The following is a 72,089-nucleotide window of genomic DNA, read 5'->3' as shown; positions in this document are numbered from 1 at the left end:
ATAAATATAAACCATGCCTAGGGTTGCATGTAACAACAATTGACATACAGTGAATTGTCACACAAGCAACCAGTTTTCCTAAAAACCCTAACTCTCTCTCTCTCTGCTCGGCCCTCTCTCTCTCTCCTCCCTATCCGTACGGCCCTCCTCCCCTGGTAGTGCGTGTGGTGGCACGTGGGTGGTGTTGTGGTGTGTTCGTGGCTCAAATCTCCGTTGAAGGTTGATTGAAGTGTTCAGTCACAACTAACTAGCATTAGTGGAGGTTTAATCCATGCTTGTGGACTAAGTAGAGGAATCACGCTTGGGGTTCTTTATCTCCCATTGTTCTTGCTCGATCGCACGTGGAATCACGCTTCAAAGGTACGATTATATGTTCTTTATGTGTTATGTATTAGATCTTGGGATTAGGTACTGTATGAATATGATTCATATTTTTCCGCTGCGTAGTACCTATAATTCCCTACAAGTGGGTGGGTTTCACGAGGGTGAGAGGAGGGAAAGGGGTGGGAGAGGGTTGGTCGTCGGATTCCGGCGACGGGGAGGGGGTTATCGGGGGTGGGGGGCGATAATTTGGCGGGTGGGGTGCGGGTAGGGTGTTTTCCTGGATGTGGGGGGGGGGCTGCTGTTTTAATTTTTTTTTTGGTTTTTTTAGTTTTTTTTAATTATTTTTTTACCAATCACGTGTTGACACGTAGATTGTAACCTAAAATAAGAGGTTTGGTGACCTGTTGGGATCTTTAAAAGCAAATGGGTATCAAAGTTAGGATTTTTGAGAGATAATGCATAGTTGGGATTTTTCATAGTAAATCGCCCAAAGTTGGGATTTATAAACTCAATTTTTCCTTTTTTTATCACGCTTATCAACGCATTGTTTTTAACGATAAATATCTCTAATTATCAACATTATAAAATTATAAAAAGTGGATATTAATAAAATATACAATGAAACGATTCAAACAAAATCCCACATGAATATGTTTTATCGTATCTATAAACCACAAAAGCGAGTCAAAGCGTGTTATGTGAATAGTGTAAAAGTCAAACGGTGTCAACTAAAAAAACGGAGGAAGTATATCTACTAATCAACTACTTAGCACTTAGGCAGGCGCATGGTTAATTACTGAATATCATTTTAAAAAATTTTACTCAAATCCTATTGAATGTATGCAGATTAAAGATGAGCATTGGAGACTATGAAATTCAAAGCATAAAAAATATTTTTTTTAAAAAAATAAACTCTATCTATCCACTCAAAACTACTCTATTTAACCACTTAATACAACTCGTATTAAAGTAAGCATTGCCCCGGATTGCTACCTTTTATTAGTAATGCAACTACTAATTTTGTGAGAGACATTTAATAGTTTGAAGTGTTTTCAATACTTTTGTGGTATAACATAAATTTATGTGCAAGTTTATAACATAAGTAACAATTGATTAGACGGTTAATCAATGACTTTTCTTCTTAGAGGTTGAGTGTTCAAACCTCTTCAACCACATATGATCAAACAGACTTTGTGAAAAAAATAAATCTATCTATCCACTCAATAAATGTAACAAAGCGATTACTCAGTAAGTACGTACTCCGTATAACATTATACAAGTACTTTGTATGTTTGTAGGGACATGTTCAAGAGGAAGAAACGTGAGATGATACAAGTAGATAAAATGCATTTCCAAATTTCATAAAACGAGTAGACAAGGAAGCAACTATTATTTGCTTCTCAAGTTCTTACAAAAGTGAATGGCTAATATGGGTCACCATTACCCATATACTCAATTCTTGTTACATAAGTAGTTTATTTACTGGTGATTCATATATAGGCAATTATATACAAAATCCCCCCAAAAAAAACAAAGGCGAAAATTTCATATGCTAAAACATTTTTTAAAAAAATATCAGTAATCAATCCTATTCCAAGCATTGTTATGATGTAAATCTTCCTTGATGAAGTTTGTTAGTGCGGCCGAACTGAAATAATCGACGATCATCGATCAAGTGGGAACAATGGACCTTGTTTGAGCTTCTCTTCGAGACAGCTGCTCTTCACTTCTTGTGGGAGGATAAAGCAGTCCATAGATAGTCCTTGCACGTTAAAAGCAAAGTCATCGATCATCCAAGCCTCTTCCATTCGTAGTATAGTAGGACCTGACTTGAGATTATCCCCGAACCTAGTGATGATTGCATGAGTTTGACCGGAGTGTGCGATCATCACACCTTCCACTGTCCGATAGTCCTCAATCTTTGAACCCATTGTAGTCTCCCAATAGCGAGGACATGCACCTGGGGACTGTATTCTTGTTAAGTAGGAGTCTTCTAAGTACACTAGCAATCCACTCTTTTGGCTAAAGTAGCCAAATGTTACATGCTTGATGGTCTCGGCTGTGTTGTCACTCCGATCAGCAAGATCATTTTGCTCAGCAGACAATTTCAGGACAAAACAATCAACGCCCATAATCTCCTTCTCTCCCATGTACTGAGCCACAGAAAATGCTTCAGATATTGCCATTGGATCTAAACCCTGTAATGAACGGACACTACATTAAAATACATCACATTAAGTGGCATCGAAGAAATTGATTGAACTTATTATATGAATTGTGTTTTGAGTCTTTATAATTAACTAATTTACCCATATTCAGCATATTACCTCCAGCACTATAGTCAAATTATCGATTCTCTAACATGTACGGAAACTACAGACACTAGACACATACCACACCAGCATATAATACCAACTGTCCAACACCCAAGTTCGAGTAACATTAGAATACACAAATTCAAAGCATATTTTCCTAAGATAAAGTTTTTCAGAATCCTTTGAAATAATTGAATCTGGATCTCGATGCATATTAGTAAGAGTCCAACTACAGTTCTTCCCAGGCAAGATCCAAGTTCCATCAGAGAAAATCAAGAACAAGAATTCCAATAACTAACTCTATATGCTTATGTGTGGGGACCATAGCTAATCACCCTTTTAAACTCTCAAGAGGGTCCCCAAAAACAGTCAAGCATTAAGAGATCAAAAATGTCAAACAAGAGTACTAATTGTAATTTTTTAACGATTAGTATCGAAAGCAACGACTTAAAAGACTGTATTAGGATAAAATAACACGATCACAAAGATACTCAAAGACAAATCATACTACTCTTTAATCCCATGTTACAACTTGATTTCTGACATCAATTTCTGTAATGGGAATGTTTTGGTGATGAGAAACAGCTAAGATCTTGGATAAAAACTGAGAAGAGTTTTCCATTTGGATTCGAACACTAGTGAAACTGACATATATCTTCTGTAAGATACCATCACTCACTAAATAATTAATTAAAAAAATGTGTAATTTTCTCAAATTACAACCAATTAAGAGGCCTGAAAAAAGATACCTTTGCAAAAAGAAATGTCTAGCTTTTTTAGACTTAGGCCCATCATGATGCCTTGTGTGTTTTGTCCTTGGGGTACTTGATGGGACCCACTAGAATGAGTGCTTTTTTTAATTTTTCATATTAATTTTTTTTTTTCTCATTTTATATAATAATTGGGGTGAGCTCAAACAAGTTGAGAAAAAACATGTTATCAGAAAAATCTCACATACAACTAAGCATGAAAAAGAAAGCATATACCACTTCCTTAATAATTCTGAAGTCATCTAGCTAAAATTCAAAAAAGAGAGAATAAATGACAAGGAAATGTGAAATCTTGGTACCATGTTTGACATTTATTATATGACTCCTTTTCTAATTAATAATTCATTTGAGTATAAAAGATTTCTAGAACGAAGTTTTTCAGAATTGCCCTCGGTCCTAAAATAAGCTTCACACTTTGAAACGACAATTAAGCAAAATTAATAATGAACAGAAAAAAATTGAGGGAAACATGGACACTATTAGAGAAACCCCAAAATAATGCCGAGATTTATTTTGGGACGTAGGGTGTACTATTTTTCCTATAAAACTTACAAAAAATTAGTTACATATTCATGATGGTAGACAAAAAAAAAAAAAAAAGAATGTAACTATGGTAGTTGAAATAATAAAAAGAATGGCATAATAGGGGGGAATCTATTGGGTGTTAAAAATGCCCATCAAGGTCTGTTTCTAGTTTTGGTACCTAATGTTTGAAGGACCAGGTAATATAGAAAGCATTAACACCAATTAAAAAAGATTGAACTACCAACATTGACTTTCCCATCACTGGCATTTCAAATGTTGTTTCATCAATCAAAGGGATTTATTGAACTACAGTACATTGCCTACTTGGTCACAATTAGGGATGGCAATTTAAACCGAGTTCAATTCGAATCTGATCCGATCCGAAGGAAAAAATCCGATTCGAATCCGTTTAAAATTAGTCCGAATCCGAATCCGATAAAATAGATCCGAATCCGAATAGGAGGTGGATCGGACTTGGACCCTACGCAAAGTCCGATGGAGTCCGATCCGAGTCCGAATCCAAGAGTATAAGCATATGCTCTATAACTTGGGACAATTATTTGCTTGTTTTGTAGCAAACTTTTGTTATGTAACTTAATTTATAATTTAAATATGTTATGTTTATACTTTAATTAGTATGACAATGCAAGCAATTATAGGTATATGACATTACAAAAAATAAAAAATAAAAAATATTCGGATCATTTCGGAGGTCCGAATAAACGGACTGGATTCGGATCCGAAAATTACGAGTCGGATCGGATTCGGACTCGGATTTTTCGGATTCGGACTCGGATTCAGGGTCCGTTTACTAAACGGATCGGATTCGGATTTAGCCACATCCGACCCGAATCCGATCCGTTGCCATTCCTAGTCACAATTAATAGTGTGAATGAGAAGAAAATTAAAAGAGTAGACTTATATCAATGACCAAAAATAGTGTGGTAGCTACTGCTTAACAAGATCAATTTAGCTAGCATGTAGTATAGTTTGTTAGGTAGGGAAGATATGTTACGAAAAAGGAATTAATAATTAGGCAAACATAATAACGTCTAAGTAAGGCCAGATCTACTAATTGGTACTCCTATTGCATTAAGATTGCCCGATATTATAAAAATGGATATTCCAATAATCCAATGAGTTAACTTCATTCGTAAAGTGGAATATATTCTCCCTTTACAACTTATACGCAACCATAAAGAAACAATAAATCCAACATGATTTCAAATGAACCAACTTAAGATGAACTAAATTCTATAGGGCAATCTCAAAAGGATGGATTGAGTACATACAAACGCTTTATGCGCATATGGCTCCACTTAACTGATACTAGTTGTATTTTAAGGACAATTCTGTTAATAGATGTGTAAGTATTAGCAACATTCAAATATTCTTGATCACTACATTTACTTAATTTCAGGAGGTCCTTTTCTTGGTCATTATTTAATCAACAAGAAGCACTAAAAAACACTCATTTTCAGTATTTGGAAGTACAACATTTCTTCTTCTACAACTATCACAAAGAATACCATCAAAGATTAGGAATTAGGTAATTTTAGCTTGTTATAACAGCAATTTCTAAGAAACTCTTCAAATTTGGATTGATACCATCTTTTGACATATGACTCTAGTGGGACCCTTTTTGGAGTATAAGCAATGCAGAAGTGCAGTTTGGTAACAGAATTGGTGTAATGTTCAAATCCTTTGTAGATTCCTCCTTACCCCTCACCAAAAAACATAAAACTAATTAAATAGAAAATAAAAAAAAAAGAAACATAAATTAATATAAATTGATTTTAATTCCAAAAGGCAAAAAACCTAAAGTGTCAAGCACATGCCATTACTACCTAGGCGTGATAAATGATATTGAGAACCCATATGGTGAAAGTGTGTTACCCCATGATAAAGGCCACACCCTAGTTTCCTTAATGCAATCATATGCATAAACATCTATTGGATCTAATTACTTTGCCAATCCATATTAGCAAAGATTACAACTCATAATGATTCGTTAACAAAATGCTGAATTCTTAATCTAGTACAACCTTTTACCTAAGGGGATGATGGCCACATGTGAATTCACGACGTCATGATAATCTAAAACGAGTATCGTATTACGAAAATCCTCCTTCCCAAAGAAAGTAGTCACATGAAATATTTTGTATATTAAAATAAATGAAGAAAGAATGACATTCTAATGTAGAGCTAATATGAAAATAAATTGATCAATATAATATTCCTCCCAATCCAAAAATAATTTGTAATTGAATTTTGGTTATAGAAAATGCCACAAAGTCAACAAGTGATACAAATAGTATTTCCTTGGAAACATGGAAAACTCTCATTAACTACAGGATAAGTTGATATGACCAATACTTTCTTGGAAAAGAAGATCTTTTTAATAAACATAGACCGCATAGACCATAGTAATATAATAAAAAATATAAACATTGAAATTCACCATAAGCATAACAATTATGAGTAAAATTGAAAGTCATAGATGACAAAGGTGAGATTGTTAGAAGATAAGTCTAATAAGTGAATGCCAATTATTGATTTGATTACACAATGCTCATATAGGTCCAAACACTTGTGAACTCATATGGCTCTATGTGAGTAATTATTGTATTATTAGTGTAACTCATGGCTATAAATACAATGCCATAGAAGTAAGAATACAATGATAACACTACAACAATTTCACCCATCTTCTTTCACTCTTTTACTCCTTTTATTAATCAAAACTTTTCTATCGGTAAATTCTTTAACACGTTATCAGCACCAGTTTTCAGTCAGGTATATTTATACCTACTTCTAAAAATTTATAACAAATAATACTATCTACTTCTAAATGTTTCGAGGAGTATGCTCTATAGTTGCCCATATTTGGGATCCTCTATAACAGAAACTCAAACATTTACTATATATACCTCAAAAACAACGGTGAAAGTTCTCTTACTTGTGAATTTACTACTATCATCTTTTGTTTATTCATGTTGATGTTTCTTTGTTTGATCCATGTTGATATTACATACTCATTTTACGTAAATTTTTATCTTAGTTATTATAATTGCTAAGTAGTAGCTTTGCATGCATATTATTATTAACTAGATTAACAAAAAGATGCAGCCTTTTACACTTATTATTTTTCTTACTTTTACATACTTTTTGTGTTTCTTTCCGTTTTCGAACCCATGATCTTTTATAGATATTAGGGCTCTCGGACCACTATGGCTTGCATTCCCAGTGTGATAACCTTTTACAATTATAAATATATATATATGGACCATAATTTTATGCCAGTACGTTAGACTATTATATGATATTTTTACAGTTGTACAGAACAGTAACGGATAAACCTACCTCTATAAAAGACGGATTTTTCCCCCAATTTCACCACAAATCCCTTATCCTTTCCCACTTTTTATCCAAAAATCACCTAAAAAAAAAAAAAAAAAAAATTCACCCCCTTCTTCTCCGATATGTTCCCCGACGACGGCAACCAAAACACCCAAAACACCCACAACTTCACTTTTGAGGAAGATTTAATGAAGATAAAACAATATTTCCTTCTAATTACGGCGCTTGTAATTTTATTAGTAGCAATATTAATTTTTGTCATTATGTATAAGTAAAACTCACTTATTTTGTCGTTTTAGTATATTAAAAGCTTGTTTTTGTTTTATTATGTATGTTTGTTGTTATTAATCATCATTGTATAATATTACCGTTATCATTATAATTATTGTTACTACTGTCATTGTTGTCGTTTTGCTGTTTTTTTTGCAACTAACATGATTAATTTTTGTCTAATCATATAATTACTCACAATAATAAACCAAGGGGGAGAAAAGACTATATTATTTATGGTTTATTATTATCAAATTTAATTATCACGTGTCTTATTAACTTAATTATAAATATGGAAGAACTAAACATGTGAGTTGTACATATAATTTGTTATTATAAACTAATTATCACGAAATTTGTTGTAGCTAAAATGGGAGACCTTATGAAAAGACAGTTCAGCATCTTAGATTTATCTGGAAAGAAATTTCTGGAATGGAAAGTGGACGCAATGATGAATTTGAAAGCTCAAGGCTTGGAGCACACTGTTAAAGAAAATAAAAGTCCCTCTGGTCAAACAACTGATACTACCACTTCTGCAATGACTGTTGCAAAACCTGTTACTGAACAAGATAAGGCAAAAGCCTTAGTGTTGTTAAGGCATCATTTACATGAAGGCCTTAAAACTGAGTACATGATGGTTGAAGATCCCAAAGAATTATGGGATTGCCTTAATGAAAGATTTGGACACCACAAAAGGGTGCTCCTTCCTAAGGCATTATTTGACTGGACAAATTTACGGTTCCAGGATTTCAAATCTGTAATTGATTATAATTCAACCATACATGAGATAGTGTCTATATTGAGATATTGTGATCATCCAGTTTCGGATGAACAGATGATTGAAAAAACACTCACTACCTTTCATGCAAGTAACATACTGTTGCAAGAACAATATCGTGAAAGAGGTTTTAAAAAGTTCAATGAATTAATGAGTGTATTGCTTGTTGCGGAACAAAATAGTGAACTTTTGTTGAAAAATCATAACCTGAGACCAACTGGGTCTTTGGCCACTCATCATGAGGCAAATGCAACAAATTCCTATCCACCCGAGTCAAATGCTACAAGAAGAGGTGGACGTGGAAATTACAATGGCCGTGGAAAAGGCCGTGGAAATTATCGCGGACGAGGCCGAGGACGTGGTAGAAACAATTTTCAAAGAAACAGTAATTTCAAAAATTTTGAAAAACAGAAAGGACAGTCATCTGGAAGCCACAAACAAACTCTTTCAAAAGGAAAAGACACATGTTACAGATGTGGCATGACAGGACATTGGGGACGTACCTGTCGTACGGCCAAACATTTGGTAGACCTTTACCAGGCTTCTGTAAAAGGCAAAGAGAAAAATGCAGAAGCAAATTATGTTAATGAAGAAAATGCTCCATGTCCTACCCTTGATGTGTCCGATTTCTTCATGGACAATGCTGAAACTGGGAATGATTTCATTCTTGGAGAAAACAACAATGCTTAGGTTCCCCATCTACTAATGTAACATATGCTATGTTTTAATGTATTTTCTTAGTTCCCTGTATTTTTAAATTTCTAGTCATGTACTTTAAATCTTTATCATCAATAAACGTTTGTATGATATTATTCTAAACTAATCTTAAATTTATTTTATGAAGATATGGATCTACCTGAAGTTAGTTCCGAATATCAATGCCTTTTGGACAGTGGAACAACACATACTATCTTAAAAGATAGAAAATATTTTTCACAACTAAAGTTGTTTCAAGCAAATGTAAACACCATTTCCGGGTCAGCTAAATTAATTGAAGGATCTGGAAAGGCTTGTATAATGCTTCCAAATGGAACAAAATTAATAATCAATAATGCTTTATATTCGAGTAAATCTCGAAGAAATCTCATAAGCTTTAAAGATGTACGCCAAAATGGCTATCATCTAGAAACAATGACGACAGATCAAAAAGAGTATATATGCCTCACGGCAGAAAAACATGGCAAGAAACATATATATGAGAAATTGCCAGCATACTCTTCGGGGTTATACCGTATAAACATACGACCCGTGGAAATCAATATGATATCTAACCAGAAGTTAGATGACAAACATTTGATTATTTTATGGCATGATCGTTTGGGACATCCAGCAACTGGGATGATGCAAAGAATAATAGCACATTCAGTTGGACATTCAATAAGAAATGTCAAAATTCCCCGATCAGATGAATTAACATGCTCTGCATGTTCACTTGGCAAATTAATAATAAGGCCATCTATGAACAAAATTGCTACTGAATCTCCAAAATTCTTGGAAAGAATTCAGGGAGATATATGTGGGCCAATTAATCCAGCATGTGGACCATTTCGATATTTCATGGTTTTAATTGATGCCTCTACACGATGGTCACATGTTAGTCTACTTTCAAGTAGAAATGTTGCCTTAGCAAAATTACTTGCCCAAATCATCAAATTAAGAGCACAATTCCCAGATCATACAATAAAGAAAATAAGACTTGACAATGCTGGGGAATTTACATCCCAAACATTTAATGATTATTGTATGTCGATTGGAATTGATGTTGAACACCCAGTAGCTCATGTTCATACACAAAATGGCCTAGCTGAATCACTAATTAAGAGATTACAATTGATTGCAAGACCATTATTAATGAGGTCAAGATTGCCATCATCTGCTTGGGGACATGCTATAATACATGCAGCAGCGCTAATTAGATTGAGACCTACAGCTTATCATAAATTCTCACCACTACAACTTGTTTGTGGTCGAGAACCAAGTATCTCACATCTAAAAATCTTTGGTTGTGCTGTATATGTTCCCATTGCTCCACCCCAACGAACAAAAATGGGTCCACAAAGAAGGCTGGGAATTTATGTCGGGTTTGAATCCCCCTCTATAATTAAATACCTTGAACCATTGACTGGTGACTTATTTACGGCTAGATTTGTGGACTGTCACTTTAATGAAACAGTATTCCCAGCCTTAGGGGGAGAGAAAGTGGACCCACATAAGAAAGAAATTGAACTCATTTGGAATGCAACACAACTGTTGATGTTAGACCCACGAACAAATATGTGTGAACAAGAAGTTAAGAAAATTGTTCATTTACAAAGTGTTGCAAATCAATTGCCCGATGCATTTGTAGACACAAAGAAGGTGACAAAATCACATATACCAGCAGAAAATGCCCCTGCACGTATTGAAATCCCAACTGGTAATAAGGCCATAGAAAATGAATCTCAGGCACGCAGAAAGCGTGGAAGACCACTTGGTTCAAAAGATTCTAAGCCAAGGAAACTAAAAAGATTGGATGGAATAGAAAATGAGACTAATAATGTTCCCCCGTCAGAAGGTCAAGAAAGACCAAATGTGGATGAAAGTAAAGAAAATGATGATAATCCAAAAGGGGACGAACAAGAAGACAACCCTACGGGGAATGAACAAGATGTTCAAAACATCGATAACAATGAAATTTCAATGAATTACGTCTCTACAAAGACTCAGTGGAATAGGAAAGATGTTATCGTTAATGAAACATTTGCAAATTCCATCGCAATCGACATCGTGTCTGATGAAAATGATGTTGAACCAAGAACTGTAGAAGAATGTCGACGTAGGAGTGATTGGCCAAAGTGGAAGGAGGCAATGCTGGCTGAGTTAAAGTCACTTGAAAAACGAGAAGTTTTTGGGAAAATAACCCTTACACCGGCAGGTGTAAAACCCGTTGGATACAAATGGGTATTTGTAAGAAAACGTAATGAGAAAAATGAAATAGTTAGATACAAGGCAAGACTTGTAGCCCAAGGATTTTCTCAAATTCCAGGGATTGATTATGAAGAAACATATTCTCCAGTGGTTGATGCAACTACATTAAGATTTCTGGTAAGTTTGACAGTCACAAAAGGACTGCAAATGCGATTAATGGATGTAGTGACTGCGTATTTGTATGGGTCACTCGATACGGACATTTACATGAAAGTCCCCGAAGGACTAAAACTACCAGAAAACCACAAGCCTAGACAACTGCTTTCCATAAAACTAAAAAGGTCACTTTATGGATTGAAACAATCTGGAAGGATGTGGTACAACCGTCTGAGTGAATACCTTATGAGAGAAGGATTCAAAAACAACCAAGTTAGTCCCTGTGTTTTCATAAAGCGATCACAATCAGGATTCGCTATCATTGCAGTTTATGTTGATGATTTAAATATCATCGGAACCCCAAATGAACTCGAGAAAACTGCAAAATACTTGATGAAAGAATTTGAGATGAAAGACCTTGGGAAAACTAAATTTTGCCTTGGACTACAAATTGAGCACTTGAGTCATGGCATTTTTGTCCATCAATCAAATTATACAGAAAGAGTTTTGAAACGTTTCTTCATGGACAAAGCAACCCCAACCAACTTCCCAATGGTTGTTCGTTCTTTGAATATGAAAAATGATCCATTCAGACCCCGAGAAGAAAATGAAGAGATTCTGGGTCCAGAAGTACCATACTTAAGTGCAATTGGAGCCTTAATGTACTTAGCTAACAATACTAGACCCGACATAGCTTTCTCTGTGAATTTGTTAGCCAGGCACAGCAATGCACCAACATATAGGCATTGGAAGGGAGTTCGACACTTACTCCGGTACCTACGAGGGACACAAGACCTTGGTTTATATTACCAACCAAAACAAGATGCTGCTCTCATTGGGTATGCAGACGCTGGATACTTATCAGATCCTCAAAATGCCAAGTCACAAAATGGATATGTATTCACTTATGGCGGCACTGCAATATCATGGAAATCAACAAAGCAGACATTGACCGCGACATCATCAAATCATGCAGAGTTGATAGCCCTCTATGAAGCAGGACGGGAATGTGTGTGGCTGAGGTCGATGATCAGTAATATCCAAAAGGAGTGTGGAATGAACGCAATAACAGAAGACCCAACCATCATCTTTGAAGACAATACAGCATGTATCGCTCAAGTAACTGAAGGATATATTAAAGGAGATAAAACGAAACATATTGCCCCAAAACTGTTCTTCACACATGATCTGCAAAAGGACGAGGAAATAAATATCCAGCAAATTCAGTCTTGTGAAAATCTTGCCGACCTTTTCACCAAATCACTTCCTTCGAAGAAATTTGAACAGTTAGTTCACAAAATCGGAATGCGACATCTTCGTGAACTATGCTGAGATCAGGGGGAGTATTATATGTACTGCACTCTTTTTCCCTTCGATCAGGTTTTTATCCCACCGGGTTTTTCCTGACAAGGTTTTTAACGAGGCAGTATACCAAAGCATATAATACAATAATATTGGTGTACTCTTTTGGCTATGGGTCTTGTCCCATAAAGTTTTGCCTAACAAGATCTTTAGTGGCATTCAAGGGGGAGTGTTAGAAGATAAGTCTAATAAGTGAATGCCAATTATTGATTTGATTACACAATGCTCATATAGGTCCAAACACTTGTGAACTCATATGGCTCTATGTGAGTAATTATTGTATTATTAGTGTAACTCATGGCTATAAATACAATGCCATAGAAGTAAGAATACAATGATAACACTACAACAATTTCACCCATCTTCTTTCACTCTTTTACTCCTTTTATTAATCAAAACTTTTCTCTTTGACATAGGGATGTGCACTTTGTTCACATTACAAAAATATGAAGATAAATTTGTGTACAATATTTTTGACAACCGGGTGTACATATAGGAAGGTCCGCCTTTGGGCGCCCAACAGCATCTAGTGACAAGTATATGACATGACTCCGAACATCCCAAACTAGTATATTGAGAGTGTGAAATATATAATCAGGAGTTTTAGGACTTGAGTGTATGACTAGTCATTCATCATTATGGATAAAATTAGATGCAACATGCAAGTATGTAACATTAAAATGTACAAGGATGCACTACAATTGAACTAAGAACATAGCAATGAAGAGGATTTAAACCTGAAGGGCCCGGCGGAGGGGCCGGACCCCGCCTTTAGCCGGGTGAGAGCCGAGCCAGGGGGTGTAACGCCAAGCCACATTGCCATCACTACCAGCAAGCACTTTATGAGCACCAACCACAAGCTCAATTGACCACTTGTTAGGCAACATCTCCCACATCACAAAGCAGCCTTTGTGAGTGGCTCCAGCCGCCACCACCACAGCCGATGAGCCGCTTAAGCTCGGCTCTTCTAGCATTGTCATGCTCACTTTCCCTGTTGCAAATATATTTTTCACCACCATTTTTTCCAGCTTTTTACAACCTGTTGCTGCTTTAAAGTGCTCTATTATGTACTGGGATGATGATGATACCTGCCATTCAAATATCAAATTTATTCAAACCCCATTTTTATAATCATCTAAATTTTACAATTCTATTAAAAAAACTGCTCTGAAATTGTCTCAAATGTATCCCAAAAAATGTCCTTAAAGTCATTAAAGTAAAATTATGCAAAACCCATTTCTATATTTATCAGATTTTCCAAATTTAACTCAAATTACTCTGTTATCTATAGATAAACCCATATTATACTTGCCATTTCATAATATCCAAACCCCATTTCTAAAACTATCATAAAAATGCAATTAAAATGTTATAATAAGCAAAATCTTGAAATGAGGAAAGTGTAATTATTTAAAAATAAGTTTTAAAGAATAGAATTTATGAAATTCATTAAAGTATCAACAAAAAATGGACCCAGCAGAAATGCCATAATCATAGAATAAAAAAACCACATTGCCAAGACAATTTGATCAAATTATGTCATAAAACAAAAATACATGTTCTCAACTTCTCAATTAACAAACCCCACAAAAATTAATGCTTTAAAAAAACAAATCAAAATAATATAAACACGTGATTAGTAAAAACCAAAAAATTCCAAAATAATAGAAATACCTGAAGAATGGATTGATTTGGTTGAAGAGAAACAGGAAAAAGAGGGCAAGCAAGAACACTAAGAAGAATTTTAAGATCAGATTTTTTGTTGAAAAAAAGGTTTTTAACCCAATTTTTCCATGCATGGGTTTTTTTGGAGAGTTTTTTGGTATCTTCTTCATTGAATGGTTCTTCAGATAATGGGGCCAGACGATTCATTTTCTAAATTGATTAATTTTGCTACTATATGATAAAAATAGTGTATACTACTACTATATGGTAGTGTTGGTTATATAACTCTTGATTGTATATAGTGTTTGTGTTGGTGCTAAAGGAGAGAAGGACAGTACAATTAGAGGAAGAATGGGAGAGGTCAGAGGAAAAGAAGGTGTGATTAAAGCATAAATTCTAGTGTCTTTTGCCTTTTTATTTCTCACCCTCGCTGTCTTTCCACGCGTGTGCTTTGCTTCTGAGTTTTCATTTATGGTTTTTTTTTTTTTTTTTTACTCCCTTCGGGTTTTTTAATAAAATAAAATTGACTTTAGTAACACGGACTTTTAACAATATGCACGTAGCAACATGAACTTTGATGAATAGCTATAATAGCATCGATTTGTGTGTTATAAAATGTGTCAATTAAGGTCTTGGGTCAATTTGGAGCTTAAGGACTAAACATAATATCATAATTTGCAAAAAGTTTATGGGAAATGATTTTGGCACACCCCCAATTGATTTTGGCACACCTCTACGTGAGAGCACAGTTTTCTATGCTCTTCTCGCATAGGGGTGTGTCAAAATCAATTTCCAAAGTTTATAAACTGTTAAAGATTATGCGTCTTCGACACGATCTCTCGTGCTAAGTTTTATTTATGATATTTTGCGCACCTGATGAAGAAGTTGGTGATGTTATCGCTACTAATCAACGTTCACGATGCTACTAATCAAAGATCACGATGCTACATGGACCTTGTTAAAAGTCCGTGTTGAAATCGATTTTGCCTTTGTTTTCATTGATGTTTTTTTTACTCCCTTCGCATTTTTCAATAAAATAAAATTGACTTTAGTAACACGAACTTATTTTACGGAGTAACAAGATGCACGAAGAAGCATGAACTTTAATGAGTAGTTATAACAACATTGATTTGTGTGTTATAAAATGTCTCAGTTAAGGTCTTAGGTCAATTTGGACCTTAGGGACTAAACATGATGTCATAATTTGCAAAAAGGTAATAAACTATTAAAGATTATGTGCCTTCGACATAATTTCTGGTGTTAGGTTTTATTAATGTTATTTTGTGCACCTGATGAATAAGTTGGTGATGTGATGTTACCACCACTAGTCAAAGTTCACGATGCTACTTGCATCTTGTTAAAAGTTCTTGTTGTTGAAACCAATCTTGCCTTTTCTTAATGCATAAATTGTGGAGAGTCGGTCTGATTACATATTCGTATTGTATGAGAATCATATGTTTTGTATACCATTAGAAATATGTATAGTACCGTTGAAGTCTTAATGGTACTATCGAACACCACATTAGTATTATTGAAATTTGAAATATATTTCCTATCTACATATAACTCTATTGGTACTATTAGAAAAAAATATCATGACATACTTATACCACCAAAAAGTAATATACCATCAATTATCTTAGTACACTATTTATTCACTTAATGTTATCTTGACTATCTCATAACAAAATTGTCATGGTATGTATTGATTCATACTTTACGTGTATGTGTCCAAGCAGTTTTAGGAGCTAGGGTTTATTTGCTTGGAGGGATTCTAGGGTATTATACCCGTGAGCATCATACAACACAAGGTATTTGGTCATTTTCTGTGAAATTTTAAATTTCAAGAGTATATTTTGTGTACCATTGAAAACATGTATAGTACCACTGGAGTCTTAATGATACTATCAAATATCACACTATTATCAATGAACGAAAATTACAATGCTCATAAAACTCTATTTATACTATTAAACAAGGGAAATTCTCAATGGTGACCCTCAAGTGGAAATGGTGGTCAAGGTTGAGTTCGGCGGTCTAGAGGTGGTCGGGTAGTTGGGGTTGCCAACAATGAAAGAGGAGGGGGATAGGATGGCTAGATGGTGGAGATGGTGGTGTGGGTGTAAGGTTGGTGGCTAACTATAATGAATTAAAATTAAGTATTTAATGAAATAAGGTTATTAGTGAGATAAATTTCTTAATTAGGATAATAATTATTTCCGTGTAACAAAACCTAGGGGTCACTATTGAGAATTTCTGTTTTTAAAAAAAACAAAAATTTCAATAGTATAGTACTAATATGATCTGATATTGGATACTCCGTAGTATCATTAAGACTTCAATTGGTACCGCTAGCTAGTATGTATGTTTCTAAAAGTAGACAAACTTACCAGCAATTCAGCAAAACTAGTGATGAACACAACTCTAAAATCAGTAGCAGGGTAATGAAAATGGAGTGGAATGGTAACAAATAAGGGGTAACCATTACCCTTAGGTAATGGTAATTGTTACCATATCTTCAAACTAAACACACGATAAGTCGATAATTGTATCGATTTAACTAAATCCGTTTCCAATCTAAAAAAATACACTAATCAAACGCCCCCTTAGTGTTTTCTTTTTGGATAATTTGCGAGGAAGGTCCTTATGAGGTCGACTTTGTGTGGAAGGTCCTTTTATGAAAAAGGTGGCACGAAAGGTCCTTATATGAACATTGGGTTGCGAGTAGGGTCCTTTGACTGAATTCCGACGTTGACCAATTTTTTCCGGCCATTTAAAATCATATGCAAATCACGTGACCCCTTAAGTTACCCTTTTTTTCCCTTTCCCATCTTTTTCTCACGATTTTCCCTCTTTCCCCATTTCTCCCTTATGAAACCCTAATTTCAAAACAAAATTAATCCCAAATCTTCAATTCTTATCCCTAAAATTACAATTGAAGGCCAATCAAAGCCATTCAACCATAGCCGGTGCTGCGTGCTCTTCTTTCCTCCTCACCTTAGTGATGTTAGTTGCTTGAACTTTTCCCCATCATCTTCTTCGTTCTTTTAATTTCCTCGGTTAGTGGTGGGTGGGTGTTCGTGGGGTCGTGGGGTTGGGTTCTAGTGGGGTGGATGTTCGAGGTGTGGGTTTTAATGGGTGGTTTTCGTAGGTGGTCGGTTCTGGTTCTAGTGAAATCAAACACCATACCAAATAATAACCATAATTCTAATTCTAATTGTTGTTTCCAAGCTTAATTTAAAGGGAAAAAAGGGAAATCAAGGGAAAAGAGGGAAAAAGGAAAAAAAAAACCTCATTTAAGTGGTCACGTGCACATCATGTGATTATTTTTGGCTGGAAAAAAATTGGTCAACGCCGGAATTTGGTCAAAGGACCCTCCTCGCAACCCAATGTTCATATAAGGACCTTTCGTGCCACCTTTTTCATAAAAGGATCTTCCACACAAGGTCGACCTCATAAAAGGACCTTCCTCGTAAATTTTCCTTTCTTTTTTATGAACAACATGAGAATCACATGTATTAATTGTCCTTAGTGTTCAATTGAGTTGTGATCAACACGATGCCATAGTACGAGAATGCATTACCAAAGAAAACTACCCACAGGAGCAAAGTTGTGGGAGCTAGTTTCTGTGAAAGCAACACTTTGAAAGATTGGAAGATGGACATATATGCATGAAATCATGAATGCATCCTCATACTTAGTAACCTCTATTTTTCTAAGTGAATTGCTAAACCACATCCGGTATTTATCGGGCAAGGCTCGTATTTTTACATGACTTTACAAACATGCCCCCATATTAAATGTACCCTATTTCAATTTCACTTTCTTTAACCACTATCTAACTTGTTAACTTGTTACCCCACCAACCACAAAACAACCATCACCTACGAACAATCACCACATCATATATATATATATATATATATATATATATATATATATATATATATATATATATATATATATATATATATATATATATATATATTATATTTTTTTTTTTAAAAAAACTCTTCACCAATTAGCGCAAACAATGAATGGACGAGTTTAAGGAAGCAATGACGCCACTGGAAAGGTCGTCAAAGCATACAGAGCCGGTGAATGCTTTGAATTTTTGTCGGTTTTTTTTAAAAAAATTTATTTCGTAATCATAGAAGGAAAGCCTTAAATTTCAGAATCACCCTTGGAACGTTCTAAAATACATTCTAAAATTTCAGGATTCAAGGGGGGAAACGCCTGAAATTTTAGAATGTTATGGGGGGAAATGCCTGAAATTTTAGAATGTTCTGGGAGAGATTCTAAAATATCATGTGTTCCTTCCATGGAACATTCTAAAATTTCAGGCGTTCATCTGCAAACAACAAGTACCTGATCGCCAACTCCCTTACCTTTTCGATTTCTTGACATCGTCCCTTGTAGCCGGTCACAACCCTTGGTGGCAACGGAATTGTGGTGGCTTTGCTTGGTGGTGACGGAATTGTGGTGGTTTACTTGGTGGTGGTTGTGGATGAAATTCTTAAGGTGAAGAGAGAGAAAAGTAAAAGTGAAAGTACGAGAGAGAAGATTGAAGAGTTATTTAAGAATGGGTTACTTAAGGGAGTTCATATAAAAATACAGGCGTTACCCGGTAAATACCGAATGTGGTTTAGTACCCCCCCTTCTCTATTTGTTCCATATATTTATTATTGAGAATGTAAGCAAATAAAGATGGCCAGACATGTATGAGCATCAAAGTTTTTAAAGTTTGATCATGAAAAAGTCAAAATGAGAACAATATTTTGAGACAAAAAGAGTAATAAATAACGACGTATGATGAATTGATAAGTGACATGTCAGTAGTAATGTAGTACTCCTTCCGTTCCTGAATATTTGACTCAATTTACATTTGCATAGTCTCTAATGTGTATCTTTGACCATGAAAATCTTCGAACATATACTTCGTATGTAAATACAAATTATAAAAAGAGTTAATATTTAGAGAATATACATTAAGGAGAATCCTATAAAATCTCATTTGCTAATTTATATCTATTATATAAATGAAAAAAAGGTAGGCATAATTATTTATATTTAGCGGTCTCATGAGAACAAAAAAAAAAAAAAAAAAAAAAAAAAAAAAAAAAAAAAAAAAAAAAAAAAAGGTAGGTTCAAGGTTCAAAACACACTCAGTCAAAAAAAAAATTCAAAACATAGGGCGCGGGTTATTAGGTTACAGATCCAACAAAGGTTCTAGCAAAAGCCCATTTTCTTCCCTTACAAACTAAAGCCCACAAATGAGCTTTAGGAGGATTGACATAAAAAGTGAGCGCATATGTATCCGAGACTAGAAGACTTGTATCCTAGCCAAACTATTTTGTGTGTGTTTAGTTTGATGTAGTTAAAGTGTAATAATGGAAAATGGTTTCAGTTTTCTTCATTTTCCTTTATTTGGCTTATGAAAGGGCAGGAAATAATTTCCCATTGGTGAAAAATTACACTTTTTAAGATTAAAAACTTTATATTTTTCCCTTTAAAAAAGAAGGGAAGTTACGTTTTCCTCCGTCTTTACATCTATACCTCCCTAACATGAAAATGGAAAATTTATCGTAGTCGATTGAAATATGACTAATATAATGTTTTAATGATTATGCAGTTTATGATTGATTTATTTTTTTTCAAGTTATAATCCTTGTCATATGCGGAAGACCAAGAAGACAAATGAAGCCCCCCAAACTCATTTGGTCCCCTCATTAATCTTTTCATTATATCCCCCCTTTAGTCTAGTATTGAGTCAAATTTCAATTGGATAAAAGTAAAGAAAAAAAAAACCTCAGATGATTTGATTAAGAATATAATTTGAGGGATCTTGTTAGCTTTATATATCAAAGTCTTATAGCTGTTATTTTTATTTAATAAATTAGTTGTTAAAATTTTACATTGACAAGTGTGAATAAAATGCGTAGTAAGTTAAAAAGATCGAAAAAAAAGAGAAAATAACTACAATTTGGAATATCTCTTAAATAAAAAATATTTATGATAAATATCATTTGTATCTGAATTTGACATTGACTCAGAAAATACTTACACATACAAACACCCAAGCTCATGTATGAAGAGAAATCCTACCACACCAGAAACATTACACAACTTTCTATATGGGTTTTGGTCTTAATTATGAGCTACTCTAATTTGCTCATTACCAATTGACACTAATTATTCCTCTGTTCAAAAAGGCCTAAACACAATAGTTAATAACACATACAAAGTCTATCTTTTACTACCATACACATATATATATAAACAACAAAGTAAGATATTCTTAAAATTGTTCATGTTGGCAATTCGTATTCTTCGTAGGATCTCAATGATCAATGTTAGAAGACGCTTATACATTAACACTACTTGGTGGTTTTTGTTGAGCTCCCTCTTGTGTAAGTGCTACGGCCTTGGGTATGTCATTCTTATTACTGTCAATGCTATCAGTTAACTCGCGCCCTTTTGTTTCATATGGAATTAGCGCGACAGATACTGCAGCAGCTATTATTACTCCTGCGAAAAACAAGATTGATGCCATTCTATGACATCCTTGTATCAAAGCTACAGCCACATAAGGGCTCACCATTGCACCTACTCTTGCCATAGAACTCGCCATTCCAAAACCCGTATTCCTCACTGATGTTGGATATATCTGTATCATACAAGGAAAAAAAAACGTTATTACCATGAAAAAATGATAATGCAGCAACAAAATCAAACTCAAACAAAAGCAAAATTAATTTACCTCTGGAGCAAAAATAAAGGCAATGGTGAAACTCCCCATTATAGAGGCTCGAGCCCCAAACATCAGAACTGTTGTGATAGCGTTTGATCGATGGTCTACCAGAGGAATCAGGAATATTGCACCAGCAACAAACATGATTGCCATAGAATACTTACGACCAATTCGATCAATTAGGATGCCAGCAATAATAAGTCCAGGGAGTTCTACAAAGAGTTAAAGATAAAAATGTTAGTACCAAAAAAAATGTACAAGTACATGTTAATTAGTCAATAAAACTGTCATTATCAACCAAAAGTAGACAAACTTACCAGCAAAACTAGTGATGAACACAGCTCTATAATCAATATCAGGCTTAGTGTTTTCTTTTATATGAACAGCATGAGAATCACATGTATTGTCCTTAGTGTTCAACTCAGTTGTTAGCAACACGATCCCATAGTACGCGAATGCATTACCAAAGAAAACTATCCACAGGAGCAGAGTTGTGGGAGCTAGTTTCTTTGACAGAAGTACTTTAAATGATCGAACGACAGACATATCGGAATCCTCATATTTAGCAGGTGCTGCGCCTTCTTCCCCTGAAACAACTTTAGTAGGACAGTTTATTTCTTCTTGCTCCATATCAGTAACAAGTACACCAGGAGGCAATTCTTTGCCATTTATTCTCGCTATTTTCTCCAACACTTGGGTAGCCTCTTTCTTTCGGCCTTTCAAACACAAGTACCTTGGAGACTCAGGGGTAATGAAATAGAATACCAGCAGGATGAATGAAGGCAGAACAGATAGACCCAACAGCCATCTCCATCCCAATTTCGGCATTATAACCTGTTAAAGATTAGCACCATGTTAGAATCAACAAGTAATTAATATTTGTACTACTTACTAGCTAGCATGTTATATTTGATTAAAATTTTGATCATGACATAACTGTTGATTGTATAAACTTTAGATTAATTTGAGATATAAAATTTTGTTGAGTATAAATGTTATAAATGATATAACTTGTGATTGTAATGTAAAATAATTAATAGTTCATGTACATTTCCCATTGTTTATCTTTATTTAGATTTTTTAAGAATGTGATTTTTCAATTTTCATACTATAATTCATAAAGTCAAATGCGATCTATTATCTGAACCCGAAAACTGATCATAGAGAGCAACTAGCATACCCATGCCAAGGCAGCCTCGGTGATGGAACCGACGGTCCAAAAGGCTTGGAAAAGGACCATCCAAGTACCCCTGCTAGGTGCAGGTACAAACTCGAGAAACCAAGTCAGTAAAACAGGACTAGCTCCTAATCCGACGCCTACCAAACAACGAGCAACGAGCAACACCACGAAGTTCGGTGATGCTGCACTCAGTAGACCAGCTGCACATGTTACTATTGCCGAAAACACAAAACCTTTCCTGAAATATAAAGAGTTGCAAATAATTGAGTAACATATTATTGTGTAATCATGTAGCAGAAATAGTTAATTATGTCCAAAACGTAACATAAACTGATAAACACACCTGAAATGATCCAAAAATTATGCCGTATGCTATGTTAGTATTATTCAATCAGAGTATGAAAAAGAATCTTATGAAATCTGAGTTACAGATTATGAATATCAGGGGTATGTTAACGTTTTAGGTATTTGATGTATACATGTTACGTTCCATATGACAATGTCACGTCGATTGAAATTCTATTAGATTAGTTCGTTATTGTCTTGGAGTGATTTTTAGACATAAGATCGAATTCTTTTTACATCATCACCTATCATGTAACTATTTCTACACGTAAAATAACAAATTTAAAGTTGGAGTAACTCGCTTACAAAATAAGTTATGTATATGTCAAAGGCTAAATGTAAAATTATTAGTGCAGTTGAAACACATGATACAGCAAATACAGGAGTTAATTAAACAGCAGAGACAGAAGAAATTCAAAAACAAACAGCAAGTTGTTAGACTTAATTGGCCTGGTAAACAGTACAATAGAAATTCATAAAATGGTCAACTTATCCACCCAATTAAACTGGACTTCTTAAAAATAATAATAATTTATGTAGTAATTTTTTGTCGTATTTGAAATTATAATTTGAGAAGACATTATTTTAATAATAATTATTTTGTTAATTATAATTATAAAAAAATATCATACATGGCCCTAAGGCTATATGCCTATATATAAGGAGCTAAAATAGATAAAATAAATAAAAATATAACATAATTACATTGATTTACACGTGATTTGCATATGTATTCCTAAATTAATACCAAATTAAGAAATAAATTAAATTTTTTAACCCTAAAGGCTGCATATAGTTAACCTTAATATAAAAATTAAAATATACACTAGAAACCTATTAACAAAAATTGCAATACTATTGTTCAAAAATATGCATTAAATATGAGTATATTACAATGAAGATAAAGGGGATGCCCCTATTTCTCATAGTGACATGACATTTTAGTAAATAAATCAACAACATTATTCAGCTTTATTCAATTGTAGAGTCCACAATAATTAAAAAATTTGTTGATTCATTTACAAAAATACCCCCATGAGAAACAAATTTCGTTTCTCAATATGAGAAAAAGGGAATTTCCCCAAGACAAACCAAAAAAAGTATTTGTATCCTTTTTCCCACAATAATATAACACCAAATTAATGAGAACAGAGTATTTTTACAAAAAAGAGATAATTTGTCTGAATGATATTTACCTTCTTCCATATTTATCGGAAATAAGACCAAAAGAGTAAGCACCAACGAACATGCCTGCAAAAACTATGGTTGTTATAAGACTTTCTTGAGCCGCGCTAAGCTCCCATTCGTATTTAACGGCCGGTCCGACGAACGATAGGATCATCATCTCCATAGCTTCGGAAACCCACGCCATTCCGGCATAGGCTAACACCAAAAACTGCAACTTTCCGAACCCCATCGTAACAAGTGCTTCATCGACTGTGTACGTTACACTTACTTTATCCGCCATTTTTTCTGAAGTCATTAATAAAATGTTAATTATAATAATAATAATAATATATGTTTGATATACTATTTTTTTTCATGATAATTTTCAAACTTTGTTAGATGTTTTTATAAATATTAGATTTCTAATGAAAATTTTTAAGAAACTTTGCTTGATCAAGTCTAATTATGCAAGATGCAACTATACGAAATTTATAATAAGATTATTGCACGGTAAAGTGTTCGTTACGTTGAGTCAACGAAGTCTAGTGATGAATAATGTTGATTGCAATTTTGCAGCAATAATTTCCAGCCTTTTTTTGACTAATTGTTGATCTAAACAATACAACTTGACTTTACAATTAGGACCAAATGTGTAGATGAAATTTGAAGACGTACGAAATTAATTAATGATGTCGAAATAAAAGAAATAAGACTACTTACCAATAATGTTGAATTGTTGATCCCACGAGTGTCGATGAGTGATAAGGTCGTACGATGAAGACGTTGAAATATGTAAATAGGATGTCAAAAATATAATGTAATGATTTTAGATTATCAAAGATCTATTTTATGACAACATTACTTGGAAGAAAGAAAAAGAGATATAACAAGTACGAGATTTCTAAATTTGTTTGAGTGTTGATAGTATGTATAGATATTGTATATATATATATAGCCAATATAGGCAATTTATATCATAAAATAAAATAAAATAATAAACTAATTAACTAACTCATAATTTTATTAAATAAAGGAAATTTTGAATATAGAACTATAGAAGAGATGAATTAAATTGGCCGGTTTGTTCCTCCCAAGGAAATTATAAAAACAAATAAACCAATCTCAAGTAGGTTTAGTTGCCGTGTGTATTATTTAATAAAGGAAATAATGTTTAGATAATTAAGTAAATTACTTGCATGATGCAATCCTAGGGAGATGTGTAAACCATGCTGTCCATGCACATTATTTTTCTTCTCCCCAAAATACCCTCATATATATTTTAGTCATATTTCCCATCAAACTAAAGTTGTACGTGAATTCCTTTCAAGTTGTCCCAATGGTGTATAATGTATTATTTTTACATTAAAAAAAAAAACAAAACTAGTTAATACATTTTTTTTATTTTTATTTTATTTTTTCGTTCAAAAAAAAATATATTACCTAGTTTTTAACCCGAGCAATGCCCCAGATTTTTATATGTATATTGAGACTAAATTTTAATATGATAAATTTACGTGAAATATAGTTATAGATTAGTTAATATTTTTAAGTAATTAATATATATATATATATATATATATATATATATATGGGGAGGCTCTCGTGAGAATTTTTCTTATGTGAGAACACTCTTTATGTTCTAAATTTTAAATCTGATGTTCTAAACTTTTCCTTAGGTATTCTAAATTAAATCAAATAATGTTCTAATTTAGTACTCACATGTTCTAAACCATAAATTAGTTAAGTTTAATATTATAAATTTTAAATAACTTGTTCCAAAATTTTAACTTAGGGCCTGTTCACATTTACTTAATTTATGTTCAGTTCAGTTCAGTTCAGCTCCAATCAGTTCAGTTTAGTTCAGTTAAGCTCCAATCAGTTCAGTTCAATTCAGTTAAGCTCTTAATTTTCCTCTCTCATAAAATATTCATTTCAGCTTAGTTCAGTTCAGTTCAGTTCAGCTCCAATCAGTTCAGTTCAGTTCAGTTCAGCTTAGTTCAGTAAATGTGAACAGGCCCTTATATGTTATAAATTTTAAAATGTGTATTCTAAGATTTTTAATTATATGTTCTAGATTTTAAAGCATATGTTCTATTTTTTACTCGTATGTTCAAAATTTTTTATTCACACTTTCTATATTCTATATCAGTTTGTTCTAAATTTTTATTCACATGTTCATAATCTTAAATCAAATTTTCTAAATTTTACTCATATGTTTAAAATTTCATAAAGCAGATTTTATAAATTTTTAATCATTTGTTCTAATTCTTAAAATCAAATGTTCTAAACATATTACTCACATAGATGTTTTAAATTATTACTCAAATGTTCTAAATTTTAATTTCAGATACAAGTTCTAAATTTAAAATCAGTTCTCATATAAGTATGAATTCTCACATATAAACCTATTCTCACCGGATCCCTCATATATATATATATATATATATATATATATATATATGATCATATATATATATGATCATATATATATATATGATCATATGGTATTATAATATGATGCCACATCTTATGCCAAGTAATGGCGTCACGTGGATCAATTATATGCCTTTGACAACACGTGGCAAAATTGCATGTATTTGTCAATGAGTTTTAATTGCATGTGTATATATATATATATATATATATATATATATATATATATATATATATATATATATATATATATATATATATATATATATATATATATATTGACGTGTATTTAAAGATGGGATAAGGGTGTGCTTTATTCACAATTAACCTGATTTTCAGAACTTATTTGAATTTATTAAATTTTATTGAAATTTATTTTAGTTGTAATTTGTACTGGTAACTCTTATCAGAACTTATTAAGGGTCTGTTCTCATACGTTGAAATTCAGTTCAGTTCAGCTCAGCTCAGCTCAGTTCAATTCAGTTCAATTCAGCTCCTAATTTCCTTCTCTTATAAAATATTCAGTTCACTTCAGTTCAGTTCACTTCAGTTCAGTCAATGATGAGAACAGGCCCTAAACCTAAATTGAAATTATTTGAACTTATTGCAACTTAAATAAATACATATAAAGTGAACAGAATAAACCTAAGCCATCAAGTTTAAATTACATCATATTTTCTTTACCTAATTTTTTCTATATTGATATTATTTTTACTAAACCAAAATTATTTTTTTCACTATTTTTCTATTATATTTATTATTTAGAGTTAAAATAAAAAGGGTAATGCTAAGGGTGTGTTCTATTCACCTTATTTTTACTTATCTGATCTTATTTTTCATGAACAGTGTTTGTTCTATTCACCTTATTTATACTTATTTCAGGGTTAATAAGTTCAGATAAGATAAGTTCAGGAAAAATAAGTTCAGATAAGTTGTGATAAGGGTTAATCAGGGCTACCTAAGTTTAATTTATAACTAAAATAAGTTCTAATAAGGATTAATATATAAGTTTAGATAAGTTTAGATAAGTTAAGATAAGTTCTAATAAGATCAGATAAGTTCAGATAAGTAAAAAATGGGTGAATAGAATACACCCCAGCCCTAAGGGATGCATATAATAAAAATTTAATATACTTCTTTTTTTCAGTATTATTTTAGAAATTTATCGACAATTCACAAGTAAATCGGTGTAATAAATGTGTAGTTATTGCTAATTCTTTTCATTTTTAGCTTCTTATATGTAGCCCTAAGGGCTGCATATATCTTTTTCCAAATAAAAATTATTTTAATAATTTTCCTTTACAATATAATATTTGAATAAGTGAAGAGAACAACAAGACCTTAATTGACTTTAACTTCACTTATTTCATGAACAAATATATTTATATAACAGATAATAATTTTTGATAAGTTATTATAATAAGGAATATGCAAAAAAGAAATTGGGGCAAAACTAAAAATGGCCGGGGATATGAACTTTCCCTTACCATACGCCATGAGTATTTGTTCTCATTATGATGATTGTTTTTCATTTTATCATCAAATGAAGAATAAAAATTAATCTTGGGTTAGTTGGGTGTAAGGTACACCCAGGTGTATATAATAAATTCTATCCTAATGGGGTGTCAATTTATGGTGGTATTTTAGAATAATTTAATTGTTTTTTTTTTTGGTGCACTAGAATAATTTAATTGTAGATGCATAGTAGTTGTAATTTAAATCGTAGGGAGTACCTAGTTAGAAATTGTTATAATTTTTTTTTTCTTGGGCTATTGATCTGATCTTGTTTCATGTAAGGATACATATTCATTTCTACTAAACTCTAATCTGATGTCTTATATTGATATTTTCGTAGTTTGAACACTTTCAATAATACAACGACATGCATCAATCTCTATAGAACTATTCGTAAATAATATATTCCCTAATTGTAATTTTTAGGAGAACATAATATCACACATAGATGGTGATGCAGATCGAGTATAAAAAAATTTCAGAGTCTAGATTAATATTTCTGTTCTCTTCACCTTAAAAAAATAATATTAAGTAAAAATAATTTCAGTTTAGTAAAATTAATTTCAGTTCAGTAAAAATAATTTCAGTTCAGTAAAATTCAGATTTCTCAAAGAAGAATTATAATAGAAAATCAGAAAAAATAATTTCAGTTAAGTAAAAATAATTTAAGTTCAGTAAAAATAATATCAGTTTAGTAAAAATAATTTCAGCTTAGTAAAAATAATTTCAATTCAGCAAAATTAAGGTAAAGAGAACGGGGCCTTAGTTCGAGTGAATCGAATTGGTTTAAAAGGTAAAAATTTATTGAATTAGGTTTACCCTAATTGAAGAGAACATAATATCACACATAACAATTAACAAATACATACTCCTTATATTCTCTAATCTCTATTACTAATCTCTAATATACATTGTAGATACAAATAATCTTATATTCTCTAATCTCTCTTACTAATCTCTATAATACGTTGTAGATACAAAAAAAAAAAGAATAAAATAATAATAATAATAATAATAATAATAATAATAAGACTGATAAATATTAGGTAAAATGATTATGATTAACCCTTAAGGAGTCTGATAATTGGAGTGTATTATTGTTAGACGAAATCGATTATTGCCTCAATTAATAGAAGTCCTAGTTGGTTGAACTTAGGCGTAACGATAATGTATTTTTATGGGTTAGATATTTTAGTTTTTATTAATTTTCTCAGTAAAAACAAAATATCATACTGTTTAAAACTCATTATAAAAATGAAATCATACAGTATTTCGTATAAAAATAATTGTTGAATCTCGTGAACACCGTAGTTGACTTGTCTTCTGAAATTTTGTCTCCTCCCAAAGTTTGCAGTCTCCATCCTTCCCGCCATTAACACTTTGCCACTATGATGAATTCATACAATTACAGAGTTAAGTTTTATTTTTTAATCAGATCAAATTATTTTAATTTTCTAAGATTGAATTTTTATAGGTTTAATAATCTAACAAAAAACAAGGTGTTGACTAATTTCATGTGGTAAAAATAATATCTCTAAGTAAAATAAAAATATTATATTTAAAAAATATAAAGGGAAAATTGAAAAGAATAATTCCACCTTTCGCCCATCTGCTCAAAATAATCCTACCTTTTCGAATTTCAGAAATAATCCCACCTTATAACCCCATCTTCTCAAAATGATCCTTTTTACCCACAACCGTTTCAACAGGTAATTTTTATTTTTTTTTTCAAATAAATAAAACAAAGGCAAAATAAAATTAAAAAAAAAAAGAAAAAGAAAAAATCCCCTAACACCCTAACGCAGCCCCACACCCACCATTGGCACCACCTGTCCTCCCATCGGCGACAGCTTAACCCTAGCCGTCGACACCCCTGCCCCACCAATACCGGCGAAACCTTCCTTCCCCCTTCTCTTTCCCCGAAAACCATCTTAACCCAGCCTAACCACCTCAATCATTCGAACCCCAGCCTCTTCGAACCACCGCAAACACCACCCGAATTCCACCTCAAACACCACCTCAAAATAATCCCACCGCAAACACCTCAAAATTGGCCGATGTCTGGGATTGCCAGCGGCAAATGTGTTGTTTTGGGGTTGAATTGGAGGTTGTGGCTGCGACTTGTGGGGCTGCGAGCCTGCGACATCACGATGGTTGGAGATGGTGGTAGCGATGTTGATGGCTGCAATTTTGAAGGCTGCCACGCTGGGGGAAGTTGGGGTAATTGTGGAGTTAGTGCAGTTGTGGTCGTTGTGGGGTATGTTGGGCGAATTCGGAGGTGGTGCGGTGGGGTTGTTGGTGTGGCTGGGCGAAGCCCGGGAGTTAAGAGGGGTTGTGATCGGTGGCGATTTGGTGTGTGTGGGTTCGATGGTGGTGGGGTGTAGTGGCAGCAACTGCTGAGAGGAAGGTGAAATTTGTGATGGTGGTGATGGTGGTAAGGCGCGGCGGCAGGGGGTTGTGACGGTGGTGATAAGGGGGTGGTCATGTAGCTGGGAGAATATTTTTTTTTAATTGTTTTGTTTTTATTTTAAATTATTTAAAATTTAAGACCAATTAAAAGGTGACATGTGTCAAGTCACCTTCTAAAACAAGTTACTAATTTCATAAACCGGTAAAAGGATCATTTTGGAAAGATGGGGTTACAAGGTGAGATTATTTCTGGAATTCGAAAAGGTGGGATTATTTTGAGCAGATGGGCGAAAGGTGGGATTATTCTTTTCAATTTTTCCAAATATAAATCAAGACAAACTTAGTAGAATTAAACATGACTATGACATGTTTTCTTCAGATTATTTTCAGTTCAGTTCAGCTCCAATAAGTTCAATTCAGTTTAGTTCACTTCAGTCAATCAGAACAGACCTTATGTCTTCCATTACAAAACATTTATAGGTAGTAAAGATTATATCATGCGTGAATGGTATATATATATATATATATATATATATATATATATATATATATATATATATATATATATATATATATATAAGCAAAGCATGTCCTTAAGGTCTGTTATGCTCACCTTATTTTTTTCACTTATTTTTTTTAATTAAGTGTCTTAAGATAAGATAATATAAGATGGTGGCTAATTTAATAGCTCAAATAAGATAAAAAAAAAAGAACTACTAAAAGTCAATTATTGGCATCTAATTTCTCAATACAATGCAAATATTTAACACCCCTAAATTAATGACATCGCTTTTGAGTTGTTCTCGAATAATTTTAGATGTTTTTAGATCGTCCTTGATAGAGTTCTGTTGATATATGGTAGTGAAATAAAGTGATATAATGGTAACATGTAGGCAATTCTATATCTTGGATTATAGGTTTTATTACTACATATTAACCTTCCATTACAATTTAAAGCTTCTTTTTGTCCCTTACTATAAAGGTTACGGAAAAAAATATTAGAAAATTAAACCTTATTAAAGTAAATTTTGTAATAATAGCTCTTATATACTTTGGAAGTATAATGTTTGCATTGTATGTAATAAATAATATACTCATCACCCATGGCAAATCAAATAACATTTGCCTTGTAGTGAGGTTGACTTTATGTGAGTTTGCAGCACTAACTCTTTTGTAAGTTTGTAACTTATATATTTCCATTTTGTTATTTTAGGATGTTTAGTTTTTTAACTCTTTATTTAGATATACTTTGAATAGTATCCGGCCTTATGGAATAAAATATGTGCACCCAATAAAGAGCATCAAATTTGTTTTATCATTTCAATTAAGGGCATGTTCGGCAAAATGTAGCCGTGAAGGTAGTTGTATCTGTGGAAATAGCTGTTAGCTGTCAACAAGTTGTTAGCTGTGAAAAAAGATAATTTAGGTATGATTGTTCGGTAAAGTAGTGGTTGACTAACTGTTACATTTAAGAATCAATATTTTATTTATAAAACTATACATTAAATTTTCAAAAGCTACTTCAAAAGCTACCTATAACTTCAAAAGCTAATAATCCTAGTTTTTAATAAAAGCTACCTCCACCACTAAAAGCTACTTGAACCATTACTTTGCCAAACACTCACATTTTTTGTTGAGTAGTGGTTTGACCAAGTCAAACCACTAAAAGCTACCTAAAAGCTACTCAAAAGCTAGCGCCAAACACGCCCTAAGTCTTGTTAGGAATTGACAATTTTAATTTCATTTACCTATTTTTAATCTTTAATAATATTCTTTTCGTTCTTATTAGTATCTCTTTTATAAAAGTTACTACATACGAGTATTAGAGTTACAAAATTTACATGATATATATTAGCGGTTGTACTATGAACATTCTCTTTAAAACATGCTAAATAATTATAATCATAATTGGCATAGATCAGTAAGTCTTAATTCTTTTGGATGAGCATATAAAACTCAATTCTTAGATTATTTTCTCTAATCAATATTTATATGGTTATGATAAGAATCATATCATGTTGACAAAATCAATAAATCAATAAGTAAGATATGTATTCATATTTTTCTTCATAAAATATATATTTTGGTGCTTATATGCCATATGGTATTGAACTTAGTTAATTATGTTTGTATGTCAGCATAAAACTCTTAAAGTACATTGGATGACAATTTGTTGGTAGAAATTAGAGTATTTTGATTTGTGGAATCAGAAAAATTATGCCTATGTTTGGGATATGATTGACCTCTATTACTGTTCCACTTTAAATGTTTGTGATCATTATAGTATATTATATTTTTAATTTCTTACTACAACAATACTTTATGACTAAATAAATTTTTAAAATGTATTATTAGTACATTGTTGGAACGACTGTACCCTAACCTATTACTTAAACTTTTAGAAAATATTATTAGTACATACATTGCTCCAACCGATCAATGACTATGACCCCAAGCAAAAACAATTTTCAATTGTCAATAAAATGATTCTAAAAACAAGTACGTTCTCATCGTATAATATATTGTTAAGTCATGTGAACAACAACATAGTTGACTTGTACCTCCTTAATTATAATCTTCGTGTTGTCCTAACTAACCATATGATGATAAAAACGAGCTAATATCCGTTTATTCATGGACAATTTGAAAAATCTATTACATAAATTCGACTCAATAAGATTTAAATTTTCAGAAGGAAATTTAATATGGTTTTAGATCAAGGAAATTTAGTTGCAGATTATCTGGTTTTAATAGGACATTAGACAAATTTGTAAATTTGTAAGTTTTCTTCAATTCTGTTTAATAAGTTAGATTTTGATTTTGAGACAAGACGAATAAAACCTTTTCAACCTTAATATTTTGTGTCCAATTTTGTCCATTATTATTTTTTTCAGGTAATAAAACCAAAACATCACAACTATTATAGGCCACCCAATATAATAGGAGTACTATATAGTATATATCCTTTCAAAAGACATTTCAGATCAACTGTACTAATTTACTAATTAAGCATGTTACAATATGTCCACGTGGAAAATTTTACTTGCATGATTGCATCCTACATTTCTTTATTTTAAAATCTATTCCTCTTGACCCTAATAACACCTGTAACCCTAATTATAGTCAAAGCTTAATATCTGTTACCAGATTAATCGAAAGCAAAACTTAAGCAAAAACAGGAAGAAGAACACAGAGATTTACTTGCTATCATTGCTCTATCCGCAGAGTCTTTGAGCTCAAGCACTAGAACTAAAACTTCATTGAATTGAATCAAAAGATTACGGAGAGTAACTGAGTTGTGTTTATTACAAATTGAATGAATAGAAAAAATAAAGAGAGTAAGCTTTTATACTAAGCTACTACTGTTCTAACTAACCAGAACAAGAAATAAAGGTGTGACTTAATACTCCAACTACCAAATGCTGACGTGGCAAGTTGGTTGTTACAACTTTATATTTCACATCCCCCCTCAAGCTTGGGGTGGAGTAAAACATTCCAAGCTTGGGGACTTCAACAGGTTGAACTGAGGTGAAGGAAGCACCTTTGTCATAATGTCAGCAATCTGAGAACCTGTAGGTAAATATGTCAGTTGAATCAATCCTTCAAGCACTTTATCTCTTGTAAAATGGCAGTTAATATCTATGTGTTTGGTACGCTCATGGAATACTGGATTTCTGGCAATATGTATAGCAGACATATTATCACAGTGAAGGGTTACTGGTTGCAAATCAGAAATGCCAAGTTCTTCAAGTATTCTGACCAACCATGTAACTTCAGAGGAAGCAGAGGCCATAGCCCTGTATTCTGCTTCAGATGATGACTTTGAAGTAGTAGGCTGCTTCTTTGACTTCCAGCTAATAGGAGAACAACCCAACAGTATTACATATCCAGTAATTGACCTTCTGGAATCCACACAAGCTGCCCAATCCGAATCACAAAATGCTTGCAGCTTCAAATCAAGACCACCCTTGAAAATGATCCCTTGACCAATTGTAGAAGCAACATAATTCAGAGTATGAGTCAAAGCCTGCAGATGAGAATCCCGAGGTGACTGCATGAACTGACTTAGACTATGCACTGTAAATGCTAAATCAGGTCTGGTATTAGTCAAAAATTTCAATTTCCCAACCATCTTCCTGTAGTAAACTGGATCATCCAAAAGAGAACCGAAATCAGCCTGTAACTTAGTATTCAAAGGAAGAGGGGTGGATACAGATTTAAAAATCTCCAGTCCACTGTCATCCAGAAGTTCCCTGGTGAATTTGGCTTGAGACATAGTAATACCAGCTGCAGAATAACCAACTTCCATTCCCAAAAAATAACTGAGGTGTCCTAAATCCTTAATGCTGAAAGTAGTGTGAAGATGAGACTTCAAGGCTTGAATCTGAACCAGATCATTTCCAGTTATAATCACATCATCAACATATACAACTGTGATTGTAACATGAGAACTAGATAGCTTCAGAAATAAGGAGTAGTCATTCTTAGATTGAACAAACCCCAAAAACTTCAATTCAGCAACCAATTTCTCAAACCATTGTCTACTAGCCTGCTTTAAACCATACAGAGATTTCCTCAACCTACAGACTTTATTACCAGGATTAGGAACACCTTAAGGCAGTTTCATGTAAACCTCTTCATGTAAATCTCCATGAAGAAAAGCATTATTGACATCAAGTTGAAAAATATTCCAACCATGATGAGTAGCAATGGCAATAATGCTTCTGACAGTTGCCATTTTAACAACAGGAGAAAAAGTCTCCTCAAAATCAATCCCATACTTTTGATTATAGCCTTTAGCCACCAATCTAGCCTTGAATCTTTCTATAGTTCCATCTTTCTTGAGTTTTATTTTAAAAACCCACTTGCATCCTATAGCTTTCTTCCCTTTTGGTAAATCAACCAATTCCCAAGTTCTGTTTTCTTCAAGTGCCTTCAGCTCCTTTTCCATTGCAAGTACCCAATTAGAGTTAGTCACAGCTTCTTTATAGGACACTGGTTCTTTCATACAAGATGTTTCTGCAATCAATGCTTTGGATTACTACCTTTGTCAATTATTATGTGCAAGGTGCAACAAAGGGGTATTATTTGTGAGACATAAAATATTCTTTTGTTATACATAATAATTAACGGAGGTAGCATATAAAGTGAAATATAATTTAACAATCTTTTACGTGATTATACTCATATTTGTTTTTCTATATATTAATAAATATATTTTTAAATTCATCAATAATTTAATAGTTAAAACATTACATTTAAGGTGAAAGCTACTGAATAAATCCCTCGTGAACATGGGCATTATTTATTAAACTAGTTAAAATAAAGTATTAACACATTTTCATATTTTTATTAGTATTAGTTTTAAATTGCTGAAAGTGCATAATTTGGTTTTTTTTTAATAATAATAATTTTATGTAATGATGACTAGGTGTATTGTTTTAATTAATTAATCGTTGAAGAGGCTTTTCATCAAATTGGATACTCATGAAACGAGCTAGGATGTGTCTGTTCACATTTACTAAACTGAGCTGAACTGAACTGAACTGATTGGAGCTGAACTAACTGAACTGAGCTGAGTTGAATTGAATATTTTATGAGAGAGGGAAATTAGGAGCTGAACTGAACTGAACTGGTTGGTGCTAAACTGAACTGATTAGAGCTGAATTGAACTAAAATTAAGTAAATGTGAACAAACCCGTAAGCATAAATTAGAGACCATCTAAAAGAGAGTACTCCGCAATTAATTTTAGGCCAAACTTGTTATTTTAATTTTAAATTTTTTATATTGTTTTAGGTCAATTACCCTTAACAAAAGTAGTCTTTATATACAAATCGTGTAGTTAAATGATAGGTGAGATTGATTTTTTTTTTTTTTTTTTGGGGGGGGGGGGGGATTGGTAGATGATGCAAATAGTTAATTTCAAATGAAAATATTACAAAAGGAGTCTAAGGAATCTGTTACAAAAGAGATCGATATAGACCACCGACCAATTGCATGAACAAATGGACAACCAGTCTAATAAAAGAAATTTGTTACAAATGTTAAATTTTCAGTTCTTATCACTTTTGTGAAACATATACAAATAATACAATAGAAGTAATAGAACAATGGTCAACAGTTCTTATCTATATACTTCGTATTGTGTAAGGCGGTTCGAGTTATAATTTTTTTTTTTACTAATCTTAGGATTATATTAGTCAGTCTGTTTTCTTAAGGGTTACACTTATTTCGATCCGTCATTATTTGAAATATTAAACTTTTGTTTTCGACGAAATATTAGAGTATACTTTAATATCATATCTCCCTTTGTGATTTTTTTTAAACATGTCTCTCTTTATCGTTATTACTATTTTCATCTAATATTTTTTTAATAGTATGTTAACTTCATTATCTTTTCTTACAATTATACTTTTAATACCTCAACTATACCATTTAGATTTTACTATAATAAAGTCAATTCAATAATATCTTAAATCTAGGTGACGGTTAAAAGGTTGAGATAACATAATGAGGATTTGCAAACCCAAGTAAAGAAATTGGTGTGTCATGACATCAATTTGAAAGCACTAACTTAAACAATAATTCGGCAAACAAGAGTATTTATTGTATTTATAGAATCGTTTTCAAATATTGATACATCACTATAAATACAATTAAGAATTTGAAAGTCGATGAAAGAGTTAAGGAATTAAGAAAAATATATATACTATTTATTCAAGAAAATATATTTATCTATTTATACTATATATTAAAAGCGTTTCAAAAAGACTTGTGTATGTGCCAAATTATATGAATGATTATAATCTAAATTATATGAGGTTCAAATTTTGGACTATAAATAAAACTTTTACTCCATATGTATTTATAAAATACAATAAACTTTAAGTATTTATACAAGATTTTCTTGGACTACCCACATGATTTAATTATATATTTGAAATAACATATAACATACATGTTGTTTTATTATATACGAAGTATATTATTCATACCATTTTTAAGTTTTGACAACATTTTGTTATATATATCAACAGGGTCGGTGATGAGGCTGTGCAACCAGCCCCACCGCACAGGGCCCCCAAATTAAAAGGGCCCCAAAATCCAATTTACAATATATCATATAGGCTGCATTAAAATTTCACAAAATATGTTGTAGCGTAGTGGTAGAGCGGCAAATCACAACCGTGATTCTTACCCACCTAGAGTAGTAGGGTTTGAATCTCATGTGAACCATTTTTTTAGTCCAAGGTCCTTTTTTGTGTTTAGTTCTAACTTCTAAGTCCTTAGTAACTCTTTATGTTCTACGTGCTTAGCACCTCAATAAAGCTTAATGTATTAGTCCCAATTAATTATCTAAAGTCTGAATGTCTATTTATTTATTTATTTATTTATTTTGAACTTATTCAAGTCTTGATAAGTAGTATTTTTTATCTTTCATGAATTAACTATATCTCCCATCAAATTAAAATTCATCCTCCTTTCACTTGTTGCTACGTGTATAAAAATTCACCATTATCCTTAATGCTAAAACATTTCACGATTTATATCACATATTGTATAATCATTTATATTAGCTTCCTCCTTCAAAATTAAAACTTGATATATTATTTTATACTTATCCGTATTTTGTTATTAGCTTCTTATTTAGTTTTCCACAAGTGAAAATTGTACTTTACCTTACAAGAAAAAAAAAACAAAAAAATATAAAATTAGAATTTCACTCTATCTTATTGTTAAATTTTTTATTAAAAAAAATAATATCAATATTGGGGCCTAATTTTTAAAATTAGCACAGGGCCCCCAAAATATACGGGACGGCCCTGTATATCAAATTATTTCAATCTTTGCATCTAAGATTACCCTTGAGCTCTGACACATGTCCTTTCTTGTTTAGTATATATAGCAATAAAGTTTGGACCCTTGGGATCTAGCATAGTAAATCTTTTGGTCTCAAATCATCAATCATTTGGTTGGAGGTGCTTTGAAATTTTTAGGGTTATGATTTTAATCAGCTTTAAATTAATTATATTTTTTCCTCACCAAAAGTGCAATTTATGTGGAGAAAAATAGAAAAGATGAAGCTAGAAGGATTCTCCAGCAAGTGAGTGAAAAGGATAATATAGAACAAACCATGGTCATTGAAGGATTTGGTATACATGGGTAGATAGGAGCAAGTTGACTTCTCCAATAACAACATTTGTAAATATAAGCCGTCTACCATTCAATAATATCGCACTATTTGTAGCCACCTTAGTACCTTACCCATCTTTGTTGCTCTTGACACAATAATTTTATGGTCATGTATTATTCCAATCAGCCAACAGCTCACAATAAGCTCCATAACTCACAACAACTCACTATATGAATATTGTTTCCAATATTCATAGTAGCAATACAAATATTCATTAATTAATATCTTAAGTCCTGTTATATTTGGTAAAAAAAATACTACTGCTGATCGCCATCTTGTTAAGAATGATTTTAGAGGTAATTAATAATAATAATAATAATAATATTAATATTAATAATAATAATAATAATAATAATAATAATAATAATAATAATAATAATAATACGGTACACAAACTTATATGGGTTAATAAATGTATACATATAACATTACAAGCAATACATGTATAATATTTCTGCAATATATATACAAAAATAGTAGCAATTCAAATATTCATTAATTAATATCTTAAGTCTTGTTATATTTAGTAAAAAAATACTATTGTTGATCGCCATCTTGTTAAGAATGATTTTAGAGGTAATTAATAATAATAATAATAATAATAATAATAATAATAATAATAATAATAATAATAATAATAATAATAATAATACTACTACTACGTTACACAAATTTATATGGGTTAATAAATGTATACATGTAACATTACGAGCAATACATGTACTATATTTATGCAACATATATACATACATACATACATATATATATATATATACATACATACATACATACATACATACATATATACATACATACATACATACATACATGTACTATATATATATGTATGTATATATATATGTATGTATGTATATATGTGTATGTATGTATGTATATGTGTATATATATATATATATATATATATATATATATATATATATATATATATATATATATATATATACACTTGATTTATTTTGGAATGAATTTTGGGAGTTGTGAGTTAGGCCCTGTTCACTTCACCTTAAAAAAAATTAATATTTGGTATAAAAATTTCTGTTTAGTAAAATTAATTTTAATTCAGTACAAACAATTTCAGTTCAGAAAAAATAATTTCTTTTTAGTAAAAATATTTTTAGTGCAGTAAAAATAATTTCACTTCAGTAAAAATCGGTATACTTAAAGAAGAAATATAATAAAAAATCAGTAAAAATAATTTCTTTTCAGTAAAAATAATTTAAGTTCAACAAATATAACTTCAATTCAGTAAAAATAATTCTAGTTCAGTAAAAATAATTTCAGGTCAACAAAAATAAGGTAAAGTAAACAGGGCCTTCTGAAACAAATTTGTAATGTTACTACTCCCTCCGTTTTTAAATACTTGCTCCATTTCTATTTTTCCACTATTCAATTGTCCTAGTTTGACTAATGTTTGTGATTTATACATAAGAAAAAATATAGTCCTGTGGGTACTTGTCGGAATCATCTCAATTAATAGATTATTAATTTTTTGATAAATTTATTTAAGAAGTTAATTAACTCCTAATTATAGATTTAAACATAGTTAATTAACAATTAAATAATTGAAAAAAATAATTAAATAAAAAACTCTTACCACAAGCCACCCCACCTCCTCAATCACCAGCTCCACCAACAACTTCCCTCCCCCAGCCCCGACGACTTAGCGCCAGCGAGCCCAGCAATCCCACATGGTCGCGGCCTATTCTTACCCTGCTATCGCCCTCCCCCCCCCCCCCCCTCAAACCACCAACACCGTAACCCCATTCCCCTCAACTCCCCCCGAGTCATCATCACCGAAATCCTTCTCCTTCCCCACGAAAAACCCCCAAATCTGCTCCTCCACCACCGAAATACCCAAACGCTCCTTCCTCGGCCGTCAAAAACCCAAGCTGATAGGGTTTTGGTGGGGTTTCAATTGGTGGTCTTACATGGTGGTTGGGAGTTGAGGAGGGGAGAGGGAGGGGTAAGGATGTTGGAATTGGTGTCGTTGGTGTAAGGGAGGGAGCTGGGGCGCGGCAAGGGTCGCCGAAGTACGGACGACTGGGAAATGGGTTTAGCAGGGATGGGATACGGTGGCCGGTAGATAGGGGGCTGATTTTTTTTTAATAATTAATCATAATAATAATAAATATAAAAAGCAAAAAAAAAATAAAAATTAAAGTGTCAAACCAATAGAATTACAACATGTGTCCCATACCTACTAATCAAGTCATCAACAAGTTATAACCTGTTTATAGTGGATACTCCCCAAAGTTTGTATTATTTAGAAATAATTGAAAGTTTGATTTGTTTTTAGCGGACCACTTAAAGTTTATATTATTTTTGACAATTTTTCCTTTATTTTATTCTACTGTAAAATTTATTGAAAGTTGAATATCTACTCAACTAGAAAATTTATGATCATACATTATTGAAATCACACTAGAATACTAGATTATTGCAGGTGAAGAGAACAAATCTTTTTTTTTTTTGAAGAGAAGCTCCAAAAGGAGCAACTAACTTTCATTCATAGGGAGATCTTTGTTCAAAAGAGACACAATACAAGCTGGAAAATCTGATAACCAAACACTACTACCAATCTCCCAGGGCAAGCAATGAGCTAAGCCATGAGCGACCTTATTGCCTTCCCTATGAATAAAGCTCCACGACACACTACGAAGAAAAGAGAAAACATGATAATTATCATCTAAAATAAGGTGGAGACTGCTTCTCCCCCTCTCTCGCGCCACAATTGCGTCAATGATAGCTAGACAATCACTTTCCAACCTAACCCGAGAATAACCAGCTTCAATTGCAACCTTTATCCCCAAATAAATCGCCTTTGCTTCAGCTATGCAAGGCTGCCATCTTTCCTCTGTCCTCCACGCTGCAGCCAGTAAGGCCCCTCCACCAGAATCACGAATCATGGCCCCTGCACTAGCACCAAGACCCTCACTAACACCCCTATCCACATTAACTTTAACCCAGCCAGAGTTCGGTAGCTTCCAACGCTGCTTAGAACCGCCCCCCATCAACACTTTGGGCTGCTCATCCCCCTGCAACTCAATAAGTAACTTAGACACATACTCCATCGAGCGCTTTGGTTCACAACGAGTCCCTTCAAAAATCCATTTGTTACGAGCAGACCAAATTTCCCAACAAACTGTCCTAAAGAGAGCAGGTTCATTCGAGGGTGATCGCTCAAAGCATTTTCTCGCAAAATCCCCAAACGAGTCAAAGCAGCTATTCCCCACCTCCCCAATCTTACACTCATCCCATAAAAGCTTGGCAACAATCAATCTCTAAGGGCGTGCAACTCGGTTTCTTCAGCAGCACCACACAAAGAGCAAGTGGTGACTCTCCCAGGTAGTCTCTTCCCAAAGCCCACCAAGGTCGGTAAAGCTCCTTTCACAGCCTTCCAAAAGAAAATTTTCACCCTAGGAAGGGTGTTAGAACTCCATACTCTTGTCCAAAATTGAGCAGCAGCAGATGAAGGTGAAGCCTCATCCCACCTCGAGTCCCCAAAACTTTCCCTGTACGCAGACCGCACAAAATAATCCCCCCTTCTCAAGGTCCCAGCAGATTGAGTCATCAGGAAGCCTCACACTAAGAGGGATGCTGAGGATACGATCCCCCTCAAAAGTAAGAAACAACATCTTAATCTTCTCGATGTTCCACGTTGCTGTCGGGAGGTGGATTAAATCACAAACTTTCAGCTCTTCATCCGAATTTCCTTTAGGGGAAATAACCATCCTAGACTGAGTACCAGGAATCCACATGTCTTTCCAAACTGAAATATTCATGCCATCTCCTACTCTCCACTTCAAGCCTCTTTGCACAACCCATTTCACCCCCCAAAGACCACGCCAAGAGTAACTAGGAGAGCTACCAATTTCTGAACTTAGAAAGTCACCATTCGGAAAATATCGAGCCTTAAGAACCTTAGCTACCAAAGAATCTAGAAATTGCAAGAGCCTCCATGCTTTCTTACCAATAAGAGCCAAATTAAAATGCTTGAAATCACGAAATCCCAAACCCCCAACCGCTTTAGGCTCACATAATTTCTTCCAAGCAATCCAGTGAATTTTACGTTCACCTTTTCTTTGTCTCCACCAAAAATTATCCACCATAGAACGCAAATCGTCACAAAAAGAGGAAGGAAATTTGAACACACTCATTGCGTAGGTCGGGATCGATTGAGCTATAGCTTTAATCAAAACTTCCCGGCCCGCCTTAGATAAAAATCCCCCCTTCCACCCTTGAAGCCTATTCCACAGCTTCTCACTAATACCCTTCGTAAGAACTCGCTTCGACCTCCCAATTACCATTGGGAGACCTAAATACTTGTCATGCACCTCCACAATATTCACTCCAAACAAATTTGCCAAATCCTCCCTCCTATCCACTGGAACCCCTTTACTAAAAGTCACCGTAGTCTTTCCAAAATTCACCATTTGTCCCGAAGCTACCTCATACGTATGCAAAATATCCCGGATAGTGTAGAGAATATTTCAAGCATTACCCTTAGCTTAAACCCCACTGTGATCATACACTAAAGTACGGTGGCGTCCAAAGGGAAAGAAGATAGAGCAAAAGAGTCGCCAACAAGTTTTAGAAACTTGTAAACCGTTCACGAGGTGAAGGTTACACCCCTTAACGATCCAAGAGATCGTCAACTCCAATAGGTCTGGAACCATGACTGGTAGTTCGGGGATGAAGGTACAAATCCAACCTAAAAGAGATTGAACCTGCCCTAATAATAGGCCTCTACTTTATTCTGATCGTATTCATGTGCGCTTTCTGACTAACATGCAATCAATAGGTTTACCCTAAACCTGTTTATCTATGTTGGTTGAATATTAATGCACAAATAAATCTATTATTGGCGATCACTTGAATTATAATCAAATTAACCCTGAACAAGATTATTAATTATCTTATTAAGCGTGATTACAAGTACCAATTCCCTTTAAACATGCATAAAAGGTGTGATCAAGCAATAACAATAAATATATATCAAGCAACATGATATAAATAAATAAATCATAACAATTATAACAATAATAATCATATTAAAGCATAATATTAATAGCAAGATCCTAGTCATGATACTAACAAGATTAATAACAAACCCTAGCATGTCACTAAGCAATAAAGATCAAATATATAGCCCTAACATGATACTAACATGAATATTAGGAAAGAAAGTAGGAAGCATCGCAGGAATCATAATTGTCATATTTGATATTATAACCTTTTCCCTAAACATAATACTAGGAAGATCAAAACGCCCTAACATGACGCTAGGAATCATAATAACAACCTAGACATGATTTCTATATCATAATAACAATAAAATCAATTAAAGCACTTACTTGGATGCCTCGTATCTCTTTCTAATAACAAAATACACACGTTAGTAATTTCAAGGAAAATATAAAATCAAACAATTAAATTAAATAATTGAAAGAGAGATTTGGGACCATACCCTCATAAATTAAAACCTTTCACGTCTAGGGCGAAGGCAACTTCGAACTTGGCTAGGTATGTCTAGTGCTAATGTATGAGGAATTGTGTTTGTAAAAAGCTAGGCTAGAAAGAGAGAGAGAGAATCAAGAATTTCTTGATGAGAGTTGGTGATTTAAAAAAGGGAAGATATGACCTCTATTTATAGAGAAAAAAGAGAGTCGAAAAATAAAGAAAAGAATCCGAATTCGAATCGAAATAGAACTCGGTGGACAGCAGTTTTTGCGGATTTTGTTTTTATCATATCTTTTGATCTATAATTTCAAATAAGACATATAGTATGTCGTTGGAAAGATCTTGAAGTCTACTATCCAACCCAATTAGAATCAGATTAAAATATTTTGTATATAAAAAGATATGGCCGAAATAGTAGGACGGTGTCAATTTTTGGCTAGAATTTCATATCTCATTCATATCTTTTTCTTTATATCTCGGATTTAATATTATAATATATCATTGGAAAGATAATTTCAAGATCTATCCAACCATATAAAAATTGGATAAAATTTATGAGGCAAGAAAATAAAATCTGTCTTTGAACATCTTTAAATTCGAATAAAACTAGGATTTAAAAAAAAAGGAAAGTTTTTAAAAAGGAAAGTTTATTTAACTCAAATTCTTTAATCTTATCTTTTCAAAAAGTATAATTAAGATCTTTTAAAAACTTATAGAAGCTTCTAATCAATCCTAATTAGTTTAGGAATATGATTAGACCTTTGGACCCTCCACATGATCATTGGGTCGTAGGTAAAAGCCGGTTTTGGCCCAGTTTAGTATTTTGGCCATAACTTCCTCATTATTCATTGGAATTGGGCTTATAATATATCGTTGAAAAGGTCTTTTCAAACCCCATCCAACTAAACCATTATTGGACCCTTATAATGGACCAAACTAAACTGGAATGCACGTTTTTTAAAAATAAGGTAAGAAAAGAAATATTTTTAAAAACAGAAAGAAGAGATATTTTAATAAAAACATGCTCATCACTAGAATTTTCACACTTTTGCTTTGTTCGATAATCAAACGACATGAAAGGTATTCATCACTGGGTTTGATTTTGGGGAGACACATTTGGGTGTCTACAGATAGTATTAACTTCCTCCACCTTGGCCTTGGAAAAAATAACACTATCATCTGCAAAGAACAAATGAGATATGGTAGGAGCTGACGGAGCCACTCGAATGCCATGAAGATGTCCTAACTCAACTGCCCTCGAAAGGAGGCCTGACAACGCTTCCGCACATAAAATAAACAAGTATGGGGATAGAGGATCACCTTGCCATAAACCCCTAGATGGAGTAAACTCCCCCGAAGGTGCCCCATTTATAAGAACCGAGAATGAGACCGTCGAGACACAATGCATCACTCTATCGATCCAACTCCCCATTTTCTCGATTACAGCTTTAACAAAAACCCTATTCCACCCTATCATACGCCTTTTCCATATCAAGCTTAAGAGCCAACAAACCACTTCCACTCTCTTAATTTTTCATATAATGGAACAACTCAAAAGCAACCAGAATGTTATCCGTAATCAACCTACCTGGGATAAACGCACTCTGATTAATGGAATTAATCTCAGAGAGGAAAGTTTTTAAACGATTTGCTGTAAACCTTAGTAATTAATTTATACACCACATTGCAAAGACTTAAGGGTCTATACTCAGTCATTTTATCCGGTTCCTTCTTTTTTCGGGATAAGCACAATAAAGGTCTTATTAATCGTATCCGGCATCATATCACCATTAAGGACACTAATAACCAAAGAATTAATAGCAGGACCAACTATATGCCAATAAGTCTGAAAAAATAAAGGGCACATACCATCCGGACCCGGCGCCTTCAACGGGTGCATTTTCTTAAGAGCTTGAAGAACCTCTTCAGCCGAATAGGGAGCTGTTAGTCTTGCATTCATGTTCGCTGTAACTCTTTTATAAATTCACACTAAAGCCGCAGCAAAATCAATCAGTTGTGAGGAAGTGAATAAGGTTCGAAAATAATCCTTTGCCACTGATTTTATATCCTCCTCCTCCACGTGCTTGACTCCGTCCTCAGTTAACAAAGAAGTGATGTGATTTTTACACCGACGCTGGGAGGCTTTACGGTTAAAAAAACTGGAATTGCGATCCCCATCCTTGAGCCAAAGAGATCTCGATCTTTGTCTCCAATAAATCTCTTCTTGATGAAGCAACTTGCTAATATCCCTCACAACCTTCCTTCTCTCATTCACTTGGGCCTCCGACCTTCCCCCTCTATTCAAAACTCCCAGTCTTTTTCTTTTTCTCCTATTCTCCTTGAAAATTTTCCCGAACTCCTTATCACTCCAAAATCGCAACTCCTCCGCACAAGCAGCAATTTTATGATCAACAGACGCACCACCAAGCTGCCAAGCACTTTCAATGACCTCCTCGCAACCCTCATGATCTATCCAAAGCTGCTCGAACCTAAAAATTTTCTCCCCCGATTTAGTAGTAACCTCCTTCCCCTTATCCAACACTAGTTTAATAGGAGAATGGTCGGACCATTCTCTTTCCAAGTGCAGTAATTTCACATATGGGAAGCATCTCACCCACCTTTCACACGCCAAAGCCCTATCAAGACGGCACTGCACATTGTCCTCCCCGCTTTGTCCATTGTCGTAAGTAAACTCATACCTAGAAAAAGGAACATCAATGAGCTGACAAGCATCAATCGCATCTCTGAAATTTCCTATTTGCCAAAGAGCTCTGTCTCGGCCCCCCTTCTTCTCAGATTTGGAGAGTATTTCATTAAAACCACCCAAGCAAACTCATGGCAAATCATCCCCCCCAGCCAACTCAGTCAACAATCTTCATGAAAGATAGCGATTGGCAACCTCAGGCCACCCATAAAACCCCGTACATCTCCATTCCGAGGACCCCAAACCCTTCAGGACAGTAACATCAATATGATGTAAAGACATTGAGCGCAACTTCACATCAACCCCTTTCGCCCAAAGTAAAGCTACACCCCCCGATCTACCACAACTATCCACTGCAAGATCCTCATACCCTACTAGTTTACCCTTAATTTAACCATCTCACCACTACTCAACTTCGTCTCCATTAAGAAAATAAGAGACGGGGCTTCTCTTCGTACTAAGTTTCGGAGATTATTAATTGCATCGGAGTTGCCCAAGCCCCTGCAGTTAATACTTAAAATACTCATTGAGCTTGGTAGGACTGCTCATTGACAGTCTCCGCCATTCGCCATCCAGTCGAGTTATTGTCATAAACAAAGTTTTTATTCACATTTTCCACTTCACCAATACTGTCATCACCCTCCCTGCCCCTCTTACCCAATAATTTGTCCCTATCAATCTCCATCCTCTTACTGCCACTTCCCCCTTTTTCTTTCGCTAACTTTCTCCCTACCTTTCCACCTCCCTTTTCCTTGGAAAGACCCCACCTACTCCAATAGAAAAAGTAGGCTGCTCCCTTCCCGCATCCCCCAACAACGCACCCTCACCTTCTTCATTAACACAACCCCCCATATTCCTCTCTCCCTCCCCCAAAATAAAATTGCAGCCCCTTGTAGATACCTAAAAATGTCTCCCCAAAACCAAACCTGATGATGAACAACCTTTCACCGCCATTATTGGTCGGGTTGAGTATTTAATCTTGGAGTGCTTAAATCCATATTTCCATTTCATAAACCAACCCAACTCCTAGCCCATTTCCCCAAACCATAACTTATTTTCCTCTTTTCGTGCCTTTAAACCCAAAATAATTCATTTCATATCCTTTAAAATCATTCATTTCGTGTCCTTTTTATAAAAAGTTTAATCCAGTTTATTTTGGTCCATAATCTGGGTCCAATGATTTAATAGTTGGATGGAGCTTTAAAAGAGCTTTCCAAATATATATTATAAGCCCAAATCCGAGTTATAACGAATAAGTTATGGCCAAAATATTAAACTAGCCCAAACCGAACCTAAGCCCACCTTACCTACGACCCAATGATCATGTGGAGGGTCCAAATTATTTGATCCAATTTCTAAACCAATTAGGATTAATTATAAGATTCTTTAAGTTTCTAAAAGATCTTAATTATCATTTTTAAAAAGATAAGATTAAAGAGTTTGAAATTGAATAAAACACTTTTTTTGAAAGTCCTAATTTCATCCGAATTGAAAGATGTTCAAAGATAGACATATATTATTTTCGTGCCTCATAGTTTTTTATCTGAATTTTATATGTTTGGATATCCCTTGAAATGATATTTCCAATGATATATTATAATATCAATTCCGAGCTATAACGGAAAATATATGAATAAAATGTTAAACTCTATCCAAAACTGGCACCGTCTCATTATTTCGGCCATATCTTTTATTCTATAGAATATTTTTATCTGATTCTAATTGGGTTAGAAATTATACTTCAAGAGCTTTCCAACGATATCTTATTCATCTTATTCCGATTTCTGGATCAAAAGATATGATAAAAATAAAAACCGCAAAAACTGCTGTCTATCGCAGGAGTTTTAATCCGATTCGAACTCGATCTTTTCTTGATTCTTCGACCCTCTTTTTTCCCTATAAATAGAGGTCATATCACCCCTTTTTCAATCATCAACAAGCTTGATCATAAAATAATTCTCTTCTCCCTTTTTGGCCTAAATACTAGACACCCTATTCTCTCAAAATACTTCCCCTAATTAAGCACTCCAAGGAGTTCATACAATACCCAAAGTTCTATACTTAAACCAAGACGTAAAAGGTAGAATTAACTGAGGGTTTGGACCAAATCAACTCTACTTTTTATTTAATTTAATTTCCATTTGATTGATTTTTTTTTATTGAAGTTACTAACAGTTTATTCATGATGTAGCAATTTAAAGGAACGCGCAGAATGTGAGTAATTAATTAATTTAATTACTCTTATTTTTATTCTTGTTGCTAGTATCATAATTAGGACTATTATTATTATTTGATTTGACTAACGTTATTATTGTTGAATTGCTTCCAATATTAATGTTTATTCTATTATTATTTATTGATCACTATATTGCATGTTTAAAGGGAATATGTAATTGAAAATCACGCCTAATAAGATAATTTGGACAACCGGTTTAGGTTCCTTTTTAATCTTGTTGTTTAATCAAGTGATCACTAATATTTTAGAATTATCTGTTGCATTAATATTCAACCAATTTAGCATAATAATAGTTTGGAGCAAATTGAATTTTTGTTTGTATGCCTTTGAGATCGCATGAATCACTTTTCACTATAAGAATTGAGTAGAGGCCAATACGGGCGAATGTGACTCCATGACTCACTTCGTACCATCATCCCCGATCCTCCTTTCTTGGTTCCGAACCATATGGAGTTAGTAATCTCATGGATTATGAATGGGGTGTAACCTTCACGGGTCAATCGTTGTTGCCTTCGTTGTCCCTTATTCGTGGTTGCCTTTTATGATCCGTGAACGGTTTACAAGTTCCTTAAAAACTTTTTGGCGGCTCCCTACTTTCCTTGTCCCTAATCGTATATGTCAAGTCCCACTTCCTATGAGTTCCAAGCATATTCACCACATGATTTAACGTAGGCGCACTTCGAGCGACGCCTACACCCCTCGAACTCAATTGAGTCCCCCCTAGTCGCCACATTCACAGCATCCAGCTCATAATTCACCTCCTCCCTAGGCACCTCCTTATTACCTCCCCCATTTACCATCAAAACATCACTACTACTCCCCACCTTCTTTATAGCATCAGGTTCAATAATCCCTGGTTTCTGAGTGAAAACTAAGGATTTCTTTTTTGACAATATCTTCCCCATCTCCTCCACCAATTTAGCTCTACCCTTTCTTGGAGAAGCACGCAACCACAAACCCCATTGCTTCTCTTTCGGCTCCTCGTCTTCAGCAATATTAGGACAATCTTTCTTTATGTGACCCAATATACCACACAAAAAACATAACGAGGACAAACGCTCATACTTGAACTAAATTGTAGACACATCACCCCTTTTATTTCTGATTTTTTGGACTCTACGCAGAGGTTTAGAAGTATCTACCATGACACAAACCCTTCGAGATTCATCCCACTCCAAGGCGTCATCCTCAACCTCCATAACAGCACCAACCTTATTTGCAATAACTCTGACATCGTTATTGGTCCTACTGTCCAGGGGAAGATTGTAAATTCGAATCCAAAATGGGCAAAATTTCAGTTCAATTGATTCGGGCTGTTCCCTAATATTAATGTCTTTTAAGAGCAATAATTGATTATCAAAGTTTGATATGTCCATTTTATATAGTAATTTACCCCCGTCCCTTGGTCATAATTAGTAGTGTTTTTGGCTCTTTCGAGCCACTTTTATTACTAATTGGTGTTTTCTAGTGTTTTCGTAGTCTTTGTTGAGTTTTGTAGGGAACTGCACCTTTAGAGCATTTTCTCGGGTTTTCATGGAGCGACTACGGGAATCAGAAGAGCACGACCATCTTTGAAGCCCAAGGCCGGTTAGAGTCATCGAGCCGGTGATTAAGGGCTCGGTAATCGGGATACCGAGGTATTTGGACCGAGTATTCAAGACCCGAAGAGGAAATCCGGATTGGGCCGAGGAATCAAGCCCAATCAAAGTCCAAGCCTCGAAGAGAAGCAAGGGCCCGATCGAGCAAGCTAGCACGATCAGGCGTTGCTGCTGAGAAGAGGCAAGAGGAAAAAGGCGCGCCCGATCGGGCGGCCTCTAGCCCGATCGGGCGCGTGTTTTTCTCAGAGCTGATTAGATTAGTTTTAATTTTTGTTTTGAGGAATGTTTAAGTACGAATTATGTACGTAATTTTGGATTACCTTATTTTTGAGATTTTCTCTCTCTACTTAGGATATTTCTCTCTCTTAATATCTCTCTCAACTTTTGTTCTTAATTACTTTCATTAATCCAGATTTCTTTTGGTAACAATTTCTTCTCCTTTAATTTCAGCTATTTCATTTACTTATTTGATTATGTTTTGTTTTATTTATTTGATTAGTTTAGTTATGATTATGTCTGAGTAGTTTCATTCTAGGGTTTATGGGGATCCATAATTAATATGAAGGGATAATTTGTTATTATTGATTATTGGTATTGCATGATAATTTCTTATGGAATTGTTTTAATTCTTTGCAATTAGATTATGAATCGAGTAGATGTAATTTGGATGTGAATGTTTAGCAATATTGAATTGATGAATCGAGCAGATGTTAATTTAATATTAAAGGCTATTTTTAATAGGAACTTAGATCTAGTAAATTGCGAGAGCCTGTTAGATCTATGTTGATTAATAAATTGCGAGAGCCTGTTAATCATGTTATTTGTGCAATGTTAATTATTAATTATTATGTTTTATCCCGGAATATTAATTATTGGTGAACCTGTGACCCTAGGCCTTCTTATTATTGTTTTTCTCCCTAAACTTATTCTTCGTAGTATATAATTTATTCCCAAAAATATTGGTTACTTAGATAATTTAGATTATAATAATTAATTAGGAGTAAAAAGACTTGTTTCCCTGTGGAGTTCGACCCTACTTCCCTATCTACTTTAGTTAGAGGACTTAGGTATTTACTTTTGATTAGGGGATACGACTTTACCCTGTCAAAATTTGGCGCTGTTGCCGGGGAGACGGTTTTACTTTTATTTCTGATTATTTTTGTAGTCTAGGTTATTTTCTTTTTGTCTCAGAGAACGTTAGTTCTTTGAGACAAATCTCACATTTGCTTCTAGTTTTTGTTTATGCCCAGGTGTTCCAGATCAGGGTACATCCCATTCGATCCTGAGATCGAGCGTTCCTTTCATAGACAGAAAAATCTCTACAAGAAAATCCTGGCGGATTCTGGTGATAATAATAATAATCACCGCGATCCTCCAACTGGTTCTAGCGATTCAGAGGTATCATCAGATCCAGAATCAGATATGGCGGTTCCAAAGAAGCTTAGTGATTACTCACAACCAAAGCTTTCAAATTTTCCACATCTCACTCCCACTCCAGCTCTTGATGGGTTTCAATTCGAAATTAAACCTCAATTTATAACGATGATTGAGAGGAAGCAATTCAGTGGAGCTAAGGGTGAAGACCCGAATCTTCACATTGCCGACTATTTTCAATATTGTAATACCATCAGGCAAGCCGGGGTCACTCAAGACCAAATAGAACTGCACATGGTATAATGGCTTAAATAGAACTACACATGGTATAACTGACTGGGAAACTCTTGTTTTGAATTTCTATAACAAGTATTATCTTGCAGAGAGAACATCCGTACTACGGAGTGCGATTCAGAACTTTACCCAAGAAGCCGATGAATCTTTATATGAGGCTTGGGAGAGGTTCAAGGACCTACAAAGAGAATGCCCCCACCATAATTTAGCACAATGTTAGTTAATCCAAGCCTTTTATAATGGCATTGGAAATTCTTCTAGAATAATTTTAGATTATGCAGTTAGTGGGAGATTTATGAATCTTAATGTTGATGATGCAGGTCAGGTTATTGAAGATATGGCGATACATAATTCCCAATATGGGAATCCTAGATGATTTTCTAACAAGGGGAAACATAGTCTTGACTCTGTATCCTTTTTGCAAGCTCAACTGACCTCTATCTGCCAAAAATTAGATAATCTGAGCACTGCTAATGTAGCTAATGTTTCTGCGATTAATAATAATTATAATGAGGCTTTCTGTGAAAATTGTGGTATTTTAGGTCATTGGGAACAAGATTGCAGGAGTTCCGTGGAGCAAGTTAATGCCTTTCAAGCTTATAGGCAGAATAACCCATACTCCAACACCTACAATCCTGGGTATCGGAATCATCCGTACCTTTCCTACCGGAGCACTAATGTTCAAAATCCACCACCACAAGAACCACAGGCGCCACAGCAGCAGAAATATTATCATCCCAATGCTAGCTAGAAGAACCAACCACAACAACCCCCCTCATCTTCCGACCCTTCTCTGGCGGAAATTAGAGCAATGTTGGTTAATATGCAAAAGCACATGGAGAGTAGAGTTGCGACAATTGATCAAATTCTAGCGCATAATAAAATTGTAGATAATCAAATTGCGCAACTCTCCGCTACTGTACAAGCCCGCCAACAGGGAGCTCTGCCGGCTCAGCCAACCCGACCTACGGATCAAGTTTTTGCAATTACTCTAAGGAGTGGTTCAAACTATGAAGGGCCCTCTATGCCCAGAGTTTATGAACCTGATTTATTAAATAATGCTAATCTTGATTTCGTTAAACCAAACAATGTAGTTAATAGCCCTGCAGAGCTAAAGGATAGTACTAACATATCTAATTCTACATTGAAGGGTACGACTTCAGAGAAGGTGGCTACTCCAAACAAGAGCAAAAGTGCTCCAAAGCCAATTATCAAACTTCCATTCCCCAATCGTCACTTGAAGACAAATTTGGATAAGCAGTTTGGTAAGTTTTTGGAGATGGTGAAAGATTTGAAGGTAACAGTTCCCTTCACTGAATTAATCACACAAATTCCTTCATATGCAAAATTTATGAAAGAAATATTGATAAGGAAAAGGTCTATTAGTGAGGTAGAGACAGTTGCTTTCAATGCAGAGTGTAGTGCCGTACTTCAAAATAAGTCTCCACCTAAATTTAATAGATCCGGGTAGTTTTTCTATCCCTTGTCATATAGGCAACCTAATGATTGATAATGCATTGTGTGATTTGGGTGCTAGCATTAGCGTCATGCCATTATCTGTGTGTTCCAAGTTAAACATGGGTAAATTAAAAGCTACCAATATAACTCTACAAATGGCCGACCATTCTTTCAAATACCCCTTAGGTGTTTTAGAGGATGTCCCCGTTAGAATAGGTAAATTTTATATACCTGTTGATTTTTTTGTTCTTGATATGGTTGAGCATATGCAAACCCTAATTATTTTGGGTAGACATTCCTTAACACTGCAGGAGCAATCATAGATGTGAGAAGTGGTAAGTTAACACTATCAGTAGGGGATGATAAAGTTATTTTTAATCTTAATAATACTCCTAAAAGCTCCATGACTGAGGAGAAATGTTTCAGTGTTAATGTGGTTGAGAATTATTCTAACAAGCCCCAAGCACTTTTAAAAGATCCCTTGGAGGCGGTATCGTGTGTTGCATCCTTTTCAGATGAGACAGACAGATGGCAGAAGGATGTTGATGCAATAGAAAGAGCACTCTACAATGTTGGCCTTGGTTTTGAGGATGAAAAGGTGGAATCAATCAAGCAAGTTGTGCAATTTGAGCCTATAGGAAGTGTTCCGCCAGATCGAGTAGCGAGTGTTGAATGAAATTATTTGAAGCAACCCTCGATCAAAGAGGGATCTTTGGTGCGTAACATTGAAGAACCCCTTATCCAAGTCAAGGAGGATCCACCAGATAAGGTGAATTGGCTTCCCACATGGCATGTCAGGAAGCCGCGTCGTAGCCTAAACACCGCTAGACCGGGTGAGAAACCGCCCGATCAAGCGTTAGGCTGAGGGTCCTAGTTTTTGTACTTGGTAAGAAGGTCGTGCGGGACCTAGTTAAACCAGCGCTTTGCGAGAGGCAACCCATATTTCTTACTTTCTAGACTAATATTTTCATTTTATTTTTATTTTTACTTTTCCTTAGAGAGGTGAGGAGAGTGAATTTTACCTTTTATGAGTGTTTTGTACAGGTTTTAGATCACAAAGTACGGAGGTTTCAAGAGAAAAAAGGGCAAAGAAAGAGAAGTTCCGGACTTGGGTACGGGCCCGATCGGGCGCGCACCTAAGGTTCAAATTTGAGCTTAATTTCGCCCGATCGGGCAAGGACGCTAGATCGGGCGCGCAAGTCAGTGAAGAAAGCAAGGGAAATTTCTCCAAATCGGGCGGAATTTTGGAGAAATCGAGTGCCACAAAAAGAAATGTCGGGCGAAGCTCGCCCGATCGAGCGATTCCCAAGTTCGCGTTCGTGCCCGATCGGGCGCGCACTTTACAAATTCCCCTGAACCACTTTTGCCCGATCGGGCGCGCCTATTTCTATCCGGGGTTTTAAACCCCCTTCTCCCTTTCTCTTTTCTTTTTCTTCCTTACTTCTTCTTTCTCCTTCACACTTTCTCTCTCTAAAATCTCCATTTTCAAACCTTCAACTACACCTTCAATCCAAGATCTCCTCAAATTCACCCATCAAAATCTCAAATTTGTTACATATTCTTAATCCTCACAACTTCCTCTACATTTTCCACCTATTTTCTCCCACTTCTCTCATACTTCCTTCAAACCCTTAGAGAGAGAAAGCTCCAAATACCCAATTTTCCACATACAATGGCTTCCAAGCGTTCAAGGACACAAAGGGGTGAAAGTTCGAGGGCACCACAACCAACGGTCAACCCAGACCTTCAAATACCGGGATGGGAGGAGGTTGTCATCACCTCGGAGGAGCAACGGGCTAGTATGTTAAACCTCATTGATCGACAGGTAATCTCTACTCGTTTTATTCATCATCCCACACTAGCTAGATTAGGTTTAGATAAATATGTGGAAAAATTGTTCAAAGGTATAGGCATGAGTGGTTTCTTTCAAATGTGCCATGATACGTATGACTATTTAACATTAGAATTTATTTCAAGTTTTAATGTTATTAAAATAAATGCATTAATCACTCATGTACAATTCCGATTATTAAACAACGATGTGAGACTAACTCTTAAAGAATTTGGAAAGTTGTTTGATTTAAAATCGGATAAACCAATTGAACCCTCTCAAGACCACACTGCCGTGGTCTACAAGAGGCTAACTGGGGAGGATTTGGTTAACCTCCAACATGCCAAAGGGACGTGGATTCAACATCCTATCCCAAAATTTTGGCAAAGATTTGCCGGCCTCACTATTTTGGGAGGCATGAACCGGCAAATGTGAGGAGAGATGAATTGGAACTTTTGGCATCCTATATAATTCCCAACGCTGAAAATTTGAATATACCCCATAGGATAGCCAATCACTTCCAAAGGGCGGCCAATGCATCCGAAGCTAGTAGGTCTAGGGCACCTATTTATTTTGGGGGGTTAGTGACCCACATTGCCAAAAAACACCTAGGATGGAACCCGGATGGGCATAGGAAAGTTGCAGGATCAAACCTCATGGACCTAGCCTATTTAGGGAGTCTAAAATGGGTGCAACCCGTGGGGGGTGACACTTGGTGGATAGTCCACCGACAATCAGGTATGAGGGACCAAGCCTTCACCTTACCCAACCTCGCCTTGACCAAATTTGAGAAGGGGAAGCCTTCTTATACTTTTGAGATTAACGGTCAAGGTGAGGTTCAACCACCTCACCCTTTACCACAACCCTACCAATCTCCCCTAGACCACTCCCCCTATCACCATTCACCACACTACCCACCACCTCCACCCTTCACCTATGGTGCACCTACTTCCTCGGTCGACTATAATGTCGACCCCAATGCCCCTTATGACTTTTCGGCTTTTAGAGGCCAATTAGACCGTATCGAGATGGGGCAAGGGAGAGTTGAGGGTATGATGCAAAACCTAGATTTTAGGTTAAGCACCTTGGATGGGCGGGTAGGACACATAGAGATGAATCTCGGGAGGGGTCTATACCCCATGTACGATGATTATGCACGTCGAGGGGCTATTCCCCCCGAGGCATTAGTTCCCGATTGGTTCCAATACCCCCAAGGAGGGTATTCTCACCCCGGTGCATATGGTACTTATGTGGACTACTCTTCAGTCCATGGATATGGGGGTGACGCTCCTTTTGGGGGTATGGGGGGAATGTGAACCCTAACTACTTTGTAGGTGGTTCGGGTTATGGTGGTGCAGGACCGAGCCAGGGTGGTGCCGGCTCAAGCTATGGAAGAGGATATGAGGGGATGGATGACGATGAGGAGTAGCTTCTCCTAGCTACCCTCCCAAGTCAATGAGGGCATTACTTGATTTGGCTTTGGGGGAGATTTCTTGTATATATGGTAACTTTCTTTCTGTTTTCTCTATTTATTGCTTTCCTAGTGTAGATTTTATTGCTTTCCTTTATGAGAAAAATACAAAAAAATTGAAAAATAAAAAAAATCCAAAAATACGTTCCAACGAATTGTAAATCATGATTCCCTGTGCCCCTTACTTGAGAAAATTTGTTTTGATTCTTGTTTATTGATAATGAGCATTGTGGATTTGTTGGTCATGATTTGAAGTTTAATTGTTTGGATTCCTAAACATGCGTCAATTTTTCCAACTATTTGTGAATATAGTGCTTGACTAGTTGATTTGGTTAGGAATGTGTGATAGTTCCATAGTTCCTGGTATGTCAATGAATTTGAGTATTGGTTTGCAACTATGAGTAGTGTTTCATGACTCAATATTATGCACATTGAGGAGGACGAAGGCATTCATTCTTGTAGGTAGCATTCAAAGTATTTAGATACATTTGTTCCCTTCTTGCTACCCATATTGTTGCTTGTGCCCTTTTATTGTTTATTTAGCCACATTACAAGCCTATATGAGCCCCATTGGTTACTAGTCCCAAGCTTGGATTGGGGGAGCTATTAGTTGGTGAGGTGAGGGAGTTGTGGTGTGCACATTATTTGCACAATGTGGGAATAAAAGAAGAGTGATTGTTCTTTGATTTTTGATTGGAAAATATTGATATGTTGTGTTACAAGTTGAAATTTCCAATACGAGTATAAAAGAAAAAAAAGAGAAAAAGGAAAATTTTTTAATGTTCAAATGTTCTATTTGAAGGTTGTTCAAGAAGAAAAAAAAAGAAAAAAATTCAAGTTTGAAAAGAAAGAAAAAAAGAGAATGAGTTTAAAGTTTGTATTTCACTCAAGTTCTACATTATCATATTTTTTTTATGAGTGAATTTTGTCAGTAATGGTTTTGTTTATGTTGATTGGAGTTGTATTTGGTGGTTCTTGTTGGAGTTAGTTATGTTGTTGGAGATGTATGATCATCATTTATTTTTGATCATGGGTTTGTTAGGATTTGACTCCCTTTGCATAGCTTTTCTCTCACATATTCCCAAATTTATCCTATCCTTTACCCTAGCCTTACATTACAAGCTTTAAAGACCTTCCGACCTTGTGCATAGAGTTATGTAAATGTGAAAGTGTTGTTTATCAATGCAAGTTATGATTTGACGTATTTCGAGTCGACTAGTAGGTTGAGCGTTCATTGTTTTAAACACACGAAAGTGTGAGATGGGTGGGAATTGCTCACAAGTAAAGGGGTTGGTTGGAGAGCGATAGAGTACATCTTTTACTCGCCACATTAAATGAGAGTTGAGTGTGTGAGCACTAGTCTTGAATTCTATATGCTCTTGTGGTTTGCTCTATTTGACAATTGTTGGGGAGGAAGGGTGATTAGATAAATAAGATTGATTGATGTAGAAGCATATTCATTAGATTTGCCTCGAATCGTTCGTGCTTGATTTAATTATTGGGGTGAGGCATGTTTTATATGTTCATTGATGAACTCTTTGCTTAGGGACAAGTAAAGGTTTGGCTTGGGGGAGTTTGATATGTCCATTTTATATAGTAATTTACCCCCGTCCCTTGGTCATAATTAGTAGTGTTTTTGGCTCTTTCGATCCACTTTTATTACTAATTGGTGTTTTCTAGTGTTTTCGTAGTCTTTGTTGAGTTTTGTAGGGAATTGCACCTTTAGAGCATTTTCTCGGGTTTTCATGGAGCGACTACGGGAATCAGAAGAGCACGACCATCTTTGAAGCCCAAGGCCGGTTAGAGTCATCGAGCCGGTGATTAAGGGCTCAGTAATCGGGATATCGAGGTATTTGGACCGAGTATTCAAGACCCGAAGAGGAAATCCGGATTGGGCCGAGGAATCAAGCCCAATCGAAGTCCAAGCCTCAAAGAGAAGCAAGGGCCCGATCGGGTAAGCTAGCACGATCGGGCGCAGCGTGCAATGCTGGTGCGTGGCCTAAGGCGCGCCCGATCGTGCGAGCATTTAGCCCGATCGGGCGTTGCTGCTGAGAAGAGGCACGAGGAAAAAGGCGCGCCCGATTGGGCGGCCTCTAGCCCGATCGGGCGCGTGTTTTTCTCAGAGCTGATTAGATTAGTTTTAATTTTTGTTTTGAGGAATGTTTAAGTACGAATTATGTACGTAATTTTGGATTACCTTCTTTTTGTGATTTTCTCTCTCTACTTAGGATATTTCTCTTTCTTAATTTCTCTCTCAACTTTTGTTCTTAATTACTTTCATTAATCCAGATTTCTTTTGGTAACAATTTATTCTCCTTTAATTTCAGCTATTTCATTTACTTCTTTGATTATGTTTTGTTTTATTTATTTGATTAGTTTAGTTATGATTATGTCTGAGTAGTTTCATTCTAGGGTTTATGGGGATCCATAATTAATATGAAGGGATAATTTGTTATTATTGATTATTGGTATTGCATGATAATTTCTTATGGAATTGTTTTAATTCTTTGCAATTAGATTATGAATCGAGTAGATGTAATTTGGATGTGAATGTTTAGCAACATTGAATTGATGAATCGAGCAGATGTTAATTTAATATTAAAGGCTATTTTTAATAGGAACTTAGATCTAGTAAATTGCGAGAGCCTGTTAGATCTATGTTGATTAATAAATTGCGAGAGCCTGTTAATCATGTTATTTGTACAATGTTAATTATTAATTATTATGTTTTATCCCGGAATATTAATTATTGGTGAACCTGTGACCCTAGGCCTTCTTATTATTGTTTTTCTCCCTAAACTTATTCTTCGTAGTATATAATTTATTCCCAAAATTATTGGTTACTTAGATAATTTAGATTATAATAATTAATTAGGAGTAAAAAGACTTGTTTCCCTGTGGAGTTCGACCCTACTTCCCTATCTACTTTAGTTAGAGGATTTAGGTATTTACTTTTGATTAGGGGATACGACTTTACCCTGTCAAAGTTGCAAGGAGCACCATCCAATACTTTCTCTTTGTCACGCCAATGAAAGAATTGGATTATAAACAGATTGTTCTCAATTTTTCAAAACATTACCTCACGTCTCAACGCCCAAACTTGTTTAAGCGTCCTTTGCATAGCCTAAAAATTGTACGATCGCATAGTCAGAATATTTCCAACCACAGACAGTGCTAATTTTCTTTCTTGCTTCGTATCATAATTTTCTCCTAAGTCCGCTATTTCTTCTTCCTCCTCTGTAATGTTTAATTTCGAGCACTTTTCAATGATATCATCTGCCATAGCTATTGAAATTACCCCGCCGGAAGGGGAGCACCACTTGAACGTGCAAGTGAAAATTACTCAGACCCCTGACAAAAGGAAACCCTAACCCTAGAACGAGACTCTACTTTATTGCTAAGTTTTTTGTTGTGAAGAGAACAAATATTAATTTATAGTTAATATGTTAATTTATTTTTAATTTATGAAAAAAAAGTAAAAATTCAAAGTACAAAGGATTGCTTTTATATATATAACTAGTTTATCAGCCTGGACGATGCACCGAGTTACTGCATTAATTTCATGATTGAAATTTTTACTTATATTTAATTTTAATTAATTGATATGTAATATGATAATAGCTTAGTGGCTAACACTATGATTTTGAAACATAAGGTCGTGGGTTCAAATCTTGTACAATCCATATTTTTAAGCACGTGAATGATCTGAAGACTCAATTGATTGAGGAAGATGTCATGTGACACCTAAACTTCTTTAATAACGCCTTTTACAATATACTATAGTATATATATGATTTTGTCTCTAATAAGATAATACTTTTTTCCCAATAAAATTGATGTTGTGTTATTAATTCTCTATTGCAAAAGTAGTGTATGTCATGATTGGCAAGGCGAAGGAAAATTTCAAATGTATTTATCATATTCTATCCTAAAAAATTATTGAGACGAAGATAGTAAATACGTACGAATGGTCGTACCATTTATTAGTACATACAAATATTAGTGACTAAATAATGTTGACATAGATCAATGCATGGAAGTTAAATTTTCAACTCATGTTTCTTTTTTGATAGGTAAAGAACTAGAATTGTTAAAATTTTCATAATTAGCTAGCTTCAAAGGACGATATTTGTACTTCATTTTTGTTACGCTAAGTCGCTAACCAAAATACGTAGACTACTAGTATTAAAGAAAGTGTAAACAAAAATTGAAAGGTGAATTGACTTTTTTTTTTTTTTTAATTATTATTACTAGACTACTAGTATAATTATTTCTTGGTTGCAATTTAATTACGTGTAGACGATGATCTTGTGACGTATGAGAATGCTATCTTTCGTATTTGTTTATGCATTGCCATTATTCTCATTACTTGTGATTTTCAACTATTTCTAAACGATAGAGGACGTTTTCCATATGTTTTTTTTATAGATGGCTTGCTTTTTTTTAATAATATTTTTATTTATTATATTTATTTATATATATGTTAATTGTTTTTCTTACAAGCATGACTTCCTTGGTGTAGATATATATTGGATAAATCAAAATCTAAATAAAAGTAAAGGCTTTAGTATAGTACGAAGTATATATATTACCTTTGATCTTTCTATATACAATTATGCTACTTTTTATTCAAATGATTAGGATATCATTTACTTTAAATAATTGATTAAAATATTAAATTCAAATTGACTATATCCTACTTCTGCTTCATTTTTTACAAAAAGGTTTATTTATTAATTAAATGATAATATCATAACGCGTAAAATGATGATTATGATATTTTGAGAAGATGACAGCTTTTTATTTTTAGTCGACTCCTACTTTGTTTCTTATTTTATTGATTTACATACAAGGTTTTAAGTAACGTATGCTGACACAAACGAAATAATGTACCATGAACGGCTAGCTCTATACATTCAATTAATTTTGATTTTATAATAGGGAAAAAAGGATTATTGGTCAATTAAGTAAGAAAGTTAGACTTTTCAATATGTTTCTTTAATTATATAAGCATAGTGCCATATTTTCTCACGAGAAAAGTCATTAGCACTTTTATTTAAGTATTGTAGTGAATAGTTTTGTTTTTTCCTATTTGTTGAATATGATTGAAGAATAACTAATAGAAAAAAGGTTAGATGATGACTAAGAATCAAAGCTCATAATTATATTAAGGCATTAAGCAACGACCCAATGAGTGTCTGGTACAACTCGTACAAGAATATGCAAGCTGCATTGTTGTTCACATTATCAAATTTATACGGTTAAGAGTTGACTACATGTACGAACTCTATTTTTTTTTTTTAATACCTGATTTATTTTTATTTTTTTTCTATAAGTAATATATAAAGTGAAGAGAAGGTTTTGCGTGAGACCGGTCTCACGTGAGTCCAGTCTACACGGCAACAAATATACAACAACAATAACAACACAACGCAACAACCTGCACGGCTGCACCACCATTGTTGGCTTGTTGTTATCACCCACCACCGTCACAAACGACAACCAAACATAGCCAACACAGCAAACCTAGCCACAGAGCCACTGCACGATTCCTCCTCTCTCGCTTCCATGCCTCCGACGCATCGTCGCGGTCCCACCACCACCAAAATCAATGAAAACCTTCCAAATCTACCGCCGACAACCAAAACTAACCACGGCAAGCCCGCAAATCAATTTGAAAGATGATGATGATGGAGGAGAGAGAAAGGCATATGGGGGGTTTCGGAAGTGATGCTGCAACAAACTAGGGTTGCTACTGTCATTGATTATTTGAGATAGGAATTGAGGAGTTGTGATTGCCGTTCGATTTGATTTTCACCATGGACGATGGTGATGATGATCGATGTGTTTGGATAAAATGTGAAGCAGAACAATATTTTTACCAGTCAGGTAATGTTTAGGAATTGTATTTTTTATATCAGGTATAAGAATATTTTAGTCAGGTATTAGAGATTTTTTGTCAGGAATTACAAAATTTTAGTCAGGATAAAAATTTGTCTATTCCTGATAAAAAATAGTCTTATTCCTGATAAAAATAGTCCAATTCCTGACTATAATATATTAATTCCTGACTATAATATTTTTATGTTTTTGACCTGATAAAAATTAGTATATTCCTGATGAAAAATACTCTATTCTTGATGAAAACTACTCCTGATGAAACGTACTCTATTCCTGACTATAATTTAATAATTCCTGATAAATTTGATAATTAATTATTCTATTCCTGATGAAAAGTACTCTATTCCTGATGAAAAGTGTTTTATTCCTGATGAAAAGTACTCTATTCCTGATAAAAATACTCTATTTCCAACTATAATATATCAATTCCTGACTATAATATCTCTACTCTGATAATTGACCGGACTCATGTGAGTCTGTTCTACACAATACTTTTCCTAAAGTGAAAGGGAAATTTTGGTGATAATTTTACTTTCCCAAAATACCCTCTTATATTTAAAAAAAAAAAAACTACCATCCTTTTTTAAAAAAATATATAACTACCATCTTTAAAAAAAAAAAAAAAAAAAACTACCATCTTTTTTATTTATTTTTATAGAGAAGTCATACTCACTTCAACAATTTTTAAACCCTCAATATTTTTTTTCAGAATAAGGTAGATAATATTTTGGTAAAAAAAAAAAAAAGGAATTGAGCCATATTACTAGATTTCTTATAGGAAAAATTATGAAATACCACCTTTTATAACACCTTTTTTGTAAAAAAAAACAGAAAAAAAAACCTTATAAAAATTTTCTTATGAAAGCACACCTTAAACCAGATTTTTATTTTTTGCGAAATAACACCTTAATCCGGTTTAGAATTTTTGACCTTGTTTTCCAGTTGACCCTCACGTGAGGGTCACAAGCTCATCCCTTCCCTCCTCAAAACCATCAAAACCATAGCCAAGCCAATCCCCAATTGCCGATACCACTAACCTGCCCGCCTAGAACCACCTCTCAGCCGTTGACGCTGACTCCACCACCCATCAACCTAGCCTCTATCACTACCCGCCCAAATCACTATAAATCCACCGTACCCCAAAATCCATTCTTTCTAATTCATCACTTTCCCCCTCCAATTAGACTCTCTTGCTTCTCTATTCTTCCTAGCAACCCTCAATTTTTGTCAATTGAAGGAGAAAACTCCATTACTTTACTCAAATTGCTGCAAAGAACAACCTTAATTAATCTAAATTTGATGTACGTAAGTTGTTAAAGTTAATAAAATTGATTCATTGTTGTTAATTTTGTTGGATTTTTTATTTACCTTAAATATAGGATTTCTAATTGGGGAAAAACTGCTACCTACCCTCTATCTCTCTTCTCTCTATTGGTTTTTGGGGGCAAGAACGGTGTGTTTTTTCTGGTGGATTTGTGTGGGATGTGGGTGATTTATTAGGAGGTGGGTGAGGATTTTAGCGAACGGGTTTAAAGTGATTTCGATGGGTGATTATGACGGCTAGGTTGATGGGTGGTGGTGTTGGCGGTTGAGAGGTGGTTTTAATGGCGGCTAGGTGGTGGAGTTGACAGTTGGGGTTGGCTAGGCTGTGATTTGGTGGTTTTGTGGAGGGAGTGCTTGAGCACGTGACTCTTACGTGAGGGTCAACGCCGGAAAACAGGGTCAATGACATGAAACCGGCCTAAGGTGTTTTACCTTGCAAAAAAAAAAATTGGTTTTAGGTGTGCTTTCACAAGAAAATTTTTATAAGGTGTTCAATTTTTTTCACAAAAAAGGTGTTATAAAAGGTGGAATCTTGTAATTTTTCCTTTCTTATATTGCACACATAATATGTGTTTCTCCTAACTTGTTAGGATAATGCTATATACAGCCCTAATCAATTAACCTATACTAAAAGCGAACCTAAAGCGACACTTGTCACGATGTCATTAAAAAAAATTTCGCTTTTTTTTTTGGCTAAATTTTAATGAATTTCATTATATATCCTATAATAATACTTATTTCCATTTTGACAACACATATAATCCAATCATACTCAATTAATTTTTTTATTATTATTATTTTAACATATATTTTACATACTAGAAATCTTTTAGTTACAAGTATACTAACATAGATTATAATTAAGGTATTGAAATATATCATTATCCAAGATTATTATAATATTATCAATTTTTTTCCTCCAACTAAAAATTTATTTTCATTAAAAATAGAAAAAAATTATTTTGGCAGCATACTTTGTATAAATCTTAAAATTGTACATAAGAAAAAATGAACAAAGTCATTTTACTATATTATACTCCTCCGTTTTTTATTATAAGTTATAAGAGTAGTTGGATTTGCACATTTGTCGAGACACAACTTTGACCATCAATACCTTTAATTAGACACATTCCTTTTTGTTACCCATATATTTTTTTGGTTAAAATATTGTTGAATTAACACCATTATTCTTTATAAATTCTGTTATAAAGTTTAATTATGACCGTGCATAGCACGGGACTTAACCTAGTATAAGTATTAAATACAAATTTTAAAATTGTGCAAGAAATTTAGAACAAAAACAAGTTTAAATCAATGTACAATGCTAATAAAGTAAAGATGGTATAAACATTAATTAAAGTACATAGCCATTAATTGAAAAAAAAAACAAGTAATTACCAAACTTGACCTCAGTTTAATCAAAATGTGTTGCAACTTGCAAGTATCAACCATGTGATTTTTAAACAACAAGAGTTGGCTCAAATGGTAAGTAACCTGATGTCGCTTAAGGGAGGTTTCGGATTCAAGCTTCACCGTATGCAAAAACTCTTGTTAGGAGACTCACCCATCATAAGCCAGGTGTGCAACCCGGTCGAATCCGAATATAGTTAGAGCTAAGAGCAAGTTTAGTCCCAAGTCTTAAGACTTGGGGTGTCACATCCAAGCCTTAAGACTTGGGGCTAAGACTTAAATATTTGACATATTATATGTAGAAAAGTGTAAAAAAAAAAGGGATAATAAAAATAAAAGTGAAGTGGGTCCCAATCTCAAGTCTTAAGTTGAATCTTGAAATTTTAAGACTCAATTGAGACTTGCTTGAGATTTTGAAGAAAAACGGGAAAAGTTTTAAATATAAATCTTAATATTCAAAATGACGATGTCACCCAGACTTAGGGTTAAACTTAAACTTGCTTTAAGTTCGAATGAATTGGGTGGGCAAAAAAAAAAAAAACGTCGTATAATAATACAAGTATCAGCTGCAATCCTGACTTAGACCCGATGACCCGACCCGAATGACCCACCCATGACCCAAAATCGACCCGAAACCAGTGACCCGAAATTGACCCAAAAACCGAATTAACCCGACCGACCCATACCCGACCCGAAGTGGAACTGACCCGACCTTGACCCGAAACCCGAAATGACCCAACCCGAAACAACCCGACCCGAGATGACCCGACCCAAAGTTGACCCGAGACCCGAAATGACCCAACCCGAAGTTGACCCGACCCGAAAATGACCTGACATTTAACTTCTTTTAGTAAATAATTACATAAGTTATAAAAATTTATATTAGGAAATTATACATTAAAATAGACCCAACAACATCTTACATGACTACATTGACTTTCATATAATAGCTAAAAAAGATGGTCAAAGTGAGATGTGTGAATAGTGCAAAATGTCAAATCGTTAAGAGTAATTTGGGACGGAGGGGGTATAAGAATAATTCAAAGAAATTATTACAACATTGACAATGATAATAAGAGTACGTATTAAAACTATGATCAATAAGAAAGTGAGGTATAACTTAATTAGTTAGAGCATCCGATCCCTCTTAGTTTCAGGAGATCCTGAAAGTGATTCTCAGTCTAAAATTCTAAAAAAAAAAAAAAGTTAATAAAAGTCCAACAATTACTATAATCCATGAAAAAAATAGCCTTAATAAATATAGTGAGTTTTTCGTCAAAAAAAATAAATAAATATATATACAGAGTTCGTTGAATTCAACCCAATGAATCACCCGAATATGACTTGACTAGAAGTTGACCCGAAAAATTGGACCCGAAAATTGACCTGGCCCGACCCGAAAATTGACCCAACCCAAATTGACCCGACCCGAAGTGGTGACCCGATACCCGACCCGATTATCGGCCGACCCGAAATCAACCCAAAACCCGAAATGACCCGACCCGACCCGAACTTCACCCGATAATCTTGTATAGTAACTATTTGGATCATGTACTTGAATCAATCTAAAATAGCCTTTTGGCAATAATTTGCTAAAAGTATCATCTGAAAATTGTATATTATTTATTTATGAGAAAACTGCAGGCCTTTGTTTTTTTATGTATTATCTCCGTTAATATTATGTGCAACTCTGGAACATTTTATATCTCACAAATAATACCCCAAAGTTGTACATAACATATATACTAGAGCTCTGTAATTTTTTTTCTTCTTGTTTGATTGACTTTTACGTCTTTTTTAGATAAAGGATTGGGGGAAGGAAGGAGAAGGAGAGGGAGGGATCCATTTTTCATCTCTATTTAATAAACATAATCCCTCAAGATTTGGAGGGAAAATGAAGCTTACCTTTCCCTCCCTTTCTTTTCCCTTCCCTTCCTTCTTTTTTCCTCCCCTTCCTTTCATTTCTTCTTTGCTATCCAAACAAAGCGTAAGTCATGACAAAATAAAAAAAAACTAGTAGAAGCTATTAAGCTATGAGTTAACTTTGATGCATTGCAAAGTCATTAACATTAGTACTCTCGCCCCAATATCCAATGTCTGGCTCGTTTGGACAATGTTGGAGTTATTTCATAAATTGTAAGTGAAGTTATGCTATATGGCCAAGAGGACTTTTTAGTGGAGCAATCTTTTGGGAACAAAAGAGTAAACAACAAGAAGGCCAGCCCCTTTTAGAAAAATTGTTTAACAAGACAATTATGTAAGTAAAAGAGTGCATGAAAAAGTTTCTACTACTTCATTTTCAACAGTCAACAGTCAACATTCTAACAACTTTCATGAAGAAGTGTTTATATCTTTATCTATCTAATAACTCTACTGATACAATGTCAAATAAATAAAATAAAATAAAATAAAATAGCAACTCTAATGTAAAGATAATATACATTATGTTGATATTATGAAAATATATATATTTCCGTCAAAAAAAAAATGAAAATATATATTGAAATGAAACTAACAAATACTTTTTTTTTCAAAAGAGTTACGAAATAAAAGGAAATAACAACAAAAAATAACAACGTTCAACAAAGAACTAAAACAGAAAGTACAATAATTGACGACGCTGGGCACAACTAGCCAACAAGTGGCTAGAGGCCTAGAGTAACGCGTAACAAATGCTTGTTTTATTTCTTATGCATATTTAATTAAAGAAGTCAAAGTGGATACGCATTATTATGATTATTCAACATTGATATATATATATATATATATATATATATATATATATATATTCTTGAATATCCTTTGTCTTGATTGGACTTGAGTAACCATGAAAACATTGTGTTCAATGTCAAAAAAAAAAAAAAAAAGAAAACCTTGTGTTGTGTTTAATAAATTACACTCCTCGAAAAGTTACAATCTAAATGCCATAAAATTTAATATATATATATATACATATATATATATATGTATGTATATATATATTTTGAAAAATTTGATAGTCAAATTTTTATATGTGGCTGACCACACCGTGTGTCAGGGATTACTTGAGTTACTTTGTTCACAGTTACTCAACTTACTCGATCAGGGGTTACTTGAGGTACTCGGTCAGGGGTTACTTGAGGGGTTACTTGAGGTACTCGGTCAGGGGTTACGACTTGAGTTACTCAGTCAAATTTTACTTGAGGACCGAGTAACTCGAGTACCCCCTGTCATATGGCATGGCTAACCACACAGAAAAATACACCAATTCTATATGATACAACACAAAAAAAAAAAAAAGGTTATCTAATTTTGTTTAATTTTCTCTCTATATCTTAAAAGTCCAAAGTAGTCGCCTTTTTATTTCTTACATTTATTAAGAATAAGTTTAGAAGCGCACGCAATGCGTGCACAACTATCCCCTCCTAAATTACTTACACAGTTTTTTATATTTCGTTCATAAAGTTATTTTATATAATTTACTTATTTGCAGAAATGACATAATATATTACTCTGTATTATTTTAATTAATTGATGAAAAATTACAAACACCAACTTTTTTTTAACACCAAAATTTCAAATTTATACTCCATATCATCAAATAAAAATTCTCAAATTAAACTACTTGTAGATACTTCGTATAGTCAACATAACTATAATTGAAGGAGTTATTAGAAATTAAAATAATTATCATGAGAGGAGTTAACTTTTTAAATTTATGGAAAAGTTAAAAATGGAAGTTATTTTTTAAAGTAAGATTTTAATTTTTTATTAGTTATAATAAAAAAGAGTAAAATGGTACAGGTCCATTCAAAAATTTCCAACCAAAAACACCTCTTCTCTTTAAATATTACATAGATATCTAATTTCTTCCTATGCAAAATTAGTACTCCCTCCGTCCCTAAATTGCATTTCTCCTTTCTATTTTGGGTATTCCAAAATTACATTTCACCTTTCTATTTTTAGTAAAAAAAAATATTTCTTCTAAATATCCCAAATACACTCTCTTTTTCAGTTGTACTTTTAATGTATAATTAATGTATTTACATTCCACTTTTAATGTTTGGTTAGCTAATGTACTTTTTCAGCCTTTAATTTTTCAGAATCCTTGTGCCAAATTACAATGAATATGATTGGTTAAAAATTTTCATTTAGGAGCATGTGATTGGTCCTTTTTTTTGCAAAGGATTGATGACATGTCATACACTATAAAATTAAATCAATATAGCATCAACTAAAATTTGTTGCTATTCACCAAAAATTCGTTGCCAACTCTATTTAGCAACAAGTTGGAAGAAAATTTGTTGTTGCTAAAAGGCTTGTTGCCATGTGATTTTGGCTACTAGTTGCAAAGCAATTTTGTTGCAATATTGCATCAATTTAAATATAGTTTCCATGATTGTTGTTGTTTTTGGTGCATTCGTTGCCAACTTTGGCAACAGATTACCATTGGTCGTTGCTAAAATTAGCAACAGAATCTTAATGTTAGTTCCCAAAATATCAACAAATTATTAATGTTGGTTCCAAAAAATAGCAACAAATTATTAAAGTTGGTTCATAAAAAAAGCAACAAATCATAATTATTGGTTGCTATATATCAACACTACAAGACAAAAACTCAATCCCTATTAGCAATTCGGTTCAACCCGATCCCGGCCTTTACCAATCTAAAATCTCAATCGGGTCAGGTGAACTCGACTCGACTATGCTTGCATGTAAGACTCTTTGAATCCCCAGTCTCAAGAACCGTAGTTGGTAGGAGTCGAACTTGTGACCTCGATGTCACATGGTGAATCTCTTACCAACTATACCAAGTACTATTTGTTTACTTCGATGCATATAATTTATAATAAGTGAACGAAATATTAGAGACGAAATTGAAAATTTTGTCTCTAAATTAAGGACAAAATCAAAAATCCGTCTCTAAATTAGAGACGAAATTGAAATCTGTCTCTATTTGATGTCATTGTAGCAACAAATAATAAGAAGGTTGTCTTCAAATAATTTTATACATAATAGCAAAAAGTGACCTACATAAAAATTAACAACAAAATGTAACACAACTTGTTTCCAATGGCAACAAATAAAAAAATACATTATCATCTAGCAACAATAGTTTAGACAACTTGTTTCTAATGGCAACAATTCAAAAATTCATTGCCTTTGTTTGTTTCTAAATCAATACAAATAAAATATTTGTTTCCATAGTTTGTTACCATATGACAACAAGAGAAAGATATGATGCCATGTAATAACAACCAGTAAGACATTTTGTTTTAAAATAGCAACAAATCAAAAACATGTAGCCATTAATTATTAAAAAACTAAAGCATAAAACATCGCTTTTAATTAGGCAATGAAAAAATTATATTCGTTGCTATTTAGCAACGTTTTAAAAATCTGTTGCTATACTTAGTTGCTAAAAAGCTTTTATTTTTATAGTGTCATGAGTAATCACTAATCTAACTTTGTTTTACTCAAAAACATTATTTAATGTTTTGTATTTCCCATTTGCATTATCTAATTATTGTTATTTGTCTTATTCTTTCCTCCTTAATTCCCGTATAAATTTCCAAACAGGAATGTAATTTAGGGACGGAGAGAGTAGTACTTTACTCCGTATAAGATACTATCTAATTTGTACAAGTGCTATTTTTTGTATTTATTTTATTTGAAAAAATTAATTGAGGAATGCCTTTAATCTACTAAAGTTTAATTAAGCTAAATTTATTAACAAATGGAATATTCATTTTATAATAGACGATATTTAATCATCAACAAGGTTGTAACTACGAAATAACCAAAGCTATTTGTTAGTCATATACTTGTACTTCATTCATATTTTATTATTTGCTTCACTTTTCTTTTACGACTATATTTTATTAGCAGTTTTTTTTTTTTTGGAAATGTTTCATAATATTGTACTAATTTTTTCTCTCCTACTGGACCCTCAACAAGTATACTTTAAAAATTTTAGATTGTCTCTACTCCCAACTATCATATTTTATTCTTCCACCAACCCTACCTTCTTCATATTTTATTATTTTCTACTATTTCTCATGAAATACCGCGCATGGCGAAATGAAACAAGTAATATAATACAAAGAGAGTACCTTATAAATATACGCTAAAAAATAATCGTTTTTAATCTTAAACCATAGAGTTTTTTATTTTTATTTTTATTTTTTTTGAATGGAACCATAGAGTTAGTCTTACTCCGATAAAATAAATAAATTAAAAAAGAAAAGGGTTTTGCTATACATAGCCCTTAGGGCTATGCATAAGAATCAACAATTTCATATCATTAACTCTATTTTTCTTGTTCCAATGGAATCTTATAGTATTATTAATTTAAGTTATTATTAATTTAATGTAATATTGTTTATGGGATAAGTTATTATCAAAATGCATTTATTAACCCATTAAAGTTATTTTTATTTTCCTTTCAGGATTAAACTTTTGTATTTTATTTAATTAGTTAAGCACTAACAATCTAACATCATACCAATAGAAAATTATATATACTGTAAAAAAGAAAAAATTTAAGTAATATTAAAATCCAAAATAAACACCGTCCAAGTCAATCTTTTACCCACATTCTT

General features: G+C 33.8%; 2 protein-coding genes across 4 annotated transcripts; both read right to left on the bottom strand.

Moving 5' to 3' along the window:
- Positions 1–1,651: 1,651 nt before the first annotated feature.
- Positions 1,652–15,030, bottom strand: LOC110734030. The gene is made up of 3 exons (XM_021914087.1): positions 14,442–15,030; positions 13,505–13,855; positions 1,652–2,522 (listed from the first exon to the last, which is right to left on the bottom strand). Exons 1-3 carry the CDS (start codon positions 14,637–14,639, stop codon positions 1,989–1,991), a joined length of 1,083 nt encoding a protein of 360 aa, XP_021769779.1. The 5' UTR covers positions 14,640–15,030; the 3' UTR covers positions 1,652–1,988.
- A 5,393-nt stretch (positions 15,031–20,423) lies between these two features.
- LOC110734029 (organic cation/carnitine transporter 7-like) lies at positions 20,424–24,786 on the bottom strand. 3 transcript variants are annotated; one of them, XM_021914085.1, is made up of 6 exons: positions 24,596–24,786; positions 23,905–24,181; positions 22,364–22,601; positions 21,501–22,017; positions 21,193–21,395; positions 20,424–21,099 (listed from the first exon to the last, which is right to left on the bottom strand). In XM_021914085.1, exons 2-6 carry the CDS (start codon positions 24,174–24,176, stop codon positions 20,797–20,799), a joined length of 1,533 nt encoding a protein of 510 aa, XP_021769777.1. In that variant the 5' UTR covers positions 24,177–24,181; positions 24,596–24,786; the 3' UTR covers positions 20,424–20,796. The 3 variants fall into 3 exon arrangements, with proteins under 3 accessions (XP_021769777.1, XP_021769778.1, XP_021769776.1); XM_021914086.1 differs by lacking the exon at positions 24,596–24,786 and adding an exon at positions 24,402–24,514; XM_021914084.1 differs by lacking the exon at positions 24,596–24,786 and having other exon boundaries at positions 23,905–24,332.
- Positions 24,787–72,089: the final 47,303 nt, after the last annotated feature.

This window comes from Chenopodium quinoa, unplaced genomic scaffold (assembly GCF_001683475.1).
Source record: "Chenopodium quinoa cultivar QQ74 unplaced genomic scaffold, ASM168347v1, whole genome shotgun sequence".
Lineage (NCBI taxonomy): Eukaryota > Viridiplantae > Streptophyta > Magnoliopsida > Caryophyllales > Amaranthaceae > Chenopodium > Chenopodium quinoa.
This window is presented reverse-complemented; position numbering and strand designations above follow the sequence as displayed.

What these genes read in the sequence shown, in the direction of transcription:
- LOC110734030 (XM_021914087.1), bottom strand. Translation starts at nt 14,639, where the DNA reads ATGAATCGTCTGGCCCCATTATCTGAAGAACCATTCAATGAAGAAGAT. An exon ending in CAAATCAATCCATTCTTCAG is followed by an intron (nt 13,856 to 14,441) that starts GTATTTCTATTA and finishes TTTGAATGGCAG; the next exon opens with GTATCATCATCATCCCAGTA. An exon ending in CCCTCCGCCGGGCCCTTCAG is followed by an intron (nt 2,523 to 13,504) that starts GTTTAAATCCTC and finishes CGTTCATTACAG; the next exon opens with GGTTTAGATCCAATGGCAAT.
- LOC110734029 (XM_021914084.1), bottom strand. Translation starts at nt 24,191, where the DNA reads ATGACTTCAGAAAAAATGGCGGATAAAGTAAGTGTAACGTACACAGTC. An exon ending in GTTCATCACTAGTTTTGCTG is followed by an intron (nt 21,396 to 21,500) that starts GTAAGTTTGTCT and finishes AACTCTTTGTAG; the next exon opens with AACTCCCTGGACTTATTATT. An exon ending in CCTTTATTTTTGCTCCAGAG is followed by an intron (nt 21,100 to 21,192) that starts GTAAATTAATTT and finishes TGTATGATACAG; the next exon opens with ATATATCCAACATCAGTGAG.